Source organism: Myripristis murdjan, chromosome 22, assembly GCF_902150065.1.
Source record: "Myripristis murdjan chromosome 22, fMyrMur1.1, whole genome shotgun sequence".
Classification (NCBI taxonomy): domain Eukaryota; kingdom Metazoa; phylum Chordata; class Actinopteri; order Holocentriformes; family Holocentridae; genus Myripristis; species Myripristis murdjan.
Genome location: NC_044001.1, coordinates 3,440,593 through 3,510,297, shown reverse-complemented (window position 1 = coordinate 3,510,297; position 69,705 = coordinate 3,440,593). Strand labels below are relative to the sequence as shown.

The window sequence follows — 69,705 nt, the reverse complement described above, 5'->3', positions numbered from 1 at the left end:
TAGGTGGAGGAACAGGGAGAGAAGTGGTGGGACTGTTGACAGGAGCTGTTGGACAAAGGAAAAAAATGTTAAGCTATTTCTCTTGCAGCAAGTCTTCCTAGATTTGTCATACTACCAATGCAGAAAATACACTTGCACACCTAGCCAGCAGATACTGAGGTAACTTAAGTGCTAAGTCCTCAGTTCATTTCAACAAGGGCTGGCAACTCATATATAACACGTAAAGACTGGAGGGGAAGGGGTGATTCCATGAGGCTGGATCAAGTCTGACAGTTCCTGAATTCCCAGTACCGGGCGTCAGGTTCTGTCCACGGTCTTGGTCTCATGCTTTCACACTAACTCTGAACCCCGGTCGGAGCGTGTGTTCTTCAGGTTAGGTTATTTTCCACTGCTGTTTAAATTGTTAATACTTCTGTTTAAATTGTTCATATTTCTATTTTTTTTATATAATCCTTGTTTATAGTGTTTATATTGCTTACTGCTATTTATCATGTGTATACTGTATATTTCTTGACATTGACCTACCTCTATGCACATTTTATACACCCATGCACACGGTTTTTTCTGGGTTTTTTTTTTGTTGTTTTTTTGTTTTTGTTGCACATTGCTTTTTGCACACTGGGTTGGGTACTCAGATCTTATTCTGTTGTACTTAGATCTTATTCTTTATTTTATTTATTTTTTAAATGTTTTTATTTTATTTAATCTGTAATCTGTGGACACTGCTGAAAAACTGCGAATTTCCTGCGGGATGAATAAAGTATCTATCTATCTATCTATCATTCTAAAGGAGTAAATGAGTACTGCGTTTCTCTGGATATCCATTCTGTTTTTCTTCTCCTACCCTATTTATATTTATATGGCTATGTGGATAAGATAGGAGAAACAACTAAACTGTAAAATGACGAACTTGCAACAAACGCAGTGAACGTTGTTTTTGCGGACTGTCCGTATCCTAGCAACCAAAGCGTCTCCTAGCAACCTCTCACGCGCTCCCAACCGGGCTTTCAGAGAAGCGCCTAGCCGTTTGAGCTGGGACAAGACGCTCTGGTGGACACAGCCCCCGAACATGCACCGATTATCTCTGGATATTCAGAGACAAGCGGTGTTCATTTCTCCTTCGCTGATGCTGATGCTGTCGCGTCCTCGTACGGGCAGGATGTGACGTTTGGTCCCGCCCGTCCCGCCCCTCCTCCACTGTGATTGGACGCCTGTGTAAAAGGTGACATTGACGAGCGCTACCCAAAGTTGAACATTTACACCCGGCGACCAGAAACTAGGCTTGAGTTAATGCCATTAATATGCCGTCATTGCGCCATTTAGAGAATTATTACTTTGCCAATAATGAAAATTCTTCCAATACAGTCAACCAAGCCACCTTAAGGTTTTCTAAAGGACCCTTGCCCTACATGAGCTGCGCTAAAATGATAAAAAAATACAACCTGACCTTTGGAAAAAAAAAAAAATGCTTCCTATATCAATGGCCTGACTCCGGTGGATTTTGGGGGATCCCGTCAGGTCAAAAGGCTGATATGACTGCAATATGATCAACTCGGAAACATTAAATTGAAACTAGCTTTCAGCTAATGTTAGCTGTAAAGCTAAATGCTAACGGAGCAAAGTTAAATTTCTCCTTTGATTTCATCAAACGTCAATCGCCTGCGGTTTTGCACCGACAAATGAAATGTAATTAACATGATTGCACCCCATGGGAACCTAAAAGTTGTTTAACAAAAGCCATTACTAGTGTCAAAACTACATTTAATCACTCATGCATCTTTATCTTACCTTGCGCTGAGGCGGGATGGAGTCAACTAAATGCTTCCTGTTGTCCGCGGTACAGAGAAATTTGTCGCCCCCTGGTGGTAGTACATTCTCATACAGGCGTGTCAGTGTCACGCTTGGGAAAGGCAAAACGTGACATTGACACTGTATCACAAGTGGACCAGCGTGTGAATTACACGTTTGGCCGTGATACTGGGTTGATATGGATATGAAGCTGTCCAACATGTCTATATTGAAGAGCGGATTCAGAGCTCTTGGTGTTGGTGCTCTGTTATGTTGTATGTGTCTTATAAGCCCATTAGTCCAGTAATTTTAGGCCAAAATTGGGGTCAACCTAGGACAAATTGCAAGAGAAGCAAACTCAACTGATTTTGTATCCTTAGTTTGTCCTGAGTGAGGGAAAAAAAGTCCCAAGAAATCCCATTGGTGGAAAGTTTTGAAAATCACCTATTTATGACCACATATTACCAAAAAACACTGTTTTTAACACACAGGGAAAGGGGTTCAAAATTTTACTTTCAGATATCACTATAAAAATTCACAAGATGATTACCCACACAAAGACAAGAAAAAAAGTCTATTACAAGTTCTTTGAATTATTCTGTTTTCACATGCATATCACACATTATCTGATTTGATATGTGCTAATAAGGAATATAAGGAATAAATGCCAGAAGAGACATTTAAACAGTAAATTAAAAGGTTACTATATAGTAACCTTGAATTAAAAGGTTACTATATAACAGTGAATTAAAAGGTTACTATATATATAGTAACCTTTTAATCCACTGTTTAAATGTCTCTTCTGGCATTTATTCCTTATATTCCTTATTAGCGCATATCAAATCAGATAATGTGTGATATGCATGTGTAAACAGAATAATTCAAAGAACTGGTAATTGACTTTTTTTCTTGTCTTTGTGTGTGTAATCATCTTGTGAATTTTTATAGTGATTTCTGAAAGTAAAATTTTGATCCCTTTCCCCCGTGTGTTAAAAACAGTGTTTTTTGGTAATATGTGGTCATAAATAGGTGATTTTCAAAACTTTCCACCAATGGGATTTCTTGGGACTTTTTTCCCTCACTCAGGACAAACTGAGGATACAAAATCAGTTGAGTTTGCTTCTCTTGCAATTTGTCCTAGGTTTTTTCATAAAATGACTGGACTACATGGGGGCTGGGCATTATTGTATGCAGGACACTTAAATAAAATCTATCTATCTATCTATCTATCTATCTATCTATGTGTAGTGCAGCAGAGATTATGTTTGTGCATAGATGTGGAGACAAACGGGCACTTTTGTGCACTCAGCTGAGGAAGTGTGCCTGCAATCTCTCAATCTCTGCAGTTCACTTTTTCAACTTTTAACAAATTCAATTCATGCCTTAAAACTCAGTTAGGCTTGCCTCGTTAAATCCACATTCAAAGGCCCAGTGAAGTGAGAGCGAGGCCACAGCGAGCTCACGTCGGCCGAGCTGAGCGACGGCTGGTACAAATTTAACTGCTTTCAGAACGTAACTCTCCCCTCCCAGGTGCCTCTGGTGGTTTGCTGCTGTCAGATGAGGCCTCGCTCGCTCCGGAAACACTGAGCAGGGCCGACCGACAGTCCCACACACTCAGCTGTGTCGACATGCCGCTCCGGAGCAGCAGCTGAAGAAGAAAAATGACTTTAATCCCGGAGCCAGGGCCTGGATGTGTTTTTAGTGGTGCAGCCGGGCGGCTTTGGCAGCGACGAGTGGAAACTCTGCTGCCCTCGGTGTGACTCGGACCACATGGCCATCTGTGAGCCTCTCTGCGGCTCGGCGGGAGGGGCCACACAGACACCGGCAGGGGACGGGGCATCAGAGGGCCCGCTGGTCAGATTCAGACACGATGAAGCAGAGAAACCCACCGGCCACTCACATGGAGGGACGGACTCCTGTGATGTTTCTAGTCGCCTGAAGAGCTTCAATTACACACACTTCTCCGATGGTTTTTGTCCAAATTATTTTTCTGGGTATTTGCAGGTTGTTTGGGATTCTCACGGCCTTCATACAAGAGCCGCGAAGCAAGTCAGTCTTAAAAGTAAAGCAGGGAGAAGTCCACTTCTCTGTACATATGAACGAACAAACCAAATCCCAAGTGAAATCAAATCTGCTCAAACACTTTAAAAAAAAACAGCTGAGGATGAGGATGCTGAACAGGTTATCATGACTAAACATCTCTAGGTATCTAGGTTGGCTTTCTGGACCTCTGGGTTTTATTCATTTATCTTCCTTTCATGCTGTTTTTTTTTTTTTTAATGTATTTATTTATATGGGTAATCAGTAGTTATCAGTTTCTGTTTCTTGCCTCCCTGCCATGGAAATAAGAGTTATGACTTTATTGTGTCATCCTGACTGATTTTACTGTATTGTATGCTCACGTGTGTACTGTATTTTTTTAATTAGTCAAATGAAATCAATCAACGGTGGTGAAATCTCCTCATTAGCTGCTAATCCACAAAACTGGATTTCTATCTGTCCATTCACTTTGATAGGAAAACACTTTAAGTTTTTTTTTTTTTTTTTTTATTCATTAATTTTTTTTCATTCATTTCATTTGAGCACTAGCCCTGCTCAAATGAAAAAAACCTCATCACTGAAAATATTACTCCGCCCGGCAGTATTATTGCCCGAGTCTGTGTGGTTTCCATGGCAACACGAAACGTTTCACTGAAACCCGCATCAAAAGACGCTGTCAACTTTGTTAGCCTGCATAATGGACCGTTATGTTGTCAATTTTGATTTATTTGGCGACCTATGTTTGGATAAATGGCTGAACGAGGAAGACAAATGAGAAAAAGGAGAGATACGCGAGAGTGACGAGTGAAGAGCTGGATCAGCTGGAGAGGTCAGGAAATGAAGCCGGTACGGCCCATAGTTTACTCCACAGACATACATAGCCTCTTTCTATGTCTATGGTTTACTCCCTCTTAGTTAGCCAATCATGTGTCTGGCACAAATTTCGATACTGCCCCTAAAATCTATTGACTCTGATGGTTAAAATGAGGTGTCAATCATCCAAATCGACCAATCCCCTGCTGAGATATAAGCTAGCGTAACTACCGAGTTTAAATCCTCCGTATTGCTTTGTTAAGGCCGGTTTCTGGTTCTGCGGACACTAAACGCAACGCGAGTGCAGTTGCCATGCAGGGCGTGTGTGGCCTTTATACCTCTGCGTAACACGCGGAGCAATTCTCCGCCACAACGCTATGGGGCGCGTTTTTTTTTTTTTTCTGCAGACCTACTTAGACCTGCTCTTCCTGTTGTTGTGGCGGCAACACGAAACGAGAGTGCACAGTAACAGCGGCGGCACACATCTGTGAGAGAGTTTGTGAGAGTTTGTCTGCACTTTGAGCATTTATTTTGATTTAAAAAAAAAAAATGTCAGGACGTCGTCCAGCCAAGCGTTCTATGGAGGAAGTGTTGCATATTTTATTTGAGGAGGATCCGGAGGGGCCATTATCTGCTGCGGACTCCTCGTCTGAAGGAGAAGACCTGTTGCATAGCTTCGGCAGCGACAGTGATTACATACCTCCATCGGAAAGGTACAGTGCAGTTCTTTATTTACTAGAGAGACATCTCAAAGAGAGGATCATATATACCAGTATATAATGTCTGTTTTATGCTAGGTAGATGCGCGTGTGTCTGTGTATATACAGTATGTAGTGGTACAGATGGTGAGGACTGAAGCGGCCATACTGGATGATTTTGTTAGGCCCGTGAACACAGCCGCTGGAGCAAGGGGCGGGTCGGTAGATAACCAGCTTCTCCAGATACCTCCCTTTGTGCCGTCCTACAATGTGATTCACTTCACACGACAACTCCACAGCAGCATTATCCTGACTATAGGTGGCGATCGCTTACATTGAAAATATCTACTCGTCACTATAGACAAGTTTATGAGCCGTTTCCGCTCTACATCCTAAACTCCTCCCAGCGATGCAATCCATTTCCGTTTTGGCGTGCTGGTTTGTTTTTAGCCACAGACATACATAGGTTTTTAGCTAGCTAGCTCTGTCCTGCCGACGAAAGGAAATTAAAGATGGATACTTAAAAAAAAAAAAAATAATAATAATAATAATAATAAAATGGTTCGGGAACGACATGTGCGGTAGTGTGCCGGCCTAGTTAACCTGAAGAGTCCACTGATCAGAGAGCCTCATGAGGTTTAGACTCTTGCCTTGTGTCCCTTAGTCCAGTAATTTTAGGCCAAAATTGGGGTCAACCTAGGACAAATTGCAAGAGAAGCAAACTCAACTGATTTTGGATCCTCAGTTTGTCCTGAGTGAGGGGGAAAAAGTCCCAAGAAATCCCATTGGTGGAAAGTTTTGAAAATCACCTATTTATGACCACATATTACCAAAAAACACTGTTTTTACCACACAGGGGAAAGGGTTCAAAATTTTCCTTTCAGATATCACTATAAAAATTCACAAGTTGATTACACACACATAAAGACAAGAAAAAAAGTCAATTACAAGTTCTTTGAATTATTCTGTTTACACATGCATATCACACATTATCTGATTTGATTTCTGCTAATAAGGAATATAAGGAATAAATGCAGGAAGAGACATTTAAACAGTGAATTAAAAGGTTACTATATATATATATAGTAACCTTGAATTAAAAGGTTACTATATAACAGTGAATTAAAAGGTTACTATATATATAGTAACCTTTTAATCCACTGTTTAAATGTCTCTTCTGGCATTTATTCCTTATATTCCTTATTAGAGCATTTCCAATCAGATAATGTGTGATATGCATGTGTAAACAGAATAATTCAAAGAACTTGTAATTGACTTTTTTTCTTGTCTTTGAGTGTGTAATCAACTTGTGAATTTTTATAGTGATATCTGAAAGTAAAATTTGGAACCCCTTTCCCGTGTGTTAAAAACAGTGTTTTTTGGTAATATGTGGTCATAAATAGGTGATTTTCAAAACTTTCCACCAATGGGATTTCTTGGGACTTTTTTTTCCCTCACTCAGGACAAACTGAGGATACAAAATCAGTTGAGTTTGCTTCTCTTGCAATTTGTCCTAGGTTTTTTCATAAAATGACTGGACTACCTGTCTATCAGCACCCAGCCATGTTGTTCATTAAATACAGATAAACACAACAAATACTGTGTGCATTGTAGTTTTTAATATTATATATGAATATTTTTTATAGTGATGTAATTATGTGGGCTGCTTCTGTATTTTACGGTTTAATACCTGTTAGGATTAAACACGTTCTCTTTCTTGCTGAAGCCATTTGTTTAGTTTCCTCAAAGCAATTCATTCATCCAGTGTTGTTAATGTACAGCATGAGCTTACTATGAATGGTGAACTGTGTTAAAAGAAACTGTTACACTAAGGAACATAAGGCCTAGCATTCATGATTGTAGTTCAGTGCAATAATGAAATGAAATTACATTTTTACATTTACATAAACTTTTATTTTCACTCAAACAGTCAAGGTGGTTGAATCGTGTTCCCATTGTAAGGACATAATTCTTAAAATTGAAACCTCACGAGGAGCGAGCTACATGTCCAGAAGAAGCTGGGTTAACATGGCAGTTTGTTTACACCGGCACACGCTGCGCAAACCACTTCCGGCGGAAATGAAGTGCATTTTGTAGGGTAATGGCGTCCCCCGGGGTTTGGCGCGTAAACTTGTCTATACTATCACCTTCTGCCGTCCATCATGGCGCCACGTCACGTGATAATTGTGACGTGTATGCAAAGGGTGAATATGTACGTGTGTATACGTATGTATATGTGTGTGTGCGTGTGTGTTTATATACACTACTCACAAAAAGTTAGGGATATTTGGCTTTTGGGTGAAATTTATGGAAAATATAAAAAGTTCACGCTACAGTGATATTATATCATGAAAGTAGGACATTTAAGTAGAAGCATACACTGGTGATTTCCTCATCTCAAACAATTTATTGAAATAAAAGCCAACAACAGTGGTGGATATACCACAACAAAAAATGTCAGTGTCAATAACTTGTCATGTGCCCTTGAGCATCAATTACAGCTTGACAACGACGTCTCATGCTGTTCACAAGTCGACTTATTGTCTGCTTAGGCATGGCATCCCACTCTTCTTGAAGGGCGGCCCTCAGGACATTGAGGTTGTGGGGTACAGAGCTCCGAGCCTCTACACGGCCACTCAGCTGATCCCATAGGTTTTCTATGGGATTCAGGTCTGAGAAAGTGCAGGCCACTCCATTTGAGGTACCCCAGTCTCCAGCAGCCGTTCCCTAATGATACGACCTCGATGAGCTGGAGCATCAAACACCTGATGTGAATTTTGCCGTTAAACTCCTTGTTAGAGAACAGCAACTTGTGCAAAAAGTACTGAAACATTGAACAGTTGGACATGTGCATTCAAAAGTTTACAGAAGGTCACATTAAGTTCACCTGTAAAGGTTATAATGCATTTTAGGTTCATCCTGAAATTTCACCCGAAAGCCGAATATCCCTAACTTTTTGTGAGTAGTGTATATATACATATATATATATATATATATATATATATATACACACACACACACACACACACACACACACATACACATATATATGTGTGTATATATATATATATATATATGTGTGTGTGTGTGTGTGTGTGTGTGTTTTATGTTTGTTTACTTCCAGGTTTGTTGATTATTATTATAACACGTCTATTGCTTTTGTAATTAGCCTACATGTATTGCACTTTCAAAACAAGGCCACTGAATAGATATATTTGTTTTTCTTCTGCATTTGGTTTGGCAGTGATGACGATTATGAGCCCCAACCATCAGCATCCCAGACAGGCCCGCTGTCTACTTCCGCCCCTCAGATGCAGGGAGGACGCCCTCCTTGTCCAGCTTCTGCTCCCCCTCCTGAGCTCTCATACTCTTCGGATTCGGACTCACCTGAAGAGAGGCAGCCAAAGCGAAAAGCAAAAGCCACACACAAAGCGGCAAGCAAGCGTGGTCGACGTCGGTCTGCAACACCAGCAGTGAGAGAAGGAGAGGAAGTGGAAGAAGAAGAGGAGAGGTGGCATGACAGACAGGAGAAGGACAAAAAACCTGACCCTCTGCGATTCAATCCGGCTAGGGTCCCTGGCCCTACATTTGACACAGCTAAGTCATGGTCTCCCCTTGCCCTCTTCCAGCTGTTTTTTTCCACCTCTGTTGTTCATACCATAATCAACAACACCAATGCCAACGCTGCCAAGAGACAACAAGCCGGAAAGAAATTCAAGTGGGAAGTGCTTACAGTGCAGGGCTTCTATACATTTTTGGCTGTGATTATTTTCACTGGCCTTGTGACAGTCCACAATAGAGCTGACTTATGGAGGAAGACATCCCCGTACAACTTCTCCTTCCCAGGTAACAAAATGTCACGTGGGCGTTTTGAGGCAATCCTGTGGTCACTTCATCTCAGCAACCCTGATGAAGATGAAGAAAATGAAAAAAAGAAGAACACTGACGAATATGACCGTCTCTTCAAAATAAAGCCTCTCTACAGTGAGCTGGTGGAGGCCTGCAAAGCCCATTTCCATCCATATCAAAATCTCTCCATCGACGAGCGCATGGTTGCTTCCAAAGCCAGGATCAGCATGAAACAATACATGAAGAACAAGCCCACAAAGTGGGGCTATAAGCTGTTTGTTCTTGCAGATTCTTCCACAGCCTACACGTGGAACTTTTTTGTCTACACAGGCAAGAGTGTGTCCACCACAGGTCCGGGTCTGAGTTACACAGCAGTCATGGACCTGTTGCCTTTTCCATTGCTCGGTGGAGGCTACACTGTGTATATGGATCATTTTTACACAAGCCCTGCCCTGGTCCAGGATTTGGCGAAGAAGTTCATCGGCTGTTGTGGAACCATCAGGAGTAATAGAGTAGGTTTCCTTCAGACCCAGGCGAATGACCTGCCTAAGAAAGCTGAGAGGGGAGATCTGCGTTGGATACGGCGCAGCAACCTCCTCTTTGTGAAATGGATGGATACACGGGAAGTGACCCTGTGCTCGTCGGTGCATGAGGCCTTCACTGGGCAGACGGTCAGGAGGCGGGTGAAGAAGGCTGGTGTGTGGCAGGTGAAGTGTGTACCTGTCCCCGACGCTGTAGTGGACTACAACCGCAACATGGGAGGTGTGGACCTATCGGATGCACTGATAGGCTACTACAGCATCCTCCACAAGACCATGAAATGGTATAAAACTTTTTTTTATCATTTTGTGGACATTGCAGTAGTGAACAGCTTCCTGCTACACAAGGAGCTGCTGAAGTTGCGGAACCCCACCCAGACAAAGCCGCACACCCAAAAGACCTTCAGAGAGCAGCTGCTGAAAGAGATGTTGGAGTTTGCTGAAAGCTCAGCAGCTTCTCCACAGCCTGCCTCTACCCACAGCACATGCATGCCCCTCTACTATGCAAGTGAGGACTCTGACAGAGTTAGAAAACACTGCAAGAGGTGCTTCGATGCTGGGATGCCGAGGGTGAAGACGGCTGCCTATTGTAGAAAATGTCAGGTCCCACTGTGTCTCAGTGCAAAAAAGAACTGTTTCCAGCTCTGGCACGACAACCAGTAGAGACTCAGGAGGAGCTGTTTTTAGGTGCATTTTACACTCAGTGTAAATAGTTGTGTGTGAATTTTTTGCAATTTACAGTTTACTTTTTTTTTTTTTTATTATTGTTGGTAAATAAATATGTTCCATTTTGATTCAAACTTCAGTTGCTTTGTATGGTTTTCTTTGAAAAATGTATACAGGTTTGGTTGATTTTTAAAAAAAATGAAAAATCTCAAAACTCAAACTGTTGAAAATGTATGTGATGACCACTAATAATGACATAAAAATGAAATATATAGTTAAGTACATCAAAAACTTCAAATGGCACGGATGGTGCCAAAATGTGCCAATATGACCATTTTGGAGAGTCCGCCTGAATAGTCTGTACTAAAACCTCTGTAATTTTGCTCTGCTTCACTTTATAAGCATCAATTTTGGCAGAGAAAATGGTAACACATTGTGCTATGCTTTGATTTTGATTTAGAGCTTCATCTGCAACATTTCAAAGAGATATTCATTGAAGAAGTATGATTTTTTTTAAAGGCGGAAATTAAATCTGTCATTTCTGCTGTGCCATCTTGATTTACTCTAAGCCAGTGACATAAATACTGATACACATCTGAACAGATTTCACAAGTGTTCCCTTTATTATGACACCAGAATTATTCAAATAGACCTTGTAGATGCAGAGATATACTCTATTCATTTTGGGTATGTCATTTTCGAGCAGAAACCTAAAAAAGAGCCTGGTTGACATCTGGTTAAAACTGAAAAATAGCAAAAAAGAGACGCTTTTTCTTCTAAAAAATAATGGGTACCAGGTCTTGTTGATTCTTATATTGTCATGATCATCTGTGTTGCTGTTGGTTTCTGTGCTGCTGGTGCTGTTTGGGAGGCTTCATCATATATCAGCGTCCTAGTGTCCAGCCTTTTTTTGTGTGCGTGTTTCCTGAGAGATTTCCCAACATAACACACCGGGAGAGCAGCAAGTTGAATTATTTTAATCATTTTATTTCAGTTAATTTACACAAACAAAACGATCAGACATAACAGATTCTCATTTAATCATAGATCAAATCCAACAATAAATTCTGTCGATATCAAAAAATACTGTGAAACTGCATAAACGGTCCTCTAATATTGACATCTTATCAAATCCGGACAGTCGTACGAGTCCAACTGGCTCTGAGATGAGAACAGTTCGTTTCATCAGAACAAGACAGGAAACACCAGAGACGTTGAATCAGATCAGGAACTCAACGTGTTTTCTGACAAAATGACAGCTTGTAGACAGAAAATGTGACTGAATAGTGTTGAAGCTCCTCACCGTCCTTACACAACAGAAAAGATTTGTCAAAAGTGTTTTTTGTTTCTAAATATGAAACTGAGTTAGTGACATATTTCCCCAGAATGGATACGCAGCAGCATGTCAGAGTGAAACTTTTCTGATCAGACTGAACACGTGAATCACCAGGGAATTCATTTGGTCATGCAAAAAGACAAACCTCAATCACGCATTTACACTTTTTTTTTTTTTTTTTTTTTGCCATGCAAACGACTGATGAATGCAACATGACAGAGGATTCAAATAAACTGAGACTGTTTAAAGATAAAAAATCACTCGAGTAACAACTATGGCGGCTCTTTTTCTGATACTGCGAACGTGAGCGACAGCAAACGCTGAGATGTGCTCGACGAGGGCAGGTGAAGATGAAATGAAATCTGAATGCTCGAGAGCCTGAACTCAAAATATCTCCAACAGACTCAAACTGTTTTCAGTTTTTCTTATTTTTTACCAGAACGTGGCTGGTGTGGATTTCCCTCCCTGCTAGGAAACACTTATGCAGTGACAAGTGCAAAAGGCAACACGACAAACTGAAATACAGCAGGACCTCGAGGATCCAGAAAGACTGTGTTGTGTGAGTGAGTGTGTGTGTGTGTGTGTGTGTGCGTCACAGCCACTATAAGTCATTTCTTTGATGCTGCTGTTGTCTCAAACTGCCAGGCCCACATGTTTATTATGTGGTTTAAAGGCATTAATGAGACATTTAATGAAATAAAGTTGTTTCCCTGAAGGCTTGGTGTGTTTAATATGTGTTTTCTGTGTGTTTCCAGATCGCAGACGCTTTGGATAGTCGAGGTTCTGCTGCTGTTTGGACCGACCAGCCAGAGTGTGAACAGGCCGATCACCAGCCTCCACCTGAGCAACCGTGGCCTTCAAAACGTCTTCCTGAACAGTGGTAAAGGCACTAGAGGGCGCTACACAACTCAACCCTGATTTATTTGGTCATCCATTAAAAAAAAAAAATAATAATGATAAAATAAAAAAATAAAAAGATCAAATATATCTGAGATCCAGTAATTTCAAGATGTAAGCGACAAAAACAAAGACACACACGACACAATATTCGTGAGCATAGCAAGACAGCAAACACTGTTCACCACAGATAAAATGAATCTCTTGGGTCCGTCCCACACTGTTTCTCTCGGGTCCACCTGGTGGTCTTACACGGGACGTGGGGAGGATTCTTCAAATTGGGAAACAGTGGAGGACGTCCTAATAATAGCAACACTACCATCATCATCATCTTTATCCCCGGCCAAAATGCCTTTTAACTGAAACTCAACGATATTTCTCCAAACTTTTTATCCGGCAGCTACATCTTTCCCCCGAGCTGGAGAGCCATTTGTCACGCTGACACTTTGCAGGTGTGTGTAGGACTCTGCCTGACCTGCGCTGTAACCTTTGGAAACCTCCGCAACGCCGAGTCCAGCGTTGTTATGAAATGGAATGAAGCTGAGCTCGGGATGTGTGTGTGCACGGTTCAAACCCTGACCCTGCAGGAGGCTAAACTGCACCCCCTCATCACTGCAACACTGTTTTTTCCTCAGGATGAGACAACTGAGGTTAAGGCCTTTGTGTGGAAAACCATTTCACCCATTTTCACTTATTAACGGTTATTGCGTTCGCCGCTCAAATCTGATTCACTGAACAGATGCTGTCCATTGTGTCCAGTAAACAAACAAGAGCGAGCGAGAGTCCACTTCCTGTTTATCGATAGAAAGGGGAAACATTAAGACAAGATGCTGAGGAAAACAAACAAAAAAAAAAAGTCATGTGCGTGCATAAGGCCACAGGATGCGAGGCGACACGCGCCGGACAGCGGACGCTCAGCTGAGTGTCGGCATCCTCCACTTCCTTCCAGCTGACCAATCACAGCCCGGCACGCTGAGCAAAGTCAAGGTTGTAGGTTTATAATCAACAAGTTGAGGGAGATTTTGTGAATCTGCAGCTTAGACAGAGAGCAAAAACCTGCTTGGCCAGGGTCGCTGACAGCTCTGTTCTTTGAAGTTTCTTCAAAAAAATTCCAACGCTGAAGCACAAATGATGAGACGCAGCAAAGAGTCACAGTTTCATAACTCCTCAGCCACTTTCAGCATTTTTCTTATTTTTGACAAAATAAAAGCCCCCATGACATGGATGATTATCAGACAAGCTTCCAGCCACAGAGAAAAAACACATTTGTTCGGTTGTAATCTTTCGAAACATTTACAATTATTATTATTATTTTTTAAATGATTTTTATTTATCATTACTTGAGCTGAGGAGGAAAACGGTCGCCGATCCCGGTTCTGACCACGCTCAGCTTCTCTTCTTCTGTAATCCAACCTCAAACTTTTCTCAAAGACGACCTGACGTGACCTCAGACCAGCTGCTCTGAGGTCCTCCTGCCCGGCTTGGTGGGGTGGAGGTGTGTGTGTGTGTGTGTGTGTGTGAGTGAGTGTAATGGGGCTCATATCAGGACAAAACCGACACAACGACATACAAGTGTTACCTTGTAATGGCTTCCTCCTCAAAATGGGGACTTTCCTCATCTTTATTTTTTCCATTGGAGAAAGTGAAAAAAACAAACCCTAATCTCAACATAACGTACAGTAAATACTGCCTTGTGGGAAAGAGAATGGGTCACATTTTATTTTAACCTGCCTATGAAGCACTGTATTCGCTCTTTAAGCGATGACCGTGTGCTTTCTAACTCTGTAACTCTGGCAGCAGTGGGTTCTACGCAGCGGGAAGACCTTTGGTCACTTCCTCCACATTTGAACTAAAATGCACCTTGGTCCAATCCTACAGAACACATCTGTAAATGTATATAGTGACAGGAATGGGGGAAATATATGTAGTGCTATAAACTGAGCTGCTTCAGCTGCAGCAGGAGAGGAGAAAGTCTTTCAGTGTAAAAACTGCAGCTCACTTTTACTTCTCTAACAGACCGACCAGTTCAAACCCCTCACAACAAACAACATGAAGGGGATCAGCAGATTATCAGTGTCGTCTGATATCAGCTTTAGAAAGCAAGATCGATAACGGTCCCAATTAAATTTTTACTGTGGATATTTGGTCGATTGTGAAATAGACATCTTTGTGACTTTTCTCTCAAAGAGGGTGTCAGTCAAATTAGCAACACAGTAAAACTGACGGGGTGTCGTGTTAAAAAAAAAAAAAAAAAAAAAAATCTTAAGAGAGATTTGTACAAAAATGCATATCAGTTTTGGTGCTGGTATCGGCTGTTATGGGTGGGCAGATTTAACCGCATCAGTGCTTTTCTAGTATTTTGGCCAACCTGCTGCACTATCAGACCAAAATATGACGTCGTGTGTGTCATCACACACCAGATAGCAGATAAAGTTGTGCTCTTGCTGCTCCTGTGCAGCTCAGTGTGCACATCACAGGGAGAGACATGCACGTTAGAGGCTGCTTTTCCCATTGCAGACAATTTTAAGGCGATATTTTCATCGGATGGCAGACGTTATGTCTTGTTTTGTTTTGTTTTTTTTCCTTTCAAAGTCAAAGTGGTACTCACACTTTAGAGGCTGCGTCTGAGTGCAGTGGAAACTGTGTGAAAACCGCGGGAGGCAGGAGCGAGGCGGGAGGCAGAGAGAGGAGACAAGAGGCGTAATGAGACGACCTGAAACTAATTAATCCTCCTCATCCTGCAGAGGAGGGAGCACGACGCCCTGAGGATGACAGAACCAGGTGAGCTACAATATTGGATTCGTGTTGTCACAAAACCACAGACAGATCGTGTGTAATATCTAAAATGTCAGTAATATGATGCCACAACAAACAAAAACAAGGAAAGCAGCTTTGACGCAGATTTCCCACGGGGGGATCTGATGTTGTCTGATGTCTGATATACAGAGCTGCTAAAAAATGATTATCACCGTAGATTATTTCGATGAAGTGGTTAATCATTTAGTGTATCAAGTGTGTAAAACAAGCCAAAGTCTCATGGGAAGAAAGAAAAAACAGAGGAAAAAACCCTCTGTATAAGTAATGGTATGAACCGAGAAAATGAAGACTGCTTGGCATTTTTATTTGATAAATAACTAAAACAATCAATTATCAAAATGATATTCAATTAATTTTCAACTAATCAATCAATAAATCAACTAATCGATTCAGCATTAGTGTCTGATCCGTCTTTGTCCGCTCTGGAGGCCAAACAGTCACATTTGGCTGCACCAGATTATTATGGACTTGGTTTCTAATGATTTTAATCTTTAGTAGCAGTATTGATCTGTTATTGATGTAATATTGAAATCTTGGTAGTCGTGACAACACTAGTACTGGGTGACCGTCTGTATCAGATTGTTAGTCGGTGCTGGTAAACTACAGTATTTGACTGTTTTGCATTTTGCCAAAAGAGGCTAATTAAAGATTGTTGATTCCTACTCAAACGTCCGTCTTCCCTCCAGCTACAAAACATATTTTCAAAACATGTTTAGGCCCAGCCGGGCAGCATCCTCCCCGCTCTGCGTCCCTGTCCTGCCCTCTCTCTGCTGCCCACGTGGCGTTTCCTCCTGAGAGCGCCGTTATCGGCACCATCTCCTCCCTCCCGACACAGCGGGACGACGCGCCCCCCCCGGCACAGGATGTAGACGCGTGCGGTCGAGAGCATCCCTGTTTTATCAGACAGGAAGTCGGTGCTGCCGTGTTGAAAGCTGAGCGGGTCAGCTCAGCACGCACCGACTCCCGTCACCCTGACAACCTTATAGAAAAAAAATATACTATTAAAAACTATCTGTACATTTCCCACTGTGAAACTAAACAGCGACACTTCCTTCCTTCCTTCCTTCCTTTCGGATCATATGTGCCCAGTCATTGCTCTTGTCCCGTCGCGTCACAGGAAAAGCAATCGATCCCGGAGCAGACGAGAGAACAGCAGAAAAGCAGACAGAGGACAGGAAGAGTCCTTTGGGAAAAAAACAACAACAACAAAAAAAAAACACTGTACATGTGCGATCAGACACCTGGGAGACCATCAGACTGTAATGTCTGATGTCTCTCAGCATCACTTCCACAGGTAAGAAAGGTTCAGTGAAGTTTAAACTCAAAGGGAAGGGGAGTGGGAGGGTGAGGGGGGTGACTCCACAGGGGTAACCGAGATCAAGGGAGGAGATTTCTCCATCGGGACAAACTCCAACACAGGGATGCGGTACATAAAAGCATAAGGATATTATTGCCTTGAGAGGTGAGAGACAGGAAAGGCAGATCAAATACGAGTATCATAAAGCTTTCTGACAAAGAACCATAAAAACATCAGAGATTCTGAAAAGCCACAGGAAGAACGAGAAGTTTCCACCAGCCACCAGTCAAATGCGAGTTGATTCAGATCGTGGCTCGCAGACTTTTCACTTCCCTTGCCTCTTTGGCAGGAAACCAAACATTTTCAGAAGGAGCTACAAGTGTTCTGGCTGGTGAAAGAGTAATAATTAGGGGCTTTTTTTCTGGGATCGTGCAGCCTCGGTGGCCACTGGAGAGGAAAGTGAAGTTTCCGGCCACTGCCATAATGCAGACAGATGTACAGTCGCTCCATAAAACTCAGAGGATGAAGTGTACACATCTCCTGAATGTACACAGCTTCCACCTTCTTCACTCCTGAATAAACAACACCGCCTTCCTGTGTGTGCTTATATGGTTCTTTGTCTGAACTTTTAAAATAAAAGCAATGAATTGTAATGATAATGAAAATAGTAAGACACAAATCGGGCATGTAGCTACAAGTGGCTTTAGTCAAACGGTCCCTCTGGGCCACTGCTACAGAGTTATTGCTGTTAGTCTGAATGAAGCTGACTGGGGAGCAGTAGGAGTCGGTTCACCTGTAAAAGTGTTGAACCGTTTCGATTTTACTCTTCTTTTAAATAATTTAGAGACTAGAATAGATAGATGTTCCTTGCCACAGTGGCAGGTAAAACTGATAGATACCAGACAAGGCCGATGAGCCTCTGACTGGCGACCCTGCCGACAGGCCACACTCGAGGAGCGTGGAGGAGGAAACCTATCCTGTAGAAACTAAGAACGAGGATTGAGGTGAGGAGAGGTGAGGTTCGTTCAGGACAGTCGGGTGCGGCTGCCCCGTCAGGTTCAGCCTCTTCGGTCCTAACCTGAGCCAACAGTGGAAAAAACTGCAAAACTGATAGCATCCAGATCAGTGTTCAGGTAGAAAATTCACCTTCCTCCGGTCACAAGCCGCCTGCTCTGGCCAGGAGAGCGGACGGAGAAAGATAACAGCATGGTGACGTTTTCTGTTGGAGTCACTTCACCCGCCAGCAAACCAACCGTCCGATCAGGAGAGCTGCAGGTAGCTGAAGAGAAACGGGACCAGGAAGAGGACGTTGAAGCCCACTGTGCCGTAGACGATGTAGCGGTAGGGCAGCTCCACCTCCATGTGCTGCCTGGCCTTCCTCACGTCTCCGCTGGGGATCCCAAACACCCGGCAGACCAGGGGGATGGTGAAGGCCTTCATCAGCGCCCGCGTGGCCACCAGCACCAGGACGCCCAGGAAGAGCCGCAGCACGGCCAAACCCACCAGCTGTAGGCTGAGAGGCGGCATGGAGAAGGGCAGCGCCTCCGGAGGCGGGTCGGGCATCAGGCCCAGGAGGTGGTTGACGTGTGAGGCGAGAGCCACTCCGGCGCCGGTGCCCAGGATCTGAGCGGTGTCACCCCGCGAGGTGCTCCAGGTGTCCAGGGTGAAGGAGAAGAGGCCGAGCCCCAGGTGGAGGGAGATGATGATGAGCGGGGCGTAGCGGCATGTCAGGTTGAAGGTGTCGATCAGGTCCAGGACCGGCAGGAAGAACAGCAGGATGATGACGCTGTACAGGACGCCGGCTATCACATCCTGGAACAAACAAACAAACAAACAGCAGGTTACATTTACAGCATTCAGCTGAATGATTACTTACAAATATTCAATTAGGATTACACAATATTGTTCTAAGTGACGGCACTGTCTTTATCGGATGAGGATTTTTGTTGTTTGGTGCATTTCCCAGAGTCGGAAAAAGGAAGTTGAGAAGTACCAACAGGAAACAGGAAAACAGAGAGCTGGACACAGCAGTGAACTCTGGACTCAGAGCTCCGTCAGCGTTACAGCCGTCACAGCCAATTATTTATTGACCCGTGCAGCAAAATGACTCTTGCTTTCCAGCTTAAATAGATAACGATGTAATCATCAAGCTCGGCATTTAACAACTCGACTTTATCTCTACAAGTTACCTCACACAGATGAGGTGAACGAGAACTGCACTTATTGCAAAAATGATAACCCTGAATATTGTTTTTTTTTATCAATATCATTGATATCAGTGGTTCAATGAACAAATTAGCTTTACGGCACTTCCTGCATGTTATATTAGCATCTCAACTAACCCAAACCCTTTTAACTACAGTAGACAAGCTGTATGAAGTTATTTTTTAAAATTTTGCCAATATGTAGAAATGCCAATAATGTACAATTAAATTTGTGAATTACATGTTATTCTGCAGCATTACCAAGAACACCACACCACACCACCACACCACACCAAGAACACCGAAATCTTTTCTCAAAACCGTCAAAAATCATCTCTGTTCATCAATATTACGTATTTAGTAGTTTTTTTTCCATGAAAAAAACATCCCATGCCTTAGAACAACTTAGATATTACTCTAATCTTTTCTCACATTAAGTATGCCCAAATCGATGAATGACAAGAAAAACTGGACGGTGTCTTTTATCAGGCTGTTTAGCTGGAACGCCCGGCCGTCGAGTTCAAATCCACATGCAGCAGCTGAAATGCAGAGTCAACTGGTGATGAGTGTGTGTGTGTGTGTGTGTGTGTGTGTGTGTGTGTGTGTGGAGGGAGGGGGGTCTAGTGCCTGTGTGGGCTGATGTTTATTTTGTGTTTTCACATCCCAGGTTCAAATCCAGCTCATGACCTCTGCTGTGTGTGAGCCTCTTTCTCCCTCATAATATCTCACGCTCTCCTCATGCTCTCTCTAATGAAGCAGGAACAGCGTAAGAGAAAAATACGTGCTGAGACACAGGTTTCTTTATTTACCCCTGCTGCCACACGGAGGGGACACTTACAGTAGCAGGAGTAAATTATGAGTGTTTCAAATGCCACGTCTCAGCAGAGTCTAAATACCAGGCCAGAGGTAAACACAGTGAGGACGTGACACGAGTTACTGGAAAAAACAAAACTCCTACACACAGCTACACATAACCATTGTGTTGCAACAGGCAACTTGTGTTTGTAGAGCAATTATTTTATTTATTTTATTGTAGTGTACTTTAATCTTAACTATTATTTTTTTTTTTACTAACTTCAACTGGGGCATGGCAGTGACTGTGCTTTACATAATAACAAAAATAACTTTCAAACAGATTCAGGTGGCATCATGAAACTTTGTGGAAGGGAGGATTTAAGTCACTTTTCACATTAACTGACCAGAGGGAGTGTGGGTGGGGTGGGGGGCAAGATTAAGTGTTGGTCAATACCCAACATGTAGAACTGGCATATCTTTACCACTGCATAAGTATCCACTCTAGGGGTCTAGTGATTCACTCAATTCACGATTTGATTTGATTCACAGTAGTTTGCACAAAATTTGAATTTAGAAAAATTATTAGGGCTGCGGCTACCCATTATTTTAGTAATCATGTATTCTACCAATTATCCCATCGATGAATCCAGTAATTGGATAAGGAATACTTTTGTGTTTCTTTAAAGTGCAATAGTAAATGCACAAAAGATGGCATCAGGCTATTTAATTAACCTATTTTAACCCCTGCTTGTTGACAGATAATATCAGCCTCTGACACTTTTTACAGTGCGTTTCTCCCGGGATGTTGTTTGCCAAACGGTGAACAAGAAGCATTCAGTTTTGACCAACACTTTATATTTTAGTGTTTCTGGTGAAATATTGCCTTTCAAAAGAATAGCTGAATTAAACGTCCCATGTGTTGTAGAATGAATGCGGTTGTAATTTATTACAACATTATCTAGCGGCCCCCACGGCCTCCAGATAAAAGATTTCCCGACTTCCCAGAAAACGCGGTGTTTCCATGACCTCCCTGGGTGGTTCTCTGACTGTCTAAACCAATCTTTACACCGTGGTGCCAAAAATGACATAATAATATGCTCACGCTTAATCATTACCAAACAAAAGATCACAATGTCCTCCACTTGGCACTGCACTCCGCCTGGAATTACCCAGCATCCTTCACTGAGGGAGGTCTCAGCATCCAGCCCCTTGTGGTCAAAGGTTTACCTCTGAGTCGACCACAAGATAACCATCAGGAAACGTCTCAAAGCACAATCTATCTCCCTCCTGCTGCCCTTGCAAAGTGTTATCAGGCCTCTGCTAATGACAGACACGTGGTGAGTGAAAGCTTCCAGCCGTCTGCAATTTTCTCCTCAGCTGACACAAGCAGAGGGAACTGCAAAACGACGGACAGCTTCGATTTATAGATGTCTAAAAAGAGGATAAGCAAATTGCCACGGCCCATGAAGGTACAACAGTGTGTGTGTTATGTTCACAGCAGCATGAATGTCTATGTTTTTAGCATGGTTGACCTAAATGGGAATTGAACCCCTAACCCTGGCAGTGTTGAGCTTTTCCCCTGGGCCTTTTTCCAGTATCGGGGGGAGGGGTTTTTTTGTGCATGCATGCCGCCTGAGTGTCTGGGTGCTACACCGCCTGTAAACGGGCATACATTTTTTGTAATCTGGTTGAAAGAACATTATAATACTGCAGCAGGGACCATTAGATCTTTTGATGGCGGTCACTTGGTTCAACAAACCCTTCCTCTATGTTATGTGTTGGCAACCCAAAGACTTTTCTAAATTCTACAATCAAACCTAACCAACATTCTTTTTGTCATCACCTGAAATCTTTTGCTTCCCTTCTTTGAGAGATGTTTTGACAAACTCACTCAAAAATGCACTCATTCTTTTAAAAACAATTTCATTTCCAGATCAAATTGAAGAGTCACTCATTTTCAGCTGAGCCTGGTTCACAGTCAGAATAAGATGGGAAGAAATGATCAGGGGCATATTAAAAGGAGTCACAAACACGATATACAAACTATAAAAAACACAAGTAACAGATATTTAAATGGAAGTAATTTATCCTATTTTCTGAGTTTGCCAACACTAGCAAGGTAGCTAGATAACATTAGCTGAAATAGTTTTCACAATGTTAACATTGATTACTAGACAACAAACATGACTAGAGAATACAATGTGAATTTACCCACCAAACGACTTTATAATATGATTACAAAAACCCGTAAAAACAAAAAAAAAGTACAATCAATATCTAATAGCAGCTGTGTGGAAGGCCACACCCACTCACACAAGCAATCCTCTGAGCTTCCTGTACATCTGGAATTCATGATGACTTAATAGGACCAGCTATCAGGAGCCATTAGATAAGACAAGCACAGATCTTCTACTTAATGAGATGCAGAGCTGTAGCTGTGGTCTGAACCCAGAAAGCAGGGTCGACATGCATCATTATGTGACCAGGTGGACAACATCAGCCACAGCTCAGTGCAGATTAAAGGGGGGGTGATTTTAGTCTGAGGGTTCGTTCACACCAAGCATGTCTGGAGCACTTTATTGGAACTTCGAAAATAATCCTGGATCCGGTAAGCAAACTGTGGTGCAGTTCATGAGGATGGAGAACCTCGTCCGAACTAATTACAAGAAATGCTCCCAAAACGCAAGGTTTAATGGGTATTCAGAAAGGAGTACTGCCACCTAATAGCATAAAACACACTGATGGAAAACTGTTAGGTTGTTGTTGGGCAGCGTAAACCGAAACAAACCAAATCCAAAGCATGCAACAAAGCAAACTGTCCCATTGTGGGTTCTGGTTAAAGAAGATATCCTGTGAGTCTTTCCCACCCAAAAGATTTACGAAGCGAATGTGTGACTGGAAGATTATTGAATCCAGCCCTTGCACTCGATCCTTGGAAAAGTGAATGAGTAAAAATGTCCCCTTCACACCTAATATTGAGGTAAATAAATCAAAAGAGGACAACGCTATGCTTCAAATTAAGCCAAAAAGACACCAAAACAGAGTTTTTAGAGAAGTGCTCTGTAGTCTTGTGAACTGTTTTCAGATGTTAACAACCTCATCAGTACCAGAGCAGCTTAATGTCTCTGAGTTCTTCCTGCAGAACAAAGGACCAGGAAGTAGTTTCGCTGGGCGTGATGATTTCCAGAACACATTACGGCACTGTATGTGCCCGGCAGGCCTGGCAGCACACACTGCAAAATGTTCGACTCCACCCGGTGAAACACAACAGTCTCATGTGGCAGGACTACTGGGTGTTCAGCCCCAGGAACATCCATTTAGCCTCTGCTGGCTGGTTCAAATGAGATCCATAGCATGCAGACCCACGGATCAATAGGAAGTGAACGGGTGCCAGTCAGTCTGGGAGCGCTCCATTCTGATGCCAACTGGTGGATGCTGCAGCCAAAGTGCCTTACAGTGCTGCACATGCATACATTTCTGCTGCTAGGAATCAAATCCCTGACCCTGGCAGAGCTGGTGAAATGGAAAAGTACCAAGACACACTATGAAAAGGCCCCTAACATGCTGTTATGTAGGGCTGGGTGATAATTCAATATCGTGTTTCAGTAGAATCCCATGGTGATGATCTGCTGATTCTGGGATATCGTGTCACAGTTCTGTGGTCTGAGCTGATAATAGCAAGCAAGATTTGGTTTAATTAGGCATCAAACATTTTACAGAATAGCATTTGAAAAATGTAGACTTTGTTTGGTATACACCTATTATCATTGGGTTCACTAGGATGAACACTAAGTCTATTATATGATTCATAAATCAGTCATATTGTGATATTTATCAATTAAAAAAAAATTGAATATCTTGATGCTGAGTGTTACCATATTGTGAGCCCAACTGTTGTTGACAATTAGCCTTACATAGCTTCAAGTTTCACAGACCTCCTTTACACCTGGTATTACCGTTTTACAGGTGTAAATGCACCCAAAGTACATGGAGGGCAGATTGTGATTACATTGACTAAACCACCTGCAGAGGTGGTCACAGATGTACTCTGACCAGAAATGGAAATGCGGATGAGTGTCCAATCCTCACCCGGCAATACAAAGTGAGAAATATGGGCCGTCACCACCTGCATGCTGGTGGGCAGAGGATGTGACATGTTAAGTATAGGGCCCTATTTTACACTATTATACATGAAATAAAAAAGCATGAGCAGATCTGCTGCCTCTATAGAGAAGCCTTCCTTCTTACCTGGAAAATGCACTATTACAATAGCAATCACAGGTGTAAAAACACCTGGCTTTTAAAGGGAATGGGGAGACTGCACTCTGATTGGTTTAGTGCATGTTATGACCAAAACACAGCCACGATTAATGAAGAGACTCAGTACAACCCTTTTGAACCAGGAACCTGGAGCAGCCAGCCTTTTTTCCATCGTTAAATAGCTAAAGTGGAGTCGGACACAACCACAATGTCCTTGGACCATGCTCTTCAGACTGTGTGCTAGATCATTAAAATACAGCCAATACTGTGATTGGACTGCAATTATCCTGAATGTGGATACTGGAGACAGATATTAATACCTGTGTAAATGTAATGTAATGTAATGTAATGTAATATAATCAGACCAGATAATTTAAACTTCTGACTCTCTCCTGGCTCTCTTGAAGAAGTTTACATCTTCTTAAGGTTTCCTTGCTATAGTTATTATTGGTTTGTTCACCTGCCATGTGCCCTTTGACAGAATCCAAAATTAACTTTTTGGCTCATCCACCAATGAGAAAATTTATCGGCCAAAAATACAATACTCACAAAAAGTTAGGGATATTTGGCTTTTGGGTGAAATTTATGTAAAATGTAAAATGTTCACGCTACAGTGATATTATATCATGAAAGTAGGGCATTTAAGTAGAAGCATACACTGGTGATTTCCTCATCTCAAACAATTTCTTGAAACAAAAGCCAACAATAGTGGTGGATATACCACAACAAAAAATGTCAGTGTCAATAACTTGTCATGTGCCCTTGAGCATCAATTACAGCTTGACAACGACGTCTCATGCTGTTCACAAGTCGACTTATTGTCTGCTGAGGCATGGCATCCCATTCTTCTTGAAGGGCGGCCCTCAGGACATTGAGGTTCTGGGGTACAGAGCTCCGAGCCTCTACACGGCGACTCAGCTGATCCCATAGGTTTTCTATGGGATGCAGGTCTGGAGAAAGTGCAGGCCACTCCATTTGAGGTACCCCAGTCTCCAGCAGCCGTTCCCTAATGATACGACCTCGATGAGCTGGAGCATCAAACACCTGATGTGAATTTTGCCGTTAAGCTCCTTGTTAGAGAACAGCAACTTGTGCAAAAAGTACTGAAACACTGAACAGTTGGACATGTGCATTCAAAAGTTTACAGAAGGTCACATTAAGTTCACCTGGAAAGGTTATAATGCATTTTAGGTTCATCCTGAAATTTCACCCGAAAGCCAAATATCCCTAACTTTTTGTGAGTAGTGTATATATATATATATCTTTCTAGCCATTAAACTGCATTGTGCATTTTTTGGCTAAAAATAATCACCTTAAGTGACGGTCCTTAAAGTGCTTGACAAGTTTGATTTATTAGCCTCCTGTTATCAGCACCACTTTGTAGCGCTGTGTGCATACTGGCCTCTCCATGTTCGTCAGCCTCATACGGAATTTTTTTTTTCCAACGCTTTGGCTGTTTTCTTTTTTCACTAAACCTGGTCGGTGAGACCCTATAGCACCTGCCATGTTTATCTAGTGATTTTACTTTGGGACTACACTTCCAAAAGTAAAAGAAGGAAGTTTTTGAAACTAACCTGAAATAACACTGAGACAAAGAAACAGCTGAAGGTGAGAGGAGGGGCTGTGCGCTCTGTTCCTCCGTGTGTGTGTGTGTGTGTGTGTGTGTCTGGCTGATATAGACAGACTGAGAAAGGTTTTATTTATTTTATTTAGAGAAAAAAAAAATTGTAGTGAACTTGATTTATTTAATTTTTTGAAAAATCTTTTGGACCAATAGCTGTAGTACTTCAGCTCAAACTTTGAGTTTCTTGGCTCCAACCTGCAGACTGAACACTGAACTCAAGCTGCCGTTCTCTCACTGTGAGTTTTCCTCAGCAGAGCCTTGGTGTAAACACTGAGATTCAGAGGAAGAGGAGGAAAGGGCTGAGCGGGACGATGGGTGGGAGCGACAGGACGACGGGCAGATGAGGAGTGTAAGAATGAGGAATGAGGGTGAGGCTGAAAAAGGAAGAGGCGGCGGCAGAGGACGAACGGAGGAAGAAGTCTTAACGTGAGAGGGAAGGAAGCGGCTGAATGTCTCCTGCTGTTCGTGAACAGAGAGACGACGCTGTATTTTCTGATAACTGGAACGTCCTCCACCATCTTTACACAGCCGTGGCAGCTGGAGGCTCCACATTTCTCCCAGTTATAGTCCCAGTTTTGGCTGTGCTACTGCAGGTTTTATTTGGGCACTTATGTATTATTAGGTACTTATTATTCCTCTGCACTTTCCATTTCACGACTCTGGAGTTTTTTTCCAGACTTTAATTTCTTGACTGGACTTCAAGGCTTTGCTCAGCGCTCAGTATTACACATGCTGCCAGTGGCTTGGCAGCACAACTGTGAACTAGGCCATATTAGCCTCGAACAGAGGCGTAATTGTTGTGAAATGTAACTGTTGTATAAAAGCCGTAATACTTGAGATTATTCTTTATTGCGATTCTGAAGACTTGGGCGCCGCATGTTGCAACACGGCTGAAACCCTAATCTCAGCAAACCACTTTCTCTGGTGTTTTGGCTGCGTGAGAAACACTGCCCTGTACTTGTATATGTTTATGTCTGTGGGCGTAATTGTGTTTAATCTTAGTGATATTTCTAATGTTATAATAGCAGTGGTGGTAGTCTTAGTGTTGTGAGTGTAGAGGAAACCGTTCAAAATAATACGTCACAAAATTAGAAAACAGGTGGGCTAGCTCCAACCACTCAGGTCTGTGCACTATGATGATTTTTAAAGACTTGTATTATTACATTTAACCCTTTGAAACCAAGGAGCTTTTATTTTGAAAGGTTTTATTTAACCCTCCGAACATAATTTAGTTTACTGAGGGATTTTTTTTAGGGGGATCATGTTCATGTTTTACATTTTAGGGGGGAATTTCTCGCTAACTCATCATCTTTTTCTTTTTACTTCTGTTTTTAAAAGGTCTCAAAGGGTTAAGCACCAAACTCACAATCTCCTCCTCTAGGCAAGGTGCTACAAAGAGGCTCTTTTATCTGAGACGAGAGCCAGCAGGCCACTTGTTAGAGTGTTTTTTTTTTTCTCTCTCTTTCTCTGTTGAGATGGCAGGAAAACTCAGAGGGAGCTGGAGGGGGAAAGGCTCCCGGCCAGCAGAGGTACTTGTGGTTCCCGCGGTGGAGGTTTTAACCACAACACCACCTCTGAGCGGCCACAGAAAGCCTTTAAAGAGCAGCTACCATGTGGAATCACCCAACATTCGTCTGGGACGGCGGCCACGTCTGGTCTGGTGCTGTAACGTCTTCTGGACCTGACTGGGTCACCGCCCTCCGTCCCGGCACCACCTATCAGTCAATCCCAGTGACACGATACAGGCATCACCGTGGCGACTGTTGCCCCGGCGACAGACAGCCAAACCCCAACAGTGCGCTGCAAGTGACATCATTTGCCCAGTGAGTGACATTATCCCACAGAGGGATAAAACGAGCGACGTGAGGGCAGGAAGTGGACACACATGTTCGCTAAAACACCGACAGACGGACGTGTGTGTGTGTGTGTGTGTGTGTGTGTGTGTGTGTGCTGTTTCTGGAATTAACTTTTTAGTTCACCTGCCAAGAGCTGGAAACCTAAAAAAAAAAGTCTGTCTTCTAAGAATAATTTTTACTGGCTAAAATAGTTCAGGCTTACATTTTATAGAAATAAACATTTTTAAAAATATTGCCCTGTCTAATTCTCCATATCATTGTGTTCTATCCTCTTTATTTAACAAAAATCTAGTTTCTTTTCCTAATATGCCATTGTTGTGTCCCAGAAGCTGGAACTGATTCTTTCTGACCGGTCTGAAATTTGCTCCAGTTTACGTTCAAAGCATTTTAAACCTTTTCAAACAATCCGTTGCTCCAGCAGTCTGTTTGACTTGGAAATCTGGGTGGAATATAATTAGGGAGCACCCGACCTGTCCTCAAAGCCATTTTGTATACAGAATGAAAAAACCTGCTCACTCACTTATACAATGGATCAGGTTTTTAACCCTTTGAAGCCTGAGCAGATTCACTTGATTTCTCTCAAAAACATGGAGAAAAGACAATTAATAAATCAGCAAGAAACTGGGCAGGAAAATGAGTAAAAGGCTGCAAGAAAAATGACCTGATAATTAGCAAATAAATAAATAAATACCCCCACTAAAAAGACAAGGACAGGGGTAGGAGCCAGTCCTGCGTGGTACTGCAATTTAAACACAAACATCCACCAAACCAAGTGTTTGATGACTGTGTGTGATGCACACACACCCGGTGATCTCAGAGCCCTGCAGCAGACACAGCAGACCAGCTCACCGACGGGGTGGGCAGGTTTTTGCAGGCAAGATTTTCCTGGCATGAACTGAGAGGTACTGCTGTGTTTTATCTTTAACGCCTATATCTGCAGAGTGTGCATACAGGTTCGAGCATGTGTGAGGACAATTCTGTGTGCCATGCCCTGGAAACAACAAGTAAAGCCTGGACATCAATTTAAAAAAAAAAAAAAAAAAAAAAAAAATGCACATTTTTAAGCCACAATGCAAGGGCTGAAAATTTTTCAGGCACTTAAAATAACTGGTTCATTCATCCTTTTTGGCACCGACTTATTTCTGATGTTAAACACGGCGTTCGGAGGAGCTCAGAGTGGATCAACGTCGCTTTGTGTGAACGCTGCACCTCCAGAAATGACGACACACTCACCTAAAACGGCACAAATGAGGCTATGAGATCGTTTCGGGACACGGCTGGAGCTGATGAGGCTGTGCGCCGTAAAGACACCGAGGTTAACTAAGGCAACGGGATTACAGCGTTCCCTCTGGGATTTTTGTTTTCCAGCAGCAGTGGGAAAAGGGTTTGTTGTACCTGGGCGGTGTGCGTGTGCTACCGGCCTACCAGCATGCACACTGCTGAATAATATTGACTCCTCTCCTCTTGCTGTGGGTGGCTAGAACACAATCCTAAAAACATGCAAGTCTGTGACTGACTGACCAACTGAGTGAGTGATGGACCAATGGCGTAGCTTTATCAGCAGGCCGAACGCCACCACTTCCTGTATCCCTGGTTTCAAATTAAAAGCACTCTGGCGGCCAATACACTGCTAATCGGTTCACTTAAGTATTGTGGTAAGTTCGGCTGGAAAATGGAAACCTGGAAAATGCTGGTCAACTTTACCTCTGCAGTTTCTCACCTTTACTAGCTGCACTGGAACTATAAAACCGTTGTTCGGAGGTTTAAATTCAGATCCCGCCTCCCACTCAAGCCAGTGGATGGAAACATTTACCCTCTCACAACCCAGCTGCACTTCAAACAAGTACTCAGTAGTCACTTAGCAGTACATGCTACTGCTGCTGGTAGCCTAAAAAGGTCTTTGGTGGTTAATGTACTGCTTTCAAATGCACTGACCTCTGACCAATCACTTAGAAACACCCTGACAACCGCCTAGAAACACACTAGAAGCCACCTAGAAATCCAGAGTAACCACCGAATAACGTCTTAACTGTGTTAACTGTCTTTCCTTTTCCAGTTGCTTGCAGCTAGCACACACATTTTGTCCAAGAAATGTTTTTTTCTATACATCTCAAGACTCATGCTGGCTCATGTCGTGAATGCGAGAAGCTGTTCTGTGTGTTCTTGTTCTACGGTTACACAAGCTAAGGTGTTGCTGACAGCAGAACCTGAAGCCGAGCAGCTCCGAGGTTGAGCTGACCTCCGTTCAGATCGTGTTTCCTGCACGTCGGGTATCCAGTTCAGATGGCCGTCAGCCACCGGCCAGCTGCCTCCCCCAGGCTCACGACATGAAGGCATACTGGCACCGCAGGTGGCAAGGCTGGCACCATCTGTTTGTCTGTGTGTGTGTGTGTGTGTGTGTGTGTGTGTATGTGTGTGTGTGCAAGTCTATGTTATCATGATGAAGATGCTGTAGTGTCAGTTTCCAGCAGGTGTTACTTTTTGGAATAAATAGGACCACAGCTAGCGTTTAGTTTGATTGTCGATTAATCTGTTGATTCATATTTTTTCATTTAATTGATTAATCACTTAATCTAAAAGGTCCAAAGAAATGTCTTCAGATTGCTTCTTTGGTCTGTCCAGCAGCCAAAAAACCCCAAAGGTTTTCATTTGCTACTTTTTTCTTCGCCTGATAAATGCCTGAAACAACTTCTAAGATCAAAATGATCATTTTTGATTGTTTGAGGAATCATTTAATCAACTAACCAGTGGTAATACACAGAGTATGCTGGTCTTTGCTGCTGCAGTGACCTGATTTCTCCTCTGAAACCGAGAAAGTTCAGCTTATCTTATCTTGAAGAGAGAGGGGGCAGACAAAGAAACAGATAGCATGCGGTGTGTGTGACCACAGAGAGAGAGAGAGGGACAGAGAGCTGGAGAAAAATACACACTGTGTATGTGTGTGTGTTTAAGAGGGTAAGTGAAAAGAACAAGCAACAAGAACGTGAGAAGATAAAGAAAAAGAATTAGCTGTGTGTGTGTGTGTGTGTGTGTGTGTGTCGTACCAGTATAGAGTGCATGCCCATGTAGATTCGGCTGACGCAGACCAGAAGGCACCAGCAGAGAGCGAGGCTGAAGCCCAGAGTGAACGGGTACTGTGGAGGGGAGAGGACACACTGTTAGGACTTAAAGCTTCTAGCCTGAGAACACAGGCGTCACATGGCTCCAGTGCACTGACATCAAGTTCATTTGGCAGTGTTATCGACCGCAGCACTGCAGCATAACATGTGTTGGTGTGTGCAGTTATACACGCAACATAACCAGGACAGAGGGAATAAGTCACATTGCGCGCAACACCTGGACTGCATGTTCAGGCACTTTACTGCCGGGTCATTCTGTTGCAAAACGCCCCAGCAGTAAAGGATTCGCTCATGTGGAAATGTACAAACTGACCCCGAAGGACTCTTTGGAGATACTGATAAATGTCAGGATATGCCTCATATGCAAAAGCACCTGTTCAATAATGCAATTACTATTTATGTCACTGGTAATGTTATGTATGATGTCAAACAACATTTTCAAATATTTTTTCTTAAAATGTTTCCTACCTATCGCTGTCAGTTCTTAAATAAAAATGTGTTGGTCATCACCAGCTTAGATGGCAGATTTGTATCATAATGTCCCATAATGTAACCATATGACATGATACCCACTGAAAGATAATCAAAGTCCCATCGTAATAAAGTAAGCCACTGAGGAGGAAACTAACTCTGTGGTTAATTAATGCCAAGAATCAACAGATAGATAAAGGAACTTCAGATAATGTGACTAAAGTGGCTGCTAAGCTGGCACAGTTCCAACTTCCCCAGAGAAAATCAAGCAGCGTTTGGCAGATGTCTGCTGCTGACTTCACACCTTGTACAACGTTCAGTTTGGGACGTTTAGCCATGTGGCTCAATGCCTAGAAAAACGCAATAAGAAAACAAGAGTGAAAATCGAGCTAATAGCTGCAATACACATTTTATCTCACTTGTGGGAAACAAAAGCAAATTTGAAAATACTCCACTATTAAAATATTTACACTGCCAGCGAGTTGCACCTCATTGTGTATGAATGCATATTTGGGCCATTATGGGAAAAAATTATGGAGCCAGGAGGTGGGGGTAATATTCTGAGAAAAAACTAAGAATTTCCAAGATAAAAGTTGTAAATTTATGCCTAATACGCTGTCGTAATTATGTGACCTCAAACACATTAAAACAGAGGCATTGTTCCAAGTGAAGATACTCAAACTTGATTAAAATGCAATATAAGCTACATAAATTTAAGTCCAGAAATTTCCATCAAGCGACCGAGATGAATTCCTATGTGTTTGTTGTACTTGGGTGAATAAAGTGATCCTGTTTTTCGATGAGCCTTACACTCATGCGTACACACTCAACGTCTCATTTTGCTCCTCGGCTGAAAAATCTTCAGGAGGCCTAACACGGGACCGTACAAGGCGATTAAGAGTTCAGTAGTTCAGTGTGCAGCAGGCAATAAGCCGAGATAAAAATGTTTCTCAGATCTAGCGCATATGATTATCTGCTAATGTGTATTGGACTCAAAGGGCCTCATAAATTTTTCAGCGATGCGGCTATTTCCTTATCAGATGGATTGTGCTTGGCCTGTAGCAGAGAGAGAGAGAGGCAGGCAGGGGAGAAAGGGGAGAGTGAAACAGAGGAAAAATGTTCACGCTGCAGTGTTTCCCACAGCTCTGAGATCCACTCTGGATGAAACACGCTTCATGGACAAAGAGGAATTGTGAGCGGCTCTAGGAGTATTTTAAGGATCTAAAAGACTCAGAGTTCAAAACTGAGTCAAAATGCACTTAGAAAGTTATAAAGTGGAAGTTAACCGTTCCTCGTGTTTACCCCGTTGGAGAAATTTCTCCACAATCGCAACCAGTTTGCTGTAGTTCAGCAAGGACATTGATCTAAAAAGTCATTTTTTCAGAAGGATCATTAAAAATGGGTCAACTGAAAAAAATAACAACATATGGGTCAATTGTTAATATACTGGCCATCCACCAAGAGTGTAGGAAACACTTAAGTTCCAATTTTTGGTTCATTTTCCAAATATGATGTGGTACAAAATCAAATCCGGAGGAATGAAAGCCACGTGTGAGTTGTATCTGAACGCCCAAACTGGACTTGTATGAAAGACAAAGTGTCAAAATGACAAATTAAATCTTACAGGATTCACTTGAGATAATTATCATAACTGAGGCAGCCACAGCGGCTTGGCTGAGCCGGCGTCAGCACGGAGGATCATCAGACCCAGCGATGCAAAGACAAGCGGGCTGCTTTACTGGTGTTTAGGGAAGACGCCTCAGTTCAGTCAAAACTCCAAGGCACACAGCAGAAACCAAAATGTGTTTGAGACAAGTGGGCTGTTTGCTCAAAAAAAAAATGAATATAATAAAATAAAATAAAATCCCACAAGCGCAGCAATTTGGGACAGAGCATGCAGGCCTGTGGTGTGAATGCAGCCAGAAAGACAGAGAAGGAAGAACGAGTGAATAAATGACAGAAAGAAGGATGAGCGATAGAGGAGATAACAGATGAAACTGTGCTGCCGAGGTTTGCACACTTGCTAAAAGCCTTTTGTTCGTCTCATCGGGGCTCCTGTGTGTTGCGAAGGCTCAGATTTCCTCTCTCATGGTCCAGAATTTCATTAGAAACCCCCCTCCCTCCCGCTGCAGATGGCTCTCAGCCCTGCGGGGGAAATGACGGCAGCGGCGCCGTTTAATGGAGTCAGGATGGATGCTAATGCCACAGAGATAAGGCTGCGCACTCTCATATGGACTGATGTCTTTTCTGATATACACTATCAAAGCCTGACCATCTGTTACAACTGTGGGTTGAATATCAAGTTACATCCTCATAAGATTTATCGCTGTTAGGAGATGGGACGATATCCTGATGTGACGGAGCAATTCAATACGGGATGGGCTTCCTGATTCAGTATCACAAGACGATGTAGTAAATAAAATGGACAGAAAGTGCAGAATTATGTTTATTTCTAAGTAGTATCACTTTACTATGAGTTACCAGTTTTAAAAGGTGATTCTAAAAGTAAAAGTAATATCATTTTGATGGAAAGTTTGTGAAATTATGAGACTAACAACTTTTCGGGAATGTTAATTTAAAAAGTATCAGTCATGTATAATTCCTAAAGTAATTAGCCTATGCTGTAACGAGTTCGATAAAAATGTAAATTTATGTTTGATAAATCACATTTTATCTTCAGTTCTCCCTCTGGGTTTCCTGAAGGTGTCAGATGTGTGTGTTTGTGGTTTGAATCTGCTGCTGCGGTCGTCGAGCGAGGACGTTTGTTCACTGTGAGCGGGAAGACGAGACAAAAAAAAAAAATCCAGAAAATGGATCAGTGGTTGAAACGTAGCAGCTAAAAACAAGGAAAAAGAAGAGAAAAAAAGCAAAAACTGAGCCAATAAAATCAGGTTGTTTTCACACACTGATGGAGCTGTGTTGGACTTTATTTTTCTACCATTTTTTTTGTTCTGGTCAGGGAGCACTTGGCTGAAAAAATATTTCAAAGGGGGTACATTATTAAAAAACGTTTGAGAACCACAAATATAGAGTATCCCAAAGTGCATCATCTTTGGACATTATTTTGCAAGACGTTATGGCAGGTTTGTGTTGCAGCTGTAAGCTAAAGGTTTGTGGCCACAGGGTCGCTTGAGTGAAAAAGTGAAAAAGGAAAACTCTCTCCTACCTTAACCAGCTGCCACTGAGGCAGACAACCCTCAGCTGTGAATGTGTTGACCTGTATAAATGTGAGGCCGAGCTTGGCTGAACAGCTGCTCAGTCAACTTTTCCTACATGAATAAAGGTTGAAAAATGCCACTTCTGCTTCACTGGACAGGACAAAGTAGAGCCAGATGAGAATGATGGGAAAGACAGCACAGGAAAAAAAAAAAAAAGGTTCAAACCCACAATGCTGAAACTACACAGCCTGCACCTTACTAACTATGCAAATCTCTGAGTACAAGTAATACGTACTGTGCTCCCCTTTTGCATTTTGTCGAGGCCTGTCCTTGTCCTGTGTTACTCTACACCTCTGTGGGCATCAATATTAATTGTACTTGGTAATTACAGGTGACTCTGGCTTTAACATGCAGCCTGGACCAACAGCTGCAATGACTTATATATGTGCCTACAGCATGTACATTTGCACTGTAAGGTTTTCCCTTTGAATTATATTGAGTGCCAACGTAAGGTAAAAGAAATGTAAGTTTCAGATTTATGGGTCAGAGCCACTGTACCTCTACAGTGTTGCTGTGAGCGTGATTAGGTAAGGATCAGGAGAACTGCTGTGAGAGGGAATTAACCTCAGGAAAGCTGAGTAAATAAAGCTAATAGGAGCTAAGGAAAGTAATTATAGTGAGTAGAGGAGATGGAGAAACGACTGAATGAGGCGATAGTGATGTGACCTACTCTTTAAAAGAGGAGTGACAGAGGAAGGGACTGTTTCTGCTGGTGGAGTGAAAAGGATATTGTCCTGTTGGGACACACACCCCCGCTCACACTCTGTTTGAACGTCCGTCCTGTGTGATCCAATCATAAGGGGACAGCTCCAAGGTGTGAACGGGCTGCAATGCGTCTTGGAGACATGCAGACCTTGTTCACACTCGGTTTCGACGTTGGTCTCTGTGCTCTGGACACAGGTAGACAGCCGAGACGCATCGCCGTTCACACCCGTCTTCATCATGTGTCTTACAAAGTGTCTCAGCTGACCATTTGTGTTCGGATTTCATTACTGTCTGCATCACCTCATCCGCTATGTCCTTGTTGGGGACGCATCTGCGTTTACACTTCAAATGATATTTGATCCGGTCATCCGAAACACACATTGAGATTGTGATCCGATTACTCTCTGAAGGCTGTCAGGGGACGAATTGGGCCACATAGCATTTGTACTGTGAAAGCTAACACACCCTAACATGTCCCCGACAACACCAAAGGACCACCTAGTCAGCAGCATCATGGGCTTCAGGACAGCTCAACTGTAATGACCAAAAATTAGGGATGGGAGAAAAAAAAAATCAGTACAGCATAGTACTGAGATCCTTTGTGTGGCAATATTATATCAACACACAGACGCCAAGTACCGATATTGTATCACCAAGTACTGATGCAACACTTATGACAGGTGTCAGCTGTGCACCTGTGATCAGATCACCCGAAGCAGATGTTAATGCCAAGTCCAAACAGCGCAACAGAAAACACACATGCAAAGACTCCACGCCAGCAGGTTGAGGCAACGCATTACAACCAGTCACCCATCAAACACTGGGTGTGAGTGTGTGCTGCTGCATTTACAGATCAAAGGCCTAATTCAGGCCTGAAGTCACCAATTAACATGCAGCTCAGCCCACTCCTCCTCAGCTGTCAGGAGGATCTGACAGCTTTCATCACGAGAGAAGTATTCATGTAGCGTATTAACTAAGCAAGAAGCCCAGCGGCAGAACATCAGAGGAAAACAAATGCAACCTGAGTTGGACTGCTGCACAGAGAGGTGGCAAGCAATGGCTGGAACTCACGGGCCACTTCACCATTTCACCAGACACAGTTACTTTGGAAATGCAGCAATGCCTTGGTTCCAACAAATGAGTGCTTATCTGCAAAAGTGGTAAAGTAAAAGAATTTATCAGTATTTGTCTAGTGGCGTGTGTTGTTTTTCTACTCTGCAAGAGTGCAAGTGGAAAAACAAATGAAATCTGCTCATTTCAAATGTCGAGTGCTTAACTGCAAGGCTGGCTTCACTGAAATGACACTTTAGTCTGTCCAACTTAGTTGTGCTGGATTTTCACAGGAGAGCCATCCAATGAAAAACACAGATTGGGTTTGCATCACTGTTTTGATACGTGTGGTGACATAGTAACAGTAAAAATTTTATTTGTAACCTGCAACTAATTGTATCTAAGACGTCATGTGTAAATTCAGCCAAGCAGTAAGAATGAAGTCAGAGATCAAAGACATTTTTCTTTTCAAAACTACATTCTTATCACCCAAAAATGGCAATTTCGACTTGCCTGGCTTAAGCCCCTGAATTACTGTTGCTCGGCTCTGGCCTGAAATCGCTTCCATTCATGGAGGTTTCTAAAATCTGTTCAGGCCATCAGCATGCTTTTCCAGAAAAGGCCATTTTTGATTGGCTGTGGGAACAATCAATCCCAGAGGACTCGGTGCTTGGGAAGGCAGGAAAGTTCCTCTTTTGAACCAGCTGCACTGCTGAACAATTTCAGACTAAATAAGGATGAAAATGAATCTGATTATCAAGCCGTGGTCTGACAGCTGCATGAATGCGTATATTGTAGTCGTATCATGTGTCAGGAGACATACAGGAGGTTGTTTTACTTTTCCAGACAAAGACATTTCAAAACCACGATCATTTTCCAAACATTCCCAAAACCCTTTCTAGACCTGGTGCTAGAGTAAAAAGTATAGCAAGTATATTTTTCCAAATAAGGCCAGAAGGGATTTGAGAATCAGGACAACAGAGAGCGGCGTCTCATTTTTACATTTGGGGCTTCAAAAACTTTTATTTGTGTCTTCTACTTTGATTTCCTCCAATTTTCTGTGTAAAAGCAAAGTCAAAAAATAATTTGAAGCAGCAACTTAAGTAAGGCAGTTACTATCATTATTTGTACTGCTTTCTTTGAAAAGACTATGCGTTTACATTTTGAGCATTTGGGTCCAGAGTGACTTATCAAAAGTGTGTGGTTGGAGGCTCAGAGTTCAGCTCAAGGACGAAACACACGGCTCAAGAACACTTCACGAAACAAGGTCAGCGGAGAAAAAGGCTGCTTTGTATGTGCGGCTCACACACACACTCTCTACCACACACTTCTGGATCAACACTGTGTTTCGGGGGGAAAAAACAGCTGTGAGTGTGACAGAAGTGGTGATTCCATGGGACCAAATCAAGTTGGACAGTCGCCGAATCCCATTACCGGGCGTCGGGTTCTGCCACTTGGTTTCCTGGTTCCATGGTGTCAAGCTTACCCTGTGCCAAGCTTAAATCTGTATTTTTATATCTATTATTTTCATCAGTATATCTTACATTTCTTACATTTCAACACTTAAACATCTTATATTCTCAGGCCACTTTATTGTATATACTTAGCCCTTATTGTCTTTAGTGTATATATTTAGCATTTTTAGTCTCTATTGTATATACTTTTAATTTACATTTTTTTTATTTTATTTTTTGTTTTTATTGATGATGCTGCTGTAACGTGTGAATTTCTCAGTCTGGGATCAATAAAGTATACCTATCTATCTATCTATCTATCTATCTAAGGACACCATTAGCCTTTAGTGGAGAATTTTGCCTAAACAGTGTCGTCTGCCCATGTGCAAACAGAGGGTCTGTCACCGGACCTCCCGGCCGTGTTTGCACGCTCGTTTGGCCTCGCGCCCTCCGCTGCCGCAGCTTCTCCTGCAGGGGTCGCCTTGTGCAAAAAAAAAAAAAAAAAAAAAAAAAAAAAAACAACAACAAACAAACGAAACACTTCCAAACCACACAGGCCCGCGGTGTGCTGCATTTCATTTTCAGCGCTGCCAAGAGGTGAACTGGCCTGAGGTGAAGCCAGGCAGACTTGTACATCAACAAACACAGAGCCAAACATCTTTGTTGGCTCATGATCAAGGAAGCGAGCCTGTTCCTGCTCCCAGCGACCTGCCCACCGCTTAAAAGGTATATTAGACGAAAAACACCTCAAATTATAGTGTTTAATTAGGTATTTTGCCGCTGCACTTGGCAACTTCCCTCGTTTGCTGTTCCAAGCAGCAGCAAGAGCTTCAAAAAAAAAAAAAAAAAATTATCCAGATAAGAGTTTGACAAATTACACAAATTAGTCATTACCCAGAAATCCAGTAATGTGGCGTCAGTAAATTACGCAGAACACGGTCATTCTTACTGACTCGGCTGCTCGGTGATGCTTTACACCACAGAAACCCACAAATATGACAGAGGAAATCCTTTATGTTGGGGATTTTGTGAAGCTGCTCACTGCTATTTACGAGACGTTGGAATTCAAGGTGTCACTTCCTGTACGCAGACACGAGTTCATATTAGAGCTGGGCGATAAATCGATTAAATCAGATTTGCAAACATCTGAATTGTAAAATCACTCTGTAAAACAAACACCAATCCACTCAGAAACTTTCGACTTCATCAAACATCATCACCAGCAGCAAACATTACTCAAACCACTTCCTTTGGCATTCCACAATAAAAGCCCTGAAGATACACTGCATGACTGCTCATTAGGTAGAACTTAATTCATTCATTTTATTTCACCAAAAGACAAACTGAATGAAATAGCTTACTATTGTGTGTTATTATGTATATATTGATATGTTAAAAAAGCACAATAATGAGAGCATTGTGATTGCTGTTATTTGTTTGTTATTCTTGAGCAACTTCTATTGCACACATGGGCAGACTAGTTGATAGTTTCATTTGTTGTTGTTGTTTTTGTTTTATTATTTTACTGCAGAAAGCACTTATTTTAATTTTGTTTCGGTCTTTTTGGCTTATTTAAATGATGTCTTTGTCTTTTTTATCTTAGTGAAAAACAAGAAAAATCTAGACTGAAACTGTGACAACTTTGAAAAGATTCAAGATTTTATTTTTCAGCTATATTTACTCATCCCTAGCTCACATACAGCAGAATTTCAGGGCAAAATATGGGAGAATACGGGAAATCTCTCAATTAGTGAGGATGGGACGCTCGCTGGTGCCCTGTTGTTGTATGTTGAGGAATGCAAGTTGATGGGGTTCATCCTTTGGGGAGCATTAGAAATTTCATATTAATCCACCCAACAGATTTTAAGGTATGTTGCCTTGGAGTAAAAAGTTTAAAGGATGGATGGAACTGGCAAAAAATCTTGCTTTTTAATGGCTTTTTTCCCTTCTTTTGCGTACACCAGGAGTGTGTTTGGGTCATCTTTCATCAAGAATTCAAACACAATAAAAATGAAAAACTAGAGGTCATTTGTTTTCCAGCTGAAGTGCAGTGATCCTGGCTTGGTTTATACCGTATCAGGTTGAAACCCGTGCAGTTGTTTGCTCTTTATTTTTCTAAGCTGATTTTCAGGGTTTGTTTTCTTGGCTGGTATTGCCCTCCTTTTTTCTGCCCTACCTTCCTTTATTTTCTTTCTCTCTGCTTCCCCCAGCTCATCTTCCCTTTTCTACTCATCTAATCTCCCCTCCTCTTCTCCAGCTGCCCCCTCCTTTTCTGTCCTCAGCTCTTCGTCTTCTTTCATGCCCTTTCTCATCCTATTTTCCACTCTTTTCTACCTCTCATCCTTTCCTGTCATCTCCCTCTCCAGCTCTCTGCTGTTTTAACCCTCCTCTTCTTCTGTAGTAATCCCCTCTCCTCCATTTTTACTCTCTCTCTCGCCCTATTCTTTCCTCTCCATCTCTCGCCTTCTAGTTATCACCTCTTCTGTCACCCAGTCAAATCCTGTCTCCTCTCCTCCTGTGATTTCAATCTCCCTCCTCCGTTGTGACCTCCTTTGCCTTCTCTCCTTTCTGCTTCCTTTGCTTCAATCACCTCAAATCTCCCCCTCTCTGCCCTCCCTCCTTTTCCTCTTACCAGTATCTTCCATGGAGAGACATCTGGCTCTGGTTACTGAGCCTGAGGAGGACCGGCTGTCTGACTGCGGCCCATCCAAACATTCCCGTCCAACGAGGCCGCGACTCGGCAGGGAGAGCAAGAGGACGACTACGGCAAGCGGCAGGCTATGTGACGGACACACCCTGCCTCCTGCCACAAGCCTCTGACAAAAACTGAGAGGATGAAAAATGACCTCTCTTCATCTAAATACATTTGTTCGTTTGGGATTGGGTGTCGCCACATCTCCACCCTGATGTTCTATCTTTCTTTCCAAATGTGTGTTTTTCTCATATAACCAGAGGGAGCAACATTATCCTCTTTCATTTTTAATTCATTTAAAAAAAAAAAATTCAAATTGCTCATCCAAGGTAGCATGACGTCCAGACTGAATAACCACTTTACAGTACCTCAGGCGACTGGGGGGATGGGGTGAGTTTGCCTGACCAATCATCAATAACCAATCAATAGCATTTCAATATCAGCTCTTTCTCATTACCATTCAACACTGAAGCAGCGGCACTAGCTGGTGCACAATGTTAGCTAATCTGCAACTGGGACCAGTTTACATTTAATGGGATTTTCACATAAGACCAAGTGCTGGGTTCAGCGACATCAGTGCAAAAGTGTATCTCGGTTGAAACATGGACAAAAGTGCATCACACCTCGCACTGTTTTATATTAAAAATATGACATGTGGCACGAGCCTTTGTAAGTAATAGGGATTTTGAGCAGTGGCTGTTTTGGGCGGCGACAGTGAGTTGATGCCATTGATGCTGTTGCTGCAATAAACTGTCATTAAGCAATGATACTAGCAGGTTGTCAAACAATCAGCTCAGTAAAATACCACAGGTTACTGTAAAAAAAAAAAATAATTTGAAAGAGCCATGGATGAACTGCTTCATGCTTTTGAGGAAAAATACATTTTAGAAGTTTTATTTTTGTACGATGTAAACATGTCTAAAAAATTTAGATAACCATAAAGTTGTGTTGTTTCATTGACAAGACAGTGTTATTATCTACTGTAGAACGACCTACTGAAGACCATAAAAGTAGTATGAAACTCCTTAAACTGAGTTTTATCTCCCATTCCAAACAAGTTATCACCTGCCAGCTTCGGACTGCTCAAACAATCAGATTATCATTTATACTTCTATTTTCCCAAAATTAGCCAATAATCATGTAACTCAGTAATACCAAAGCACATGTTGCATTTTCAATTCCCCACTCAAGTACTTCCATTACACCAACTTTTAAATGTGGTTTCAAAAAGGTGAAGATAGAGGGAAGCAGGCAGAGAAAGCTGACACAGAGCACGGTGGGCAGGAAAGTCGGAGAGACTGCAGCGTACATATGATGACACGCAAAATTCTGTATAATGGCAAAGTGACACTACACAGTCAGGGGATTTTCAGCTGCTAGTTGGTGATGGTAAGCTAGGATTTGCATGCAAAATGCACTGCAGAGATAACTGGAAAGCCAAAAACTGGGAGGTTGAGAAAGGCTAGAAATGATCACAATGCATAGAACGAGAGAGCATCCAGGTATTGAGCTGCAAACAAGTTTTTTCTGACATAATCGTACACATAGCAACTCCCTGGTCTGTAAAATGTGGTACATCTTCAGATACCTAACACCACATTTTACACACTGGTTGCCACAGAGACCATTATTTCAGCAAAAGCTTGTTTCGCAACTTTAAACCTGGATGCTCTCCTTTTTGCACTGCTGAGTTTATTAGCAGGCTGGATGTGTTTCACCACAAAACTGCCACCAATGTTAAGTACCAGCTGTAAAATTTGAGTTTAATGTTTGATATGCCTTTAAGACAAAAACTCATTACTTCACCAGCTCTTCAGACACTTTTTCTATGAGATTTTGACATAACTTATGACAGTGGAGGGACATCTCAAATGACTTCCAGCCATCGGTGGATCACATGATGCAGTCAGACGATGAGAGAGGAACAGAACAGCAGAGCAGAGGGCACAACCCTCGGCCACCGAGCCAAGTTCATCATTGTTTTTCAAAATAAGGGGATGCAGCCAAAAGCTGGTTCGCAGGAAAATAAAAACAGCTCTGAAGAGTTTTCTGGAGAATATTGTTGTTCACATGAGCTGGAAAGTTTGTTTTAGGGCAAAAATAGCTTCTATTTCTGCAGCCTTTAAGGCCAGGAAAAGGCAGACTAATTATTTCACAATGTCACAACTACCGAAATCCCAGACAATATCTGGTCTCAAACCAATATCGATATCACACGACACATCGTATCGCCAAGTCCAAATGAAAATTTTGACCTGTTAAATGTGCTCCAGTGAGTGCCAGGAGGAATGGAGGTGAGGGGGAGCAGTTGGCTTCATAAATGATTTCTAAGCCTTGTGAAAAACTGGGGCATGATCTGTGCAAAATAAGGTTCAACTCTGTCAGTGTGTCAGAGGCATTCAGGCAGCTAAACTTAAGAAGACTTGAATCCTATTCAATGCAAAGTAAAGCCGACTGATTCTGCCACAAAATAAATGTCAAAAGAAAGAGAGCAGCAGGTCCGTCTTTCTGTCTTTCTGTCCAGGATGCAACATTTGAGACTTTACAGGCTGGATTAGACATTTCACAGAGACTGTGGTCGTACGACTCAAGCAACAACTCAAGGAGAACAAATGCTTCTTTAAAGCATTTGTTTTGCAGAGAGAGAGACTCTTATCTGCCTTTGCACACTGGCAGGTCAGAGGACAGAATTTTAAGACTCAAAAATGTTTTAGAGCACATTACTGTGTGTGTGTGTGTGTGTGTGTGTGTGTGTGAGAGAGAGAGAGAGAGAGGGAGAGAGAGAGAGAGAGAGAGAGAGAGAGAGAGAGAGAGAGAGAGAGAGAGAGACATCAGTGTCTTATCTTGCAGCTCCATATTCAAAGGTCAGCGGTCGTTCATCTTATCTCCTGCTCTGGCAGGCGGACAGACACACAGCTCTGAGGGTAAAACCAATCACACCTCTGCACTCCCGACGTGATTCAAACACAACACAGGCTTCCTACACGTTCTCCGTTTCAGGTTTCTATACGTTTTCCACCCACACCTCAGAAAGGCTTTTTACATACCAGGTAATTTGTTAGGAACATGACAGACCAGCAGGCTGGATCTGTCCGAGAGTTTGTAGAAGGATTTATCTTTGAGGAAGCTGTAATCAATGCGAGTGTTAGGATGTCAGCTTGAGGAATGCAGCTGCACAGCTGCTGCTGTCTCACAGGAAAAAAAAATCCCAGGTAAAGACTACCTTCCAACCAGGTGGATCCCCCAACAAGTCATGCATTCACTCTGTGAGCAACTTGGTTGAAGGCTCAGTCCAAAAACTCAATACAGTGTCTTCAGAGCAAGGTTGCAACTAAAGATTGATTTCATTGTTGATTAATCTACCATTTTTTCAATTAATCAAATCATTTCATCTAGCAAAAGTCAAAGATGAGGGTAAATTTCTATCAAAAATTACCTGAGGTTAAGTGTTTTTTCAAGATGCTCACTCAGACTAAGTAAGAAAATTGGCCTGAAACTTTTGGGTTGTTTTGGAGAACAGTGTTTTTGTCATCTTCTTGTCCAAATTGCACTTCCATGGCAGAAATTTTGCTCCTGAATCTACATCACATCAGCAGGCCAAAAAACAAGACAGCGCAGAGATCTGATGAGAGCTCATGCCTGTAATCATTTCTCAGCTTGCTAAACGTCCACACACTGGCCAGATTAGTTTGGTCATTCGACTCTGTAGGAACTGAGTTGACTTCCTCTGGCTTGTTGGTGGTGTTTCTCGCAGAGTGAACACACACACACAGACAATGGAGCTGCAGTGCACCGACTTGTGCTCAGCCTTCGCACAATGCTGTGTTGCTCATACTGAGTCAATAGGAGGACATGGGGAGAATAGCAGCAGAAAACAGCCGATTAAACAAAACTCCTTCGACAGAATGCAACAATTTTGGACATCAGACAGTATCTACCAAAACAGCTCTATTCCAATCCTCGAAAACAAAGGCTGTATGCATTAAGAGGCAAAAACAAACCAAGGGAGGACTGACATTGGGAACGTGCAGAGTTGGAATGAGCTCTTGCGTCCACATTAGCTTGATTTCACTGTAGTACAAGGCGTCTGGAGCCAGAAAATGTGCTCATATATCCACAAAGACGACATCTCATTCATTGTTAATGAGGCAGCTTCACAGCAGCTGTTCGCTGACGTCACAGGGCAAAGTCTTGCTTTAGGACAGACCTGCTTGTGTTGCTCAAATGTGGCACGGTGGTCACACTGACCGTCCTGTAAGTGGAGGGTCACAGGTTTGATCCCCACAACAGCCAAACACTCCGCCAATCGCATGAACACAAGAAACTAGATTACTGTGAGCAACTGGGTTATGGCAAGGAATCGTGTAATGTGTTTACATGTGTTACCTCAGTCTGATTACTCAAAAACCCCAGCGCACCGCCTCCCAACAACCCCCAGACTGTTGCCATGGTGACGGAGGTGATTTAGCTGACTGGACAATCAGTGGGGATAAAACTGGAAGCAGGTTTTCCCAAATGGGAGAGTCCAGTGTTCCTTTTGTTTCCTCATATTTTCATAAGGCGTCATGTTTTCATCAAATTATCCCCGGCGCTGTACGGTGTGTTTATTGTGTTTTTCCTGGCAGTTTCTGTATCTGCTCTCTTTCGCTGCACATGCTCATGCCTAAAAAAAAAAGCCATTCAGAAATGCGAGTGAGGGTTTCCATGGCAGCAGCAATGAGGTGTCTCCAGTGGAAATCTATCTGTTTTAACCAGCTTTCTCTTAATGCCTTAACCTGATTATGCAAACTGGCTTTCTGTTCACGTGGCATTTCAGAAATCAGATAAATGCTCTTACATAGTGAATGACAATAAATGTATGTATACGTGGTGAGTGTGATGTTCCGTGTCACAGTGTCCTTACACACAACACACTGCCCGTACCGGCTCCAGACAGCAGCACTTTGGCCTGCTACCATCATATCATAATGTGGATATGAACATGTGTGATATTCATATCTCAAAGATATGGATATGGTTAGGGTTCACCTAAGGCATTGACTGGTCTGTTCTGGTCAGTACAACACTTTGTGAAGAAACTGCATTTTCTAAATCCAGTTGGTATTATTATGCTGTTATTTTCACTGCAATTACACTTAAAATAATGGTGCTGCAGCAAAATGTTAGATTTTCTTTTTAAAAATTTTTTAATGTAGCCTAAGACATTGATTGGTCTGTTCTGACCAATAAAAAGAATAAAATAAATAATAATAAATAGTTCAAATAAGTGTGAACCTGTAGTCATATCAGATAGCATACTGCTAGTGAGATATTTGCCACTCTTACTGTGCAGCCCTACTCGGAGCCTGATGATGACCTTTGACTTGACCTGATGAGCAAAAAGCTAAGAAACAGTTTCCTGGGTGGAGTTACAGATTAATAGCCGTCAAAGTTCCTCAAAAAAAAAAAAATCTTGACAGACCAACACCTGACTGTTCATGACGATGAAATGTCATGCGACTTTTTTGCCACACATCTGTCGCAACATTTTTAATCACATTCCAATCCTTTCACACCAATTTTAAACCACAAATCTGACCCCATCCCTGAAACGCTACTCCGACCACACAGAGCAGATCTGAAGTGTGTTTCTTTTTCCTCCCTCGCCACATAAACAAACAGGATTTGCCGTCACATGTTGAGAACAAAAACAACATGAAGGAGAGTCAGGGAAGAGGAGACATTTTACGCCGTGATGAAGACAAGCCAGAAAAAGCAGCAGCAGCTCTTCAGTGTCACAAGCCTGATGCTGCCGATGTTACCTCAGCGGCTGACCCTGAGTCAGCACGTGCATGCCTGCCTTGTTACTATGACTACCAATGTCGCAATGACAGAAGATGACTACACTGTCAAAACAGAAAAAATGTGAACAGGTCACTTACAAATGACAGCGTGGACAGGAGGTCCTAAATTCCTGTCCAAATACACGTGAAGAGACAACAAACCTTTGTATCTGCATCGAGAGATGAGAACATTTTTCATCCTTTGGTTCAAGGTTACAGGAGGAATACAGACATTCCGTTGTGGGGAGAATTTGAGATAAACTGGCTGAAATTTAGTGAGGGAAAAGCAGCCAAAGGCGACTTTTTCTTCTATTCTTCTGGCTGTTTTTTCTTGTCAGCACCAGGTTTAGATTTGAATGAGTCTATTCAAATAAATATACAATCCTTCGCTTTTTTATAAGTCTTTATGAGGCTTGGTTGGAAGCGATTCCTGCATATTGTGCAGAGGACAATGTATGATATTTCCCCCTAAAATAAACAATAATGACTGCTCTGCAGAAAATGCTTGCACAAGTGTGTGTTTGCTCCATTTAGACAGGACAGAGTATGAAATGCATGCAGCATGCCAGCATGTTCTCCTGGCACATTATTCTAGACTGTAGTTTGTAAGTACAGTCTTGGAAAAACATTTACATTTTGAACATGACCACTTCCTGGTGTTTCTAAGGAGACAGCACAGTTCCTTAGTGAAGTTTAACCCAACTGCAGCTTTTTGTTCACTGCTTTGAAGTGAACTAGGGATTTTATTTCCAAGCAACAACAACAAATAGATCACAGGTTGTGTAACTTCAACGAGGAACTTTTCCTGTTTCCTTCTTCAAAAAGCAACAGGAAGTGGTCGCTACTTTCTTCCCCATTTTCACAAACCATCACATGGATAACGTGACAGCTGCCTGGTTTGGTGGATTTACCTCCCACCGGCCGTAGGTCAGCAGGAACAGGGAGAACGGGATGGCCGTGCCCGACATGGCGTGTGTGGACGGCATGCTGTACTCCGAGTTGTAAAACATCTCCACTTTGACCACGGGCGGGGAGGAGGGCCGGGACCAGCCGATCACATCCTTGGTGCACTGCCCCAGGTACATGACCCAGACCCAGACCATGATCAGCCGCCTGCTCACGAAGGCGTCCACGTTCCACATGAGGAAGGGGAAGAAGGTGATGTAGAAAAACTCGTTGCCCAGCTCGGTTCCGAAAGTGAACATGTAGTACAGGAACTTGTTCTCGATCAGGAACTCCTGCCCGGCGTCGCCTGTCAGAGAGTTTTTACGGAGCGGTTTGATGGTGCTGCTCCGAGCCGGTGCGGGCACCCCGTCCTCCGAGCAGCCCGCCTCGGCGCCGCTGGAGCCGGCGTGACCCGCGGCGAAGCTCCGGTCGTTCTCTCCCGCGGCGGCGGTGGCGGTGACCGCTGCCCCATTCTGCGCTACGTTTCCATTTTCCCCGTCCTTTTTCACACAGTCCTCGGCGGCAATCCTCTGCCGAACCCCCGCCGCTGCTGTCTGTGATTTCTCCCCTTCCCCTGCTCCCTTAGCGGTGATGTTAGAGCCACTCTCCCCGCTGAGGTGATGTAAAGCCCCGTTGTTGTGCGCCTTAGTCCGGTCCGCTTCCTTGACGCCGGGACCCGGAGAAACGCTTCTGGAAAACGTCCCGCGTACCCCGCAAAACTGCTGGAAGCGGGCGACGTGATGCGGGTCTTGGAGATAGCGGAACAAATCTCCGATGCGGTTAGTTTTCTCCATATTGACTCTCTCTCTCTGTCTCCCACCGCGATAACAGCGAACACGGACTCGGCGGCACTTTCCCCCCGCGCTGCGCGAAGCTAGCTAGCCAGCTAACGTTAGCTAGCTAACCCGTGCATCCCAGCAGAGTGGCGCTCTGAGGTGAATATGACAGACGCTCCTGTAAAGTGTAATCTTATGTCGCGACAGTTATTATTATTTTTTTTTTTAGTTCTAACGAAGTCTTTTCTACTTTTTGGTCGGATGATACCACGCAGGGGTCTTGTTTAAAGGCTCCGGGCTGCTTCCATCGTCCCGCTATCTCCAGTTTGTATCCTGTTACTGACAGTCACAGCGACGGGACGCTCGGGAGCGCGCCTCGCTCTCATGCTGCCTTCAGGGCTATAGGAAATATTGGGTCTCTGTGTGGGGCTGTTATGGGGCTGCACAACAGGGAAAAAATTTCATTTCACTATTTATGCCAAATATCTCTATAGTGGTATGATAAACGATATGATTTCGGATTCATTTGAAATTTATATTTTTATACTTTAAACATTTAAAAGTGCAGTAGGTAGGTAGGTAGGTAGATACTTTATTCATCCCGCAGGAAATTCACATTTTATTCAGCAGTATCCACAGATTACAAATTAAGTAAATAAAAAAATAGAAATAAAGAATAAGATCTAAGTATAACAGAATAAGATCTGAGTACAACAGAATAACCTAAGTACAACCCAGTGTGCAAAAAGCAATGTGCAAAAAAAAAAAAAAAAAAAAAAAAAAAAAACAGAAAAAACAGAAAAAAAACACAGGCCGGTCGCCTGTGACTGTGAAAATTAAGCATTAAGCATCCATCAAAAAACTGCATGATAATACCAAATAGACGTACTCAGCGTCCTATGCTAATCCTAAACCTTAAATTTGATTTGTCCATATAATAATGATAATGATATATCGTTCAGCAATGCTGTATTATGGTTCAACTACTGTTTTTTCTACAGCATTACTACCAATTAATCATAGTTATCATAAAATACCTTAAAAAATACGATGGTCATACGATGGTTATGAAAGATACCATGAGGTACCATAGTGATAGGTCATGTTACTGGGTTTTATTTTAGATGTGTATAATTTAATGCAATTTTAATTAACTTTTTCTTAATTTTGTCAATTTATATTAGAGGTGACTGGCAGGGAATAATTCTTCGTGTATGCAAAAATATTTCAAAATCTGTACTTTTCATACGTTTTTGCTTTGTTTTGGTAATTAGTCACTACCATAGTTACTGCACTTACCATGAAGTACCAAAGTTAAACTGCTTTTGTTTACGTTACGTACATTAAAGCTGACAAAATTCACAATTCACACGTGTGACCTCCCATTCAGAACGTGGGAAGTTAACGAGGAGCACTTGAAGGCAACGATAGCTGCGGCGCGCACGCACGATGGACGTACCTGCGATGTCACGACGTCATGGCGTTTCTGTTGTTTTGTGGCGCTATTTGCACATTTTTGAACTGAAGTGAGGAGTCCAGCCACGTCAAAAAGCAAATAAGCACTATTAATATTGACCAGATTATCAGAGTATATATGTCAGATAGATAGATAGATAGATAGATAGATAGATAGATAGATAGATAGATAGATAGAACATGACTGCAACTATTATTATTATTAGTTTGACGTTGTGTATGTAAGTTATTGTTGTAAGTTTGTGTGGAAAGGTGCAAGTGCAAATGCAAATACAGTTGTTGTTGTTATTATTGTTGTTGTTATTATTAGAAAACATTACCACAAGGATGCATCAAACACATAAAAGCTTTATCACCTTACATACTTTATTTTTGACAATCACCTGGAAAAAGAGAGAGAGAGAAAAAAAAGAAGTTTAATGGCCCTTTGTCAAAATAGCTTATCTTAAATATGGGATATGCATTTTTTTCATCAAAATATATAAATTCTGGTTGTAAAATATTGAGCTTCTCTTTTATAGTTGCCTTTAGTTTGTTGCTTTTCTTTCCATTTCAGTGATTGTTACCAAGATACATATTTATTTGTTGTTGTTTTTTTAACTGAGGAAAACTGCCGACAGTGACTGAACACTCAAGTACAGAAAGAGACGAGAATCCACGTGAGGATGAACCAGAAATCACTCGTGTCACACAGCAGATTAGTTGCCTTTATAGAGCAAACATTTTGTCACATGAAATGAAAACAACGTCTCGCCCAGACAATTAAAGTAAAACTCAGTCCCTCATAAAAACTGCGCAGCTGCTATTTGAGCTGTGTCTGATTGTAAAATATGACAGACAGGGACGTTTTACAGCCTTTCTGCACTTTGTAGTTCCCTTTGAAAACACAATGAGGTTCAAACTCAACCATAAACACATAATTTGGTTGCAAAAAAAAAAAAAAAAAAAAAAAAAAACGCAAACATTGTGTCTCTTAACAGCTGGACAGGAGGCGGCTGACATTTTCATTTTCCAAACACAAAAAGCAACGCACCACTCCTTCAACACCAAAACTAAGGAGCAAATCAATGCAGAAGAATTATTTTCTCCTCTTCCACCTCCTTCCACCTTACACTCTCATTACATTTGAACAGAATAGTCACCAAACTGAGATTTTGCACCAGCAGAGGGCAGCAAAGTGCTTTGGAAAAAAAAAAAAAAACAGACTACAGCTCATTGATGAACACATTAATATTAAACACAGAGATGGGAGAGAATCATCTTCCCAATGGCAGTATAGTGAGCATTTCTTAAAACGGTGGCTCTTGAAATTGCAAAACAATTCACACATTTGTTTTTTTTTTTAGGGAATATCATACAGAATATTTCATAAATTACACAAGATCTTAGAAGAGTTAAAGGATAACAGAAGCAACAGAAAGCCCAGACTCCTCCACGCAAGCCAAGGTGCATCAAAATGAGCCTGCAGTCTGTAATCCCTGAATACGCTCACGGCTTCCATGAGCGGCGATAACTAGAAAAATTAACGACACAACGACGGCGACGACCAAAAAAATTCCTGCACGGAGTCTCTGACGCGTGTGCATGTACAGTAAACAGTGAAGGCAGTGAAGCTGCTGGCAGAGTTCGCCCCTGATTTTGGCCCCTGGCCTCCGCTGTCAAACCCGAGGCCGAAGAAAAATCCAGCTGTAAACGAAGCAGGTTGTCAGCTTCTCAAATCTGCTGATGCAAGAGGGGGTGAAGTCCTGCATTTTAACACAAAATATGCAACACCTTCCCCATTTGTCAGGAGTTTTTTTTAAGTGATAAAAGAGAGGAAACATCGTTCTCCTCAGGCCGCCGCGTCCACATGCCTGATTGATGATTCGACAAGTTCCTTTTTCCCAGCTTGAAAAAAAGCCACATGAGTGAGGCGCACAGAGTCACCCGTTGTCGTCCAGGTTGTACAGGAGCACCTGGTGGTTGGGCGCGAGGCTGTACAGACAGGTGGCTGATGGGTAACAGGGCACCAGGCGGTAATGTGGCAGCTCCTCCAAGCCGAACGGAGGCGAGCAGCAGTCCGTCACCAGCACCTTCACACGCTTTCTGTCCGGGTACGACAGCCTCTGCTGTCCCTCGGCAGGGCCCCTCCCTCCCTGCCTGCACCTGACCTCCACCTCGTCCTCACCCTCCTCCTCCTCCTCCTCTTCTTCCTCATCCACCTCCTCTTCCTCCTCTTCTTCTTCCGCCACCTCCTCCTCCTCGTGGTGGATCTTCCTCAGCAGGTTGTTGATGAGGACGGAGCGGCGCAGGTAGGCCTCGGGGTCCTCCAGGAACCGCAGCTTCTCCAGGGACATTTTCAGGATGCAGCTCCGGTCCTCCTGCAGTATCAGGTGCTGCACACCACAAACACAAATTCATTTACATTTTTACATAAGATGATGCTCATGTCCCGAGGGATTTACACCTGGCAGCAAGCAGCCGACATCAAGGAGTGCACGGGTCAAAAGCCACAGCACCCTGACAAGAGATGTGACAAATATTCCTGCAACATATTTTCTTATGAAGTATATAAAAAATAATAAAAAGAAGCGGTCATGAAATCACTTTCGAGGGGCTCAAGGTGATGAAGACATAGGGGGTAGATAAAAGCAGTTTTAATATGCAAAATTATCATAATTATTTTTTTATATTTTGCTCATTTTTGTTGTAAAGAGAGTCGACTCTCTTCACATTTTGGAGTAGAGACTCGGACTACAGACAGGACTGTGAGACATGAGACACATTTGGAAATCTACCTCATCACACTGCCCACTTTTACTGAACAGACCTACACGCACAACAACAACATTCTCCAGCGCTCCTCTGTGATGGAGCTCGACATGGCCGTGAGCAGGTTTGTGCTCAGCTGCAAAATGTCTAAAGGGTTGAAAGATCATGATTCCCTTAGTTTGAGCTTTTCTCCCTTTACAGCACAGTTTTGAAAAATGCAAGTAGCCCTGGGAAAGGGAACAAGTTTATCCAGCTGCAGGTTGAAGACTCCAAAACATGCAGCTCCAAGCCCCACCCACAGGCACAAGACACACCCACAACAGTCCAAGCCCCGCCTCCTGAGGCAGGACTGGGAAAAGTGAAGGGGACGGGTTAGTTATACAATTAAAGACACACTAAAAGCCACGCCCACCAGTCTGCGATCTGCGGACAGGCCGCTGTCAGGGGGCAAGGTTGGAGTAAAACTCTGTAAACCAGCAAAATGTCACTTCTCAATTAAACAATTTTCAGACACGAGCCAAGATTAGCAAACAAAATCCAGGAAAAACAGCAACATGTTTAGTTAAGCTTATGACCAAGATGGATATAAACATGAATATAATTAATAAAAATTCCAATAGCATTGATTAACAGTTTTAAAAAATGAGTTTGCGGTTTCAAACTTTGGATTAACTTGGTCAGCTTATTTATTAATGACTGAAAAATAAAATTTCAGTTCGAGCAAAGTCATTCCATTTTAATCTGAACCCCTGTACAGGCACTGTTAATCCAGACTAGGCCGTATTTTGAGGCAGAGATGACACCTGATGGCTATGGACTTCATTGAAAAATGAAATTGGTCATGAAGGCAGTGGCTTCATCTGCATACAATTTGAGAATTAGTGGATCCACCAGTCATTTTTAGTCAGATTAGAGGACTGTTTTGGATGTACCAGCCTATAGGAGGAGGCAAAAGTAAGAGCGTGACAAGGAAAGGACAAATATAAAGGAAGCGAGAGGAGGAAGTGGGGTGAAATTCAATGAAGTGGGATCTGGCGAAGGTCAAAATGGATAAAAATGAAGGACAAAATGAGTGGAGGAAAAGAGGGAAATTCAAAAGCAACACTCAGAGCAGAGAGGTCAGCTTTCTGTAAATGAATGGCACCACTGAGAGCTGAGAGGCAGCACGGGAACACTTGGTTTTGTGTTCGAAAAAGCAACAAGAGGAATGTATGAAGCCATGCTCTGCACAGCACAGGTCAGTAAATGCTTTGCAGGGGTCAGGGTTTGTCATCAGGTTACATGCCCTTTGATTTGAACGACGAAGGGGGAAAAAAAAGATGGTGTGCAGAAATAAAAAAGCAGAGCTGCATACTTTTTGAAAATATCCGTGTAGGTCTCCATGTAAATCCTCCTCTTCCGCATACTTCCTCTTGAAGTAAGCAACTTTCGACGTCGTTGACTGGTTTGGTCTCTCTCACAGGGAAGCGACTGCTGCAAAAACAGATGCAGAAAACTCCGATTAGGATGCCAACCTCAATAGAGCAAGAGCAGGGGTTTATTTCACTCTCTGTTAAGTCAGTTCACAAATTGAAATCAGTCCTCATCATTCGTCAATCATCAGCACTGCCAAAACCTCTCCCATAAGAATCTGGGAATATGCAAAGTGCAATAATTTGCAGATGAGCTGCAGTTTTTAATTTAAATCCTGCTGTGATTTAATTGGAAGGCAAAAGTGCTTTATTGCGAAATAAGATATGCATCCATTTACTAAATGAATGCCGGCACTGAAGCACATTCTGGGTTAAAGGATCATTGAGCAGACTGAGATTCAGCTACAATTCTGACAAAGCCGTCTCCTTTATAAAGGGCCTTTTTACATAAGAGATGGCTTTTGAAATTCACTCCGTTCAGCATTTTCAGGAGGTCAGTCTTCTTCAGAATTTGCAAATGTACCTATCGCAGTTTTTACTCTACATCCAATTCACAGATTTAAAAGAATACAAGTAAAATGATAACAAGAAGAAGAAGAAGAAGAAGAAGAAGAAGAAGAAGAAGAAGAAGAAGAAGAAGATATCCACCAACTGAAAAACGATGACGCCCACACCTACAAAATGAAACCATGCTGAAGTTATGACTCAGGGTGCGTCAGGGTTGGAGCAATCTCACCTTCTGAAGGCCGATACTGACAGGTGGTATTTTATGCACTAAAGCTGCTTTTGGCCAATATTTCAATATTTTGTACACCAATTTTCAGTATTTCAGTGCTGAAATGGGTGTACCACATAGTGCCACATTTTCTTTCTTGAAAAATCTGTGAAACCACATTTAAACCACCTGTTACCACTGGTAGGAGACACCCTGGGATGAAAATAATGAATTCACTCAGAACATTATTGAACAATTAAATGAACAAATAAAATGCAGCTGGAGAGTAACATTTCACACCAGCTGTCATCGACTGATTTTGCTGTGGTCAGAGAGGAACCTCCATCATGTCAGAGGTGCATGGCTGATATTTAATGAAAGGCCAGTATTGACCTGATTCATCAGCACTTCAATATATTGATCAAACCTTACAAGACAGCTTTTTTATGCAGATAGAACTGATATGTATGAATTACTGACTGATGCATCTCAGCTGGAGATTTCCCCCCCTGAAAATGGGTGTATAAACCCTTCAGTTTCAATATTGAATCAAATGAATTTGGATACGATTCACCCCGTCCTGATTTTTACCCACTGAGGGAATGTATTTCAGTGCCTGTGGAGTCAGTGGGCTGATTGCAAATTACATAACACAGCAGCAGCAGCAGCCTTGCAGCTCTTCTCCATCACCTGGTGCCGACAGCCCGCAGCCAGCGCTGAGCTCTCTGACCGCAGCTTTAATCACTGAGGCTGAGCTGAGCCGAGCCTCCACATCACACCGGCCTCAGGCTGCTGCAGGGAAACCAGACTGGAGACTGGAGGAGGAGGAGGGAGACACAGGAAAGACCTACTGAAGCATCCTGTTACAAACACAGCAACTTCTAACAGTTACATGTGTTTTTATCCTTATTTTTTGCAGGAAAACCACAACAAAAGACTGAAAGAGGAGGAGGAGGCCAGAGAGAAAAAGCTGCTGTTACAAATGCCAAACCTACACACAGCTCGGGGAGATATTTTTATTTTATTATATTACATTTATCACATCTGATGTACATTACATCAGATATCGACTGGTCGGTGTCATCCAAATCTGATAAGACTGTAGTTCCCCTCTTCATTTATTAATTTGACTGGTCAGTGATGTCTTGAAATAAACCTTCTTCACTTTGAAGTGTAATGCTGTGCAGAGCCTCTCTACCACTGACCAGGTGAAAAGGGTCTCTCTGCCTTAAGAAGCTGCTACCTTAAAAAAAAAATTCACTGTGGTCTCAGTTTTGGTCTCTTGTGGTGATCTGGAAGCTGTTTCTGCGGCTTTTCCATGCTAATATGAATAAACTTGCATGGGAAACAGTGAATCTGTTGAATTTTGACATGAAAATTGTCAAATTTAAGGTAGAGAATGCCAAAATATATCAGCAAACGGCGACTTCAGTCTAAACTCAGTATTAGTGAGCTCTCTGTTACGGGAAACATACCATGGATCAGCATAAACCAAACTGTTTGATTATCTCTGATTAGTAACATTTTACTATTTCTATTTCCAAGTTATTTGAAAGAATATGAACTGCACAGCACCTCCTGTTGTGTACCATCCTGGTTTGATCTTATGTCTAGGTCTTATATTCTTAAAAATGATTTGGCAGCACAAACTCCGTTTTCTTGCCAAGAAACATCATTTGCATTTCAATTTGAAAAAAAGGGGGGGTTAAAATAACATAAATCCATCATAAACACAGAGTGGGAAGCTTTATCAGTTCAAATGTTCACACCAGGCTGCCTGGAGCCGCTGTGACTCACAGCTTTTAACTGCAGCAGAGTAAGTGCGTGGGAAGCAGCGTGTGTGTGTGTGTGTGTGTGTGTGTGTGTGTGTGTGTGTGTGTGTGTGTGTGTGTGTGTGTGTGCGTATTTCCCTTTCATCAAATGTTTTCAATGCAGTCCAAAATATTTGCGCACAGCAGGACATCTTTACGCACAGTTCAGAAACGCGCGACGCTGCAGTTTTGCGCGTAAAACCCCATCAACAGCAAATCCCTGGAAACGCACCAGCCGCTCCCTGCTCCTTACCTTTGGATGAAGCTGTCCTGCAGTTTGGCACACACTTGTTAAATCCTCTCCTCTCAGCCCGTTGGTGTCTTCCTCGCCTCTGTCCGCTCCTCGGTGCGACATCTACCGTCTGGAGCGATGTGGACCGCCGCTGCAGCTCCGCCTGAAGTTTGCGCCTCAGTGGATGATCGGTGGCAACAGACACGGCAGCTCCAGCAGCTCCGGCAGCAGCAGCGACAACAGCGGACAGTCCGCCCGGGCTGGGATGCTCACTTCTCCCAGGCTCTTAAAATATCCCGTTCAGAGCAACAAGACACAAGCTCCGCTCTCCGCGCGTCCTCATTGGTCCTCCCGGAGGCAGATGTTTCCTGTTGCTAGGAGACATCACTAAGCGATGATGACGCGCCACATCGCTCCCCATCCTCCCGCGGCGTCCTCTCCCCCGCTCGGCCTGCTGTTTTGATACAGAGGCAGACCGGGATAACTTTTTGTGTCATAAAATAGATTGTATGTTACTATGAAAAGCAAGGTGGCCTCTTCATTCTTGAATTCGTTCTGAGCTTTTTGTGGTGGCAAAATCACTTCAGCACAGACAGGAAACTGGAAACAGGTCATTACTGCTTTGCTGAGGCTCACAGAAAAAATAGAGACTATATGATAATGTTTTTTTGGTGCAAGATGCAGAATGAGCGCCATTATTTCCTGTCATTTTTGTTTCTTTTTATATTCATGGATTTATATTAGGCTGTTTATCTAGTTATTTCTATGTTCGGTCTCAGTGATTTCACTGCACTGACACCTGCACATTCACACTTTCCATAAAAAACATCCCTTGGTTTCCAGCCAGTGTTATGGTAAAATATTAGGACATATGGGAAAATCTCTGGATCAACGATTCAGTTATGCCCTTATGAATAATAACGCTACATTTTATTTGTAATACATTAAAAAAAAAAAAAAAAAAAAAAAAAAGCATCCCACAATAAATTAAATATAAATTTTAATTGATTGCAACAGCGGACACATTTTAAGGAATATTACTGGAACACTGATGCTATAGGAGATAACAAAAATTATTAAGTGTAGTAACATACCTGTAAATTTGCTTTTATGTTTCTGGGACACACTAAGGCTTTTATGTTTCTGGGACACACTAAGGTCCAATAAAGGCAAATTATGAAAAGATTGTATTCGCTATAGGAGGTAAGAGGATTAAGCTCTCTAAGGTAAACTCATCGCTGAGCACCACAGACACCCTCCAAGCCCTTAAAGGATTTTTTTTTTTTTTTTTTTTTTTAACCAGGATCAGCTTAAAAACACAGAAACAGTGACCACATACACACACACTATTCATTTACATACACTCAAAGTCAAAGTCAAAGTCCAGTGTGACGTAGGAAAAGGTTAATTTGCACACATTGTGGTCCCTTAAGGAAAACGTGTTCAATGGACTGTGGGGCTGCAGAAGCTTTTGCTAATAAACATCAGCATAAACTTACTCAAAATCCACTTTTTTCCAGCTAAAACTGAAACCAAAACCAAGCATCTGCTGCCAAAGATTAGGCTAAAGTCATCCCAAACACTTAGAAACCACAAGATACTTTCCCTAATCTGCTCTAATCCACTCTGTGTGATTTCCTTGGAGTATTTTGGCCAAGGAATTAAAACTGAAAATCTCTCTTCCACAGGGGATAAAACTCTGCTGTTGTTGTTGTGGTTGTTTTTGTTGTTGTTGACAACGACGGCTACGAGAGCCTCATTCTCAGAATTAAGACATCTCAACAAGGCACGCGGCTCAGGAAGGAGGGACCCAAGAAAACAGATGGCAGCCAGACGTTACCACAACAGGGATCTGTGCTTTATTGGCAAGGACAAAATTTGGTACAAAAAGTGCTTTCTGTGTGCCGTGCTGTCAGCATGCACGGTCCGGGCCGGGGCGGCAGCACGGGGCCAGGCTCTGTCCACAAACCACTTTTCTGATGTTTTAGACTTTGGTCTCCATCTCCTATCTGTTTTGACTCAGGCTTCTCTTGGTCTCAGCCAGTGCTGGATCCTGATTTAACTACTTCCTGTCTGCCTTAAAATACAAAAAAAGGTTATTTTATGGATGTTTGGTTTCCATTTTCCCATCACCACCAACAAACAAAGGGTTTCCAACCTGGTTGGTCATCAATTTTATTTTAATTTGTTGGGTGCTGAGAGTTTAGTACCGAATACGTAGATCTGCATCTCTGTTTATTCTTAAAGTGACAAGCAGGCACTGTTTCAACAGGGTCTTGCTCCTGTATTTGGACATTTGGACGGCACTCAAAAGTGTTAAAATGATCAAAACTGCTGAGTTGAGTTATCACAGATTTCAGATTCTTCAAAGTGAAAGAATTTTACGTTTTTTTCAGCAAGTCTAAGAATTTGGTTTATTGCAAAAATACAAGAAAAGAAAAATTTGTTGTTGAGTTATGATTGGGAGAAGCAGCGAACACGGAAAAGAAATATTTTTTAAATTCATTGTCACTTTAAGAATCTCCTAAGTCATTTTTGTGAATCATTAGGCTCTTATTTCCTCTGGTCTTCGTTTTGGCTTGAGCTTGACCCAGACTTGTTTTGACTCCATTAATTCCTGCCTGACTGCAGCCCGGGTCCAGACCTTCACATTTGGAAGCCTGATGTGGAATAGTTGGCCTAATAAATCACCCATGCATACAATCCAACAGCTGCATTCACAGGGAACACCGAAACTTATTCATGCAAATTTGTATAATCTCCTTATTATGGCAGATACAGTATATCTCATCTCCCATAGAGGCAAACATTACAGGCACTTCAATACAGCGGTATTACATCTGCAGCACAATCTGATTGTCTTACATCTGTAATACAGGAGCTTCAAATAGCATGCAGCTGTGGAAATACTTAAGCTTAAGAAGTCACACTGAACGTTTAGTATTTTAAAAAATATAGAATGGATATTATAGATTATGTACAGCAACTCATGCATAATGTATATCACAATCTGTGCAGTAAATAGCCTAGGGTTGGTCACTATTTGGACTCACATTTGAAGCTTGTAGAATAAGAGTGCTAATGTCAACAGGGTTTAGATATCATATCAACAGAACAAAAACAATCCTACTGATAGCTGCTATTTAGTGATATTCAGTCCACTTCTGCATGAGCACTAATTTTGTCTGAACATAACAAAAAAAAATTTCTAGAGGCAGAAATTGCAGAGCCAGAAAGCAACATAGTTTTGGATTGCAAGTCAGCTAACTGGCAAACTCAACCGCAAATCAGAAATTCTGGTGAAAATATAAATTGATGTGTTCAACGGCACAGGGCAAGTAAAGAGGTACAGATAATATAATGAAATATTATGCAACTGATACAAAAAAATGCTGTTTAGCCATACCAAATTGCCTGTTAGCTAGTTATCCTAAGTAATCTTCCGAATTAAAAAATAAAACTTGATAGTTATCCCGCTGCTGGCCTGTCAAGACCAAAACATGGTCACAAATACATAAAAAAAAAAAGTAAGTTCCATTTACATATTTTAAAAAATGACATTTAGCCCGAGTTACAGCTGTGCTATTCTTTCTTTTTTTTTTTTTTTACCATGTAGCCAATAAAAACTGGCACATTAATAACTGAATAAATAAATGTAAAACGTGGCTCTTTAGATCCGCCCAATCAGGAAGGGTATCTCAACCAATGAAATTATTTCTGCCTCCAAGGAATGTCTTTATATATATATATATAAGTCCAATTTGCACAGTAACACACAAACTAGTTGTGAATCAGCACTCCTATTCTGCAGCCGTGCTTCATATATACCTGAACTTTTATAGTCGTTATGTATCTGCAGTATAAACATGAGACTTCCAGCCCTGCTTCTCTGAGATCCTGCATCTAACAGACGAGTCCGTTCAGCTGTGCCCATCGATACAGCGCTCATCTCTGAATGAATCAATATTCAGTGCTGAGCGCTTCCCTGAATCAGTTACAGCATAACAATAATTCATAGTGTTGTCACTGGAAAAAAAAAAGGAGATGTGGTTCTGACAATAATGCACAAGTTGTAAACGTTTGACATTCATTCCTCGTTTGTCCACATCGTCCACTTCAGAGATGACCCGGGTTTCCCGTAATGATTAGGCAAACCCATTGTGGTTGTTAAGGGTGAGATCATTCAAAGGGAGTGAGTCATGCTCCTCGGTGGTTTGAATAGCGATGGTGATGAAGATGATGACGATGATGAGGTCCCATGTGATAACCAGCTAGCTGTCTAGTCATGTCTATTGTCTCTTGTGAAAGCCTGAGGGACCTTGGCCTGACACACTGTGCTGACATGGAACACAAATGTTTGTGAATGTAGTTTTGAGAAGAGCCCCGTTATGACACCATGGAAAACACATGGAAACACCTTGCAAAGTGTTTTTTTTTTCCCCCCAGGATAACAGAGTGGCATTGTATCTTGTATTGATTTGCACTCTGGTTTGTTACAAGCATGTTCATTTTAAAGAATGATGGTGAAAAACAATCTGATTCCAGTCCCTGTAACGTCCCTTCAACGATGTGTTACCAAGCTACTGAACCCCAATGGTGCCATAGTTTTATGATGGGGCGATGAAGCAACTTTGCAGATCACCAGACTCAATGACAAGAGCCTGTAGAGTCTGGAGTGAGCCACCTTCAAACAGGAAATGACAAGACAGTGAGGTCTGGCTTTACTTTGCAGGTCTAGAGCTTCGGGTTGGGGTTGGGTTCGGTCACGTTGGCATTACTTAAGTGAAAAATTATGGACCTACTGTCTGTTCTGGGCAACTTCCTGTGCAGTGCTGGAGTTTACATGACGACACTGAAGGCGACACGCAGGTTATTTCAGGTGGGAAATGTGACCTAGTGATGGAGGACGAGCAAAATCTCAGGCTCCGGTTGTTTTTGGACAAAAATGTGTGGCCCGATCCGCACTTTAGTTACCACTATAGACAACAACCAACTGACCGCAATTTTTGTTTGCACATGGAAACACGCAGGTGGAAAGAAGAAGACAACCACAAAGGTTTGGGTTGTGTTTGTAATTTGCTCACTATGCTGGCACCGACTTCTCAAGATTTCTTCCATTTCTCTGAGTTCTGTTTGGGAGTTTTTTGTGGAGTTTTTTTCTTAACCATTTTGAGGATCACGTCGAGCTGTCGACCTGTTTATATGGCCTGTAAAGCCCTTTGAGACTGTAAACAGTGATATTAGGCTCCAAATAATTTTAAACTTGAACTTAAACTTAGGTGTGTATATGGTTTCGGCGATCAGAGTTGGAGGTGAGACTGTTTCCATCACAATAGTTGCAATCTAACTGGCCAGTGTGACAAATCTTCTTCTTGTTGCTTCTCACACTACAAGAGCAACAACAAAAATGTCAAACATGCTGGAAAATGATCTGAAGACGATCTGAGACCACACTGAAAGATCAGGACGTGACATGAGGATCTTCTCAGACTCTGTGAGCAACAACACGCAGTTTTCTCTCCAATCTTAAAAATGTGTTTTGGACACAGCAGGCTGTTCTGCACTCTTTGACCTAATTTACCTTCTCTGGTGTTATGACACAAAGAAACAGCTGAGTGTGAACATGAGAATCAGCGGAGACTTTGATTTAGCCTTTGTTCGTTTTGTCATCCCAGGCTTTCCAACCACGGGGAGCGGCTGGCTGTCAGAAAACGATGCGCTTTGGGGTTATTTCCCGTGGTTGGTTCATTTTACATTCTCGCTTTTACAAACCACACCGCAGCTTGCTTGTTACAGCACAAAGGAGGCTTTGTTCTCACTTTCCTAAACGAGCCGAGCTGAAGCAGTACACGCTCCAGAGCTCAAATAAACTGATCCAAGCGCGCCCTAAAAGCACACATCTCCTCCTCGGTGTGGAGCCCTGGAGGGTTCAGAGCGCCACAAACAAGAGTAATCACCCTCGGGCGAACTGCTGCCATATGAGTCAGTGGCACTCAGACTGGCTTGGGGATGAGCATTAGCGCTGGCATCACCACCATCACACTGTACGCTTCAGCTCCTGTAACCACCAATTACCAGAGAGGGAGTGAGCGTATGTGTATGTGTAGAAAAGAAAGGGAAAAAAACACCAGTACACACTTCCAGGGTAATTCATCACGTTATTAACAGCTGCAGTGGGATATTTAAAGCCTCTTTTCAGCTCGGCGTTGATGGGTGTTGAAATGAGCTTTACCCCGGGAGGCAGACAGAGCCGAGACTCAGCGAGGAGAGGCCAAATGCATCATCTTCTCTCAATGAGCCAGTCAGTCAGAGAGGGCAGATGCAAACGGGGTTAAGAGTCTCCAGCTGCTTGTCTTCCTGCCTGTAGTAGCACGTGTCAATACAGTGGGGAGCGAAATCAATGAAGTGTAGCAGAGGAGCGAGTGTTGAATATGAATGAGATTTCCTCCTCCTCTACTCGCTCTAATTTGCTCTCATCAGAAAACATCTCCTCTATCCTCTCTGTCACTCTTGTCTCTTTTCCCTTTACTTCTCTACTACGAGATCATTTTATGGTCATGGGAATTTTGTTAAAGCACCACAGCTCTGATGCTTGGCCAGCTTGATTGAACTCTTAAGTCTTTAGTTTGTTTGGCCAGCAAAGAGCAAATTTTGGGAAGAAAAGATCACAAAAGAGTTTTTATGTTCATTGGAGGTGGATTTTGGATGTCCATACAGAAATTCTTCTAACAGAACTGTCAATGCTATATTTTGTATTTTGTTGATGGCAGCAATCAAGTATAGCGAGATTACTTGAAATAATGATTATTATTTGACAGATCGCTGCGAACTGTGGATCTTAATGTTGGAGGATCTTGCATGCCATCACACAACACTAATGACTTTTCAAAAATGACTTTTCACAATTTGCACAGGAACTGGAATCAAGTTTGTTTTGAGTCTCCTTGCTGCTGAAATCTTCAATCTGGCAGGATGACGGGTTAACAAACCTCTGTCCAATGATGGAGCGATTAAAGAGTGCCATGACTTTTGTGTATAATCCCTGGTCCATGAGCAGAACAACTACAAAATTGAAAAAAGTCACATTTTTCACTGTTTCAGACCAAGGAAAACAAACTGTTGGTGTGACTGAACCGTGTTTCAGTTGTCGTTTTGGCTAAACTGGAAATGGAAATGGAGATGTAATGTCTGAAATGGAAAAAAAATGTCTGAAGGTAATGAGTTGATTGCCAAGAGGCCACTTGGGCTTCAAAGTCCAAAGTTAAATGAGTCTTGCTGATATCAGAATCAATAACATCAGAGTCAATTTAACCTACAACATGTACAGCATCAATCTACAACTGAGTTACCGGTCCTTCATTATTCATGGAGATGACAGCGTGTTCAGAGGGAACAGGGCTCAAAGTGACACTTTCTAATTTTACTACAGAGCAACAACAAAACTTTGAGTGCTGGTATTCTTTGGAACATGATGGGGAACCATGTGAGCATTTCTGCAATTTATTCAACTACGTTAAAGTAATGTATTTGTAGTAAACATGGTAGTCAGGTCAGATGATGCTAGATGATAACAAGGCCTGTTACATGGATCATCACATGAAGAACGCCAGTCAAAGGCTTTGCCTTCTTTTTGCCATGTGTTTTACTACTTCCATAGTTCATGCTGTCCTTCCAGATTCAATCACCTCTGAGTGTTAGTTACTATAATGAAGGACAAGGCTAGTAAACCAGGTAGCATGGATAAATATAGACCTATTGTCCCTTCCAGCATTCTCTCTAAAGTACTGGAAAGAATCCTGCAAACAAGGTTGGAAATGGTTGTTCTCACCACTGCTAATAAGTTTAGCTTAAAAAAAAAATAGCGCTGTGTATTTATTCTTTAAAGGAAATAGTTGCGAAACATGGAAGCCAAACTTCCACTGCATTTTTGTGTTTTATTGTTGCACCCAGGGCCTTTAACACAATCCGTTATGAAAAATTATTTCTGAAACTGTTTGCTAGAGGTGCTCCAAAGTATGCACTCTGGCCAACATGCAACACTTCTTCATGCAATTTGGTTGTATGCAAGTAGGTTGTTTTGCAGTTACAGCCAATGAAAATCACAAACTGGGTTTGCATCATCATTTCAAATGTTGCATATCGATTTGGTTACAGAGCAACAGTAATAATTTAATTTACAACATGCAACAAGTTGCACTGTATATCATCAGCCTTACATAAAATTAGTCTTCTGCAATGTCCATCAAACAATGCGGGTTAAATGATGCAATGCTCTATCTATCTATTTCATTTTTGCCAAGGTGGAATTTTGTTCCTTTTTGTTCAGTGTGGACATGGATGACATATTGAAACAGTCAAATTAGTGTAACACAGGCTGTCTAGTTGGAAACACTGTTATCATTCATCCTATGTATGCTGATGATGTGGCCACTTTTAGTCCAGATATTGCTGGGCTGCAGCAGTTACTGGGGATGTGCTCACAGTACGGCAAAGACTATCATATTAAATTTAATGCTAAAAAGAGGAATAGCATGAATGCAGCTTCATACAGAGGTCATGGTAGCTGACAGTGACGCTGATTCAGCTTCCCAGCTTGCACCGGGCCAGCCAGCTGTTTGTGTTCCCCGGTGTTCTTACATGTCGGACACAAAGATGCTTTTTATTATTATTATTATTATTATTATTATTATCATTATTATTATTTGGCATTTCTGCTTTATTTGACAGTCACACTAGAGATATACAGGAAAGGCAGGGGAGAGAGAGGGAATGACGTGCAGCAAAGGACCTGAGGTCGGATTTGAACCCCGGTCGCTGCGATCAGGACTAAGCCCTAGTACATGGTGCGTGCTCTTAAGCCACTAGGGTGCCCCGGACACAATGATGCTTGATGTATGATTTTATGTGTCTCTTGGATGAATTAGACAACAGCATCATAGAGGCTTTAACCAGACCTAGGAAGCTCCTGGTTCTCACACAGGCTCGGAAAACACATTTGAAATATTTTTTAATCAAATAATGAATTGTTGTGTTTTTATTTTGTATGTCCTAATTTTTTCTTTTTCTACAGATTATATGTGTTTGAATTGAACTGAACTGAAGCTATACTCACACTTTACAGATTCACCCAGAGATTCAGATTCAGAAAACTGACATCCTATGAAAAGCTGCTGAGTGCAGTTACAATCTTTTGGCATGAAGGTTTTCACCTTATTTTGGCCTTCATCTTGATAGCAAAGGTGTTCTTTTGATCTTCAGACTGAGCTTTCAAATGGTATTTAATTCTAAATTTCAGCCAAAATGTCACTTAACGGCCATTTCACTCCAAACCTTTGACTCATTCTGATATCGGCAAGACTCAGTCAACTGCAGCGGAGCTGGGCAGTTTTGTAAACGCGAATAAAAATCGGGCTAAAATGGAATGACTGATATTTAGTTGTGCTCCTTTGCAGAACAGAATAATATATAAACATACGGACTGAGGTACAGTCTTAATTGAAATAAATGGCTAACATTTTTAATCCCTGAACAACCATTATAATTCATTATGCACAAACCAGTGTCTGTCATCTTCACACTCGAGCTCACAGACAGAAATAAACAACTTAATCTTCAATTACATCCCAGTGTTTGCATACTGTATTTAGACACAGAGTGGGTGTAGTAACCTCTAGGTATTATTCAACAAATTACTGTATAATGCTTGCAATATGCACACCCATTACCACAGAGAAGAAGCATTTTATGTTGTTTGTTTGCTGTGTCGTTCCTGTAGCTGCTGATAAAGAGTAAATCTGGTGTAAACTGGAGGATGAGGTGGTGAAGTCGTCTTTTACCTCTCAGTCACTGGATTTCATCCCTCATGAGAAACGCATGCCCACTCACTTTCTGAGGCTACGGTTACACTAGTCTTTTTAATTCGACGTCCATGTGACTTCAGGCATCCAATCACGCTGCCGTAAAGTGACAGTTTGGGCTCTTACACCTTTAGTATTTGTTACCCCACTTGACAAGTCAGGCAGATGCCCCATCACAGTTCAATCTATTTAATAAAGACAACAGGTGCTAAAATAGAGTTAATACTTAACTTCACACAGCCGGATAATCTAGGGTTTTATCCTTGAAGTCTACAGGGGCCAATTGCAAATTTCTGAATATTTTAAACATGCATGATGATTGTAAGATACTTCAGTTTTTGCCAGGTAGAGTGACTGACTTTATTCTGCCGGCTATCTAAAATAATTTTAAAAAGAAAGAAAGATGAAGAGAACATCAGATCTTGGAAATGTAAGTGATGTAAAATCCAAATGACACAAGTGAACTGGCAACAGACCGACCAAAAGGAGTGATATTAAAAAATGTTTTGAATCATGCACATCTTAATGATTTGTTACCGATGCTCCTTTCCTGCCTCCTTGCTTGCTAATTGGTGGGACTACTTTGTTTCTACATCATCTACCGCATGTGTACACAAACATGTGGCGCTCAGGTGAAGCCAAAAACAAAGTACTTCCACCGATTGGCGAGAATCGGTGCTGGACTAAAGGTGTAAGAACGTAAACTATCGCTTTACGTGTCCTGTAGTCTGGACGTGTTCAGACATCTCAAACATCATCATGAATGGCTCAAAATAAAAAAATACAGAGGAGGGAGATAGCTGATACAGATGGAGGGCAGCGGCTGCAAGGTGTCAGTATCCATGATATGATGTGGGTTCATTGGCGCTGATTCACATAAAAGCTCAATGCTCGCACACACCGCCACCTCCGCTGCTGACTCACCACCAGCGCTCACCTTGTGTGGCCCCGACCTCCACGACTCGGTACTTTCAACATAATGAAAAGGAGCCCAGCCTCACAAACACCAACAGCCAGTTTGCAGTGATGTTGTTGGAGATGATTTTTTTGAACGGTTTCCTCCTCCAATCTGTGAACTGCACAGCTTCCAAAAATCGCATGAAAGGATTAGTTTAACCGTAGCCTGAAAGGATGTGAGCAAAAAAAGCCTTTTCTCATGTCATGTTACCCGACCGGAGAACAAACATGAACTGACAAAGTCCGCCGTTTGTTTTAAGACACACCATGGTCGCAAACATCCTCAACCCGCCATTCTGCAGCCGCTGAGCCTGAGACAAATCCTCAGAATTTTTTTCAGCATTAGGCCACTGCGCTCATCCTCCGCATTCGGGACAGAACGCAGTCTGCATCAGTTCAGTTCGTCCCGGCTGAGGCTGCCGTGTGGTTTTTCTTATCATAAGATGTGGTTCGGTTTGCATCTGCATTGATTAGCCAACTAGCCAAAGAACAGCAGGATTTAAAAATAACAAGCGCACATCACACACACACACACACACACACACACACACACACATCTCCACACATCTTGAATGTACTTTCTACACAAACAAAGCATGGAGAATTAAACTGTGGCTACCTTGCCTGACGACTGAGGTGCGTGAGCTAGAAAAAGCTAGAAAGAAATAAAAACTCAACTCCTGCTGGAGGCGGAAGGATATCCTACCAAACCTTTTTTTAATGACATAGGAAGAACAAAGGTTTTTGTGGAAAGCCTCCATCAGGGCTACATGACAAAGAAATCATTGATCTTAAACAGTGGTTTAGTATCAGTTTAACATCCATTCAGTTGTTTTGTAGCCCTGCTGAGAGCCTTCTCACTCGTCTTTATATAGCGACAAAGACTCTTTCAGAACATCCTCGGCCTCCAAAAGCAGATGATTTGGTTGTTCCTTTTTTGCACTAACAAATAAGTCTAAGTCTGATGCTTCACCAGGTTTGGCCAGTTTCTCAGGAAAGTGGAAACTGTTTAGAGACAGTTAGGAGGCTGATTTCCGTGTTTCTGAAACCAAGCCTGAGTTCTCACATCAAATCAGGACCGTTCTTTGCTCTGTCTTCCTCACTACTTCCTCACAACTTTCTTTTATCTAATTCGATGCATGGAGCGGTCAGTTGCTGGTATTGACTGTTTGGTCTCAGATGTTACACGCAGAGCTCTTCCAGTAAATCAAGCATCATGGGTCACGTTGCAACTCTTTGGCCTTTTTTAAAATATATTCTACCATGTAAAATAAAGGCATTTTAATCAATCATCAAGGCAAATGTAATATAATTTACCTTGGATTTATTGGAAGAGATCTGCTTTTTAGGGATACCTGCCAGGTTTAGTCCAGTTCAAATTTGTACCCCCTTGGTGTGATTTGCTCATTCATTCAGGTGTGAAACCATCAGTCACATTCAGGTTGGACCAAAACAAACAGACTGAGTGCCTGTTGAGCGCTCAGTCCGCTCTTCATTTGTGGTGTGAACCTGAACCAGCTGAAACCCGACCCAGCTACAGGAAGCACCTTGTGTTGTGGGCTGAAGCAGCTCCTGTAGCTCCGCTGAGTATCAACTATTACACTGATTCAGACCAAAGCAGATGGACTACAGGTGTCAAAATCCACTCATATTTGAAAAGAACCGGTCAATACAGGCAGTCGGTCGCTCCATGCATCCAATTCACGCACCTGTAGCGACTACAGCTTAAGATCCAGCAGCATTTGCTTCCTGTTATTTATCAAGAGTAAACTGTCCCGTCGCTTCCAAAACAACAAAAATAAAACAGACGGGAGAGGCGCTGGCTTTGACGAGGCTGATCGCCGACCAGCAGGCGGCGCTACGCTTCCAGGAGGACATGCCAGCGGCAGACCTGCTGTCCTCGGCTCTCCTTCATGTCCTGCCAGTGGAGCTGCTCCTCCTCGCCGCTGCTGTTCTGGCCCAGAGCGATCCAGCCCACCATCTCTTTGCGCTTCATGCTGCGCCGGTTGTAGATGGACACCATGAGTGTGACGTCCGACAGCTGGAACAGCGCCACCTGGAAGACGAAGGTCTCCTTGTAAACGGGGTTGGGCTGGCCGCGACGCACTGATGTCTTGCACCGTGAAATCTCCTGACCCACCGAGTTCAGCAGCGTCAGACGGCCGTAAGTGTCTGAGGAGAGAGGAAGAGGGTAGGAAATACAACACAAGCAACCGGAGAAGCAAACCTACACTATGGAAAATGAAAAATACACAAAAAAGGAAGATATACAAAAAAAAAAAACATTTAATAAAAATAAGAACAAAGTTATGATGAATGTTGGAAATCTGAAGCTCCACTGTTGTATGATTATAAGTCACTGTGACATGGTTTTCTTTTTTCTCTTACCTATTTTTCATGTTTTATTGCTGCATGTCCCTAATTTCATTGATGAATTTTTATCTAAATTTATTTTTTTACATATTTTTTTTTCTGGTTTGTTCTTTTCTGGGGTTTTTTTTGTGTGTGAAGTATTTTTTATTAACCTTTAAGACATGTGATTTCTTAAATTTCAATGAATTAAAACAAAAATAAAAAAAACTCTGGATTGGAGGGAAGGGAACTGTGATGCCAACCAACAAGGAAACCGAAACTTGTTATAATTGATATCTTCTAATGTGGCAAACAACGAGCTTTAAATCACTCTGGATGATGCATCAAATAAATTAAATGTCCATGCAGCACGTGCAGATGCTGACCTGGTGGTCTGTTGATGGCCAGGTT

At 42.3% G+C, this 69,705-nt stretch overlaps 3 protein-coding genes and 1 long non-coding RNA gene across 5 annotated transcripts in view; 2 read left to right on the top strand and 2 right to left on the bottom strand.

Annotated features, from left to right (window-relative positions):
* Window positions 1-9,193: 9,193 nt before the first annotated feature.
* LOC115354451 (piggyBac transposable element-derived protein 4-like) lies at window positions 9,194-10,390 on the top strand. The gene has a single exon (XM_030044844.1). It carries the CDS (start codon window positions 9,194-9,196, stop codon window positions 10,388-10,390), a length of 1,197 nt encoding a protein of 398 aa, XP_029900704.1.
* A 969-nt stretch (window positions 10,391-11,359) lies between these two features.
* sgpp1b (sphingosine-1-phosphate phosphatase 1b) lies at window positions 11,360-48,054 on the bottom strand. 2 transcript variants are annotated; one of them, XR_003927745.1, is made up of 4 exons: window positions 46,922-48,054; window positions 30,524-30,613; window positions 14,008-18,552; window positions 11,360-13,971 (listed from the first exon to the last, which is right to left on the bottom strand). XR_003927745.1 is itself a non-coding variant. In XM_030044101.1 (3 exons), exons 1-3 carry the CDS (start codon window positions 47,747-47,749, stop codon window positions 18,001-18,003), a joined length of 1,470 nt encoding a protein of 489 aa, XP_029899961.1. In that variant the 5' UTR covers window positions 47,750-48,054; the 3' UTR covers window positions 11,360-18,000. The 2 variants fall into 2 exon arrangements, 1 of the variants encoding a protein (XP_029899961.1); XM_030044101.1 differs by having other exon boundaries at window positions 11,360-18,552.
* On the top strand, window positions 46,991-55,319 carry LOC115354006 (uncharacterized). Its single transcript, XR_003927749.1, has 3 exons — window positions 46,991-47,089; window positions 50,554-51,579; window positions 55,005-55,319. It is a non-coding gene; the product is annotated as an uncharacterized LOC115354006 (long non-coding RNA).
* A 13,439-nt stretch (window positions 55,320-68,758) lies between these two features.
* The window catches only part of syt16 (synaptotagmin XVI), a 33,201-nt gene continuing 32,254 nt past the window's right edge, over window positions 68,759-69,705 (bottom strand). The window contains exons 6-7 of the mRNA XM_030044129.1: window positions 69,681-69,705; window positions 68,759-69,114 (exon numbers count right to left, since the gene is read on the bottom strand). The exon at window positions 69,681-69,705 is cut by the window's right edge and continues 165 nt beyond it. Coding sequence (XP_029899989.1) covers window positions 68,801-69,114; window positions 69,681-69,705 — 339 coding nt within the window. The 3' untranslated portion in view covers window positions 68,759-68,800. The remainder of the gene's footprint in view (window positions 69,115-69,680) is intronic.

Excerpts from the sequence above, each read along its gene's own strand:
- LOC115354451 (XM_030044844.1), top strand. The coding sequence starts at position 9,194 with ATGTCACGTGGGCGTTTTGAGGCAATCCTGTGGTCACTTCATCTCAGC.
- sgpp1b (XM_030044101.1), bottom strand. The coding sequence starts at position 47,749 with ATGGAGAAAACTAACCGCATCGGAGATTTGTTCCGCTATCTCCAAGAC. Across the intron at positions 30,614-46,921 it reads TGACCTACGGCCGGTGGGAG|TACCCGTTCACTCTGGGCTT; the intron begins GTAAATCCACCA and ends TCCCCTCCACAG. Across the intron at positions 18,553-30,523 it reads TGGGCATGCACTCTATACTG|GATGTGATAGCCGGCGTCCT; the intron begins GTACGACACACA and ends TGTTTGTTCCAG.